The sequence below is a fragment of the Engystomops pustulosus genome, chromosome 10, assembly GCF_040894005.1.
Source record: "Engystomops pustulosus chromosome 10, aEngPut4.maternal, whole genome shotgun sequence".
NCBI lineage: Eukaryota > Metazoa > Chordata > Amphibia > Anura > Leptodactylidae > Engystomops > Engystomops pustulosus.
This window is the reverse complement of record NC_092420.1, coordinates 27,926,476-27,998,564: the sequence shown is the minus strand read 5'-3', so window position 1 is coordinate 27,998,564 and position 72,089 is coordinate 27,926,476. Positions and strand designations below refer to the sequence as shown.

General features: G+C 40.3%; 1 protein-coding gene across 1 annotated transcript; it reads right to left on the bottom strand.

The window, feature by feature from the left end:
* Positions 1 to 28,245: 28,245 nt before the first annotated feature.
* On the bottom strand, positions 28,246 to 69,120 carry PPARG (peroxisome proliferator activated receptor gamma). Its single transcript, XM_072127298.1, has 7 exons — positions 68,923 to 69,120; positions 46,505 to 46,754; positions 44,132 to 44,301; positions 41,689 to 41,827; positions 32,583 to 32,782; positions 30,550 to 31,000; positions 28,246 to 29,051 (listed from the first exon to the last, which is right to left on the bottom strand). Exons 2-7 carry the CDS (start codon positions 46,737 to 46,739, stop codon positions 28,804 to 28,806), a joined length of 1,443 nt encoding a protein of 480 aa, XP_071983399.1. The 5' UTR covers positions 46,740 to 46,754; positions 68,923 to 69,120; the 3' UTR covers positions 28,246 to 28,803.
* Between the last annotated feature and the right edge of the window lie 2,969 nt (positions 69,121 to 72,089).

Below are 72,089 nucleotides of genomic sequence, written 5' to 3'. Positions count from 1 at the left end.
AGAAGCTCAAGCTTCGATACCAGATAATATTCTCTTCGTCAAAACCTAACAAGTGAGTCTAGACTGGATAAGCCTATGTGATTAGGCAACGCTCGGTGTGAAATATACACTCTTTTCATAGGAATGGAAAATTAACTATTTGTTAACAGCCGAAGGATCAGAAGAAGTTTGACCTTCCTCCTGCTGAGCACGAAGCCGTCTCTTGTCTCGTGGTAATGTCCTGTTCCATGTAAATAATATGTGATTCATCTTTCTCTAAATTATCCATTACGGAAGACGAGAGGCTTCTCTTTTGAGGATAATCATCCGTTCTAAAAATAATATCTTTAGTAAAACATAATATTTTTCCATAATACATGTTCAGCTTAAGTTGTGTGAAACAGCAGAAAACTCTCTGATGGGGGATCATATGAATCCTGTAATAATTCCCTGTAGCTGTAAATTAGCTCCGTTTGTTTTACAAGAGAATAATGGGAAACCGGAATAATAGGGTAGCGTTCTGCTGGTGATTTTCCTATAGAGGAGACTTATCCGGGATGTCTCTGTTAATCCTATAGACTTTTGGCAATAGTGAAAATGGTAGCTTTCCCTGATTTACCACTTAGGCTCCCTATGTATTAGGGTCGTGGCAGCTGGCACGTGTCCAAGCCGGATCGCAATAGATAGGGCAGGTCCTATTCCTGTCCAGATTTCCAGCACGGTCACACAGATCCCTATGGTGAGAGGAGGAGTGAGGAGTACTCACCCCTCCCCTCTCCATCTGGTGTGCAGCTTACGGCTACTGTCTGTGTGAATGGAGCCCTAGTCAGGAATCTCATTCACATATTTTTCATGTTTTAGGTGGGAAGGCTACTTCTTCTACCCAACTTTCAGACTCTTTGGGCAGGTGATTTCTCAAATGTATCTGAGAGTAAAACTGTTCTACGTGCTCATGCCAACCAATCAGATGTCAGCTTTTATTTTGCTATGGGAAAATTAAAACTAAACAGTTTTGCTCTTAAATGCGTCAGATAATTCTCCCCCATCTCTTAACATGGTGTTTACAATGGTTCAATCTGTAATCTTGAGGCACCATAGCAAAACTTGGAATGGAGCCCCAACCACAACATGCCACTTTCATGTTTCAAATTACATTATACTCTGGCTTTGACTTATTAGAATTTGCCACAAGATGTCTTCGGTTTCTTAAGCACATCTCCCCACTGCACCCCTAAAAATACCAAAGTTACCTGCATTGTAGAGTACCTGTGATGTCAATCTGTAACCTTGAGGCACCATAGCAAAACTTGGAATGAGGACCCCAACCACAACATGCCACTCACATTTTAAATGACATTATACTCTGGCTGTGACTTATCAGAATTTGCTACTAGATGTCTTCGGTTTCTTAAGCACATCTCCCCACTGCACCCCTAAAAATACCACAATTACTTGCATTGTAGTGCACCTGTAACGTCATTAAGGAGTGATGATCCTAACTGAATGGCAGGTGGAGCTTAATGCCACCGGAGGATTTGCTGATGGGTTTTAAACAGACAATACCCGCAATCGGTACCTGCACTGATCGCAGGTCTTACTGGCGGGAGGGGGAGCCCAAGTGCCAAACCCGGACCCCAACTCCCGGGGTTCAATCCTACTTATCCCTATCACTATTTTCTGGAGAAATACTCATATTTCCTAAAAACATTTTCTAGAACACATTTGAACTCATACCTCTAAAACATCTGTAAACCTTTAAGGAAGCCTCTGTTGCTTAAACTGAATTACAGTACATTAAGCAAGATTTGGGCACTCCGGTTAATAAGATATGTCTCCTATATTGCTAATATTAACATGTCTAGCCAAAGAACAATGTTTCCAAACTCTGACAGTGTTCATATAAATCTAAATAATATTGGCCATAGAATTTGGGGTCTGAAGAGCTGAATTTATATAGAGTATTACTCCTGGTGATATACTTACTTTGTAGATACCTATTTCACTTTCCAAAACATCTGAGTTTTATTGCTCCAACTTGTGCTGCAACGTTTGTGAGTGCATTGAGCACAATGGGGAGGGATGAGTTGCTTCCAAATTGGAGAGCAGGCAAGGACAGATATCTATCAATACTCACTTTTTACGTATCTTTGGTTTTCTTGATTGATGGCACAACTCAATTCTCAAAATTCTGGTTCACCGCAAGTACTTATTTGAGCCTGCTTAAATGGGTTATCCTGTTATATAAAAAATATATATGGTTGGATGGGCAATAAAAACAAGAAATCTCTTATATTTACCTACCAATTCCCATTCAACTGCAGCACAGCAGGTCGCTGATAGGTCTCCATTTGTATACAAAATTTGGCAGTGCCGCCCTAACAGACTTGTGCCAACAACAGCAGGAACGTGTTGCAGTGGCCGGGACAGCACTGCCCCCCTTTTGTGTACAAGCAGAGACTCTGAAGTGATGAGCAGTGACCTGGGTGAACAGGAGCACTGGAGGAGGTGAGTATAAATTTTATAGCCCCCTCCAGACATACAGAAATGTTTACAATTTTAAACAAAATGTTTAAAATGTTGCAAATTCTATATAAGTAATTTTATAGTTTGGATAGTGGGACATGGGGATTCCTAACATGTTTTTGAATTTGTGGGTTTATATAAAAGTATGTGTTCTAGGGAAAGGGAGGAGATCTGCATTTTTTATTTTTTATATATTTTTTCAAGCTAAAAAGCCTACGTTTCTTTACTCTTTTTTAAAGCACCCTAGGGGGTCTGATCACACATGAAATTTACTATTATACTACTTTATAGCAGTATACAGTATTATACAGTACACTACTTTATTATTAGAGTCTGCTTCTGGCAGGCTGACATAGCACATGCCAAATTACGTCCATAAGAGTCGATCATGATAGGGCAGTGATTGCGAACGTTTTAGAGATCGAGTGCCCAAAATGAGACCCAGAACGCACTAGCTTTTCGCAAAGTGCCAACACGGCAATTTAGGCAGTAACAAACGTTTTGCTACCAGGATCTTTGAGCTCCAATCCAACCCTGTCCACACCTTATCACTATTCGGACAGGACCAAGCAGCACAGGATGGGTCACTTTAAAATAGCACTACTATTGGACTGCCTGAGACTGCAGGAAGGTGCCATGTCTGGCAAACTCTATGCCTGGGAGACAGCCTGTGTGCCCATAGAGAGGTCTCACTGATTGGTGGGGTTCTGATTACTGGAAGAAATGGGGTTATATTCCCTAGTCTTGAAAGGGTTGCCCAGAGGCAGCAAGGTATCTCCTCTACACAGGACAGGGGATAACTTGCCAATTGTGGATTACGAGGCCAGGGATTTAGTTGAACCCCCCATTGTGCCTCATATGAATGGAATGGCAGGTCAGACATGCACTTTGCCTCTCCATTCACTGTCTATGGAACTGATGGAGATAACTGAGTACAGCAAGGTGCAGGTGCTTTATTTAGGGTGCAACAGACCCCCCTTCTTGTGAAATGTCGGAATCCTTACTGATCACTTGATTTTTCACTTGAATGGCTTAGCAACCCCTATAATGGAGCTGGGATATACCTGATAGTCCCATATAGATTGAATGCAGCACTAGGTATGAGCATGGTTTGTCAAACAATTACCTATATAATTGCTTCCAGGACAGAGAGAGCTTTTATAGAATGTATTATTAAATAGTTATTACTGAAAATAGATATTACACATTTCTACAAAATTTAGATAATAAGACATTCAATGACCAAATATGCCAACTTGCAATATTTTGGCTTGTTACGTAACATCCCCCACTGTGTACATTACCCCTCACTGTCTCCCATTATCTTCCAGACAGAATGGAGGACAATGTGACCCTTTCCAGTTGTTTCACAATGAATGGTGAGATGGCGACAGCACCAGGACATGAAGAAATCCATTTTTATTTATGAGCTGCATTTATCACAATGACGGCTTCTTTCCTCATCAAGGACAGGAGGAGATTCTGGAATCAGAACAGGGGAACATCTCCACAGAGCAGAGTCTGCATCAATTCTATTTAAAAAGCACATTCTACGAAGCTTGGAAACGTCTCATTCCAAACCTGGCAGGACGGAGGCGGCTGAGATTTCACACTAACAAATTAAGGATATTATGCTGACACCACAGATTGATTTAATCACAACTGCAACAAATAGGACAAGATCCAGTTGTAGGCTGCCAGCTCTTCCCCAAAGTGAGAACCAATAGTCTGGTCTCTTTCACTTCCCTCCCACGTCTCTGGGGGTTATGTAGTTATTGGGTCTTGTTGGGCAACACTAGAGAGAGAGCAATGAGTGATAGCGCGCTCCACTAGCCAAGAACCCAATGATAACACAACTATATATCTTCACCATATGGAGGGCTTAGTGCGGAATATCATGGTTATAGCTCTATGGATTGTATTACTATGTCGATTAGAGCTGAAGTTACTAAAGCTATTGTATTTAGGTTTACTACTAATCCCTCAGTGATCCTTCAAGTGGATATTTTTGTGGATTGGCCTCTACCTGCATAAACCCTTGTGCCTAGTACACAGCCCAGTTCCACTCAAATGTCTTAAAGGAAACCTGCCATCAGGAGCCCTTTTTCTAGTCCCCCCATGTCCCCATAGAGAATATTGTGCACACTGCTAAAGTGTTTTTTATAATAATAATTATTTATTAATATAGCGCCTACAGATTCATCAGCGCTGCACAGAGCTTGCCAAATCGGTCCCTGTCCCCATGTGGTTCACAATCTAATCAACCTGCCAGTATGTGGGAGGAAACCGGAGGACCCAGGGGAAATCCACGCAAACTCTTTGCAGATGTTGACCTGGATGGGACTTGAACCCAACTGGCTTTTTCCAATAAAAACTCCCCAAGAAATCAGTAAAACAAGCAGTGCCGTACCCGACAGAGGAGAGACCAATTCTACAGAAGTTGCTGTGAAGTCTCTAGTTATCTATACAGTTTGATCAAGATGTAAACTAAGAAGTTTTTGGTTCATTTTTGTAGATTTTGTTCAGAAAAATAGATTAATGTATAATCCTTGATTTGTTTTCTAACAATGGTGTATTTTTATAGTACTACACCCCCCCCCCCCAGGTAAAACATAATAATACGAACAGATGTGTCAATTCTTCAACTTGTGTAAGGATCCACCAAGAATAAAATCAGTTCCTGTACAAGATTTCCTGTATTCTCTTCCTGCAATGTAATAAATCTTATCTCCTGGAGTAATATTAGGCTCCGGATCTCATTGTAATGAGGCTGAACCTCCGTCCCTCGTCTTTTGGCTGAAGATGTTTTCCTCCAAAGTCTCAATGACTTGGAAATCCTGACAGTCAATGTTCCCTAAAGACAGAAATCCCCAGGGGTTAATTACTTCATGTTTTTCGGCTGAGGGACTATCCCTGCACTCACCATATTCCCGTAAATCTGTGAAAATAAAAACAGTGACAATGCCGTGATAGTACATCTTGTAAATAGGTTGTGGGTCAATGAAATAGATAGTAACCCTATAATTTGTGGATTTACAACAAGTTGTGACTTGCGTATCCTCTCACTGCCGATCCCTCTTTTGTTTATGAATTTCAGGTTTTTGATCCCCCTCCTTTAAAAATTCAACGTCTCTATTTTTCCATTTACAGAGATGTATGATGGCTTGTTTTCTGTGTAACAAATTTACTTCCTAGTATCAATATTTAATATTGCTAACAATGTACTTGGAAGCTGGAAAAAATTTCCAAATGTAGTGTAATTGATTAAAAAAAAACACATTTGCGCTATTTTCTTGTATTTTCTGTTTTATGGCTTTAAGTGTGACACCTCTCCTTTGTTCTACAACCGCAAAAATACCACATTAATATGGGTTTTATTATGTTATAACACATTTATACCACATCAACATCAGCCCTCACAGGGAGTCATTTCCCACTGTACCTGGGGCTCTTATTGATGCTACAGCTACAGGGAAAACATGTTAGAGAAAAAACTGTGGAAATCTCCCTCAGGGGTCTTTTATGAACTCATGGGGGACATGTACAGTAAAAATACACACACAACAAAATTAAATACCGTATATACTCGAGTATAAGCCGACCCAAGTATAGGCCGAGGCCCCTAATTTTACCACAAAAACCTGGTAAAACCTTTATTTTTTTTTTACTCGAGTGTAAGCCGAGTTTGGGGTTTCAGCACATTTTTTTGTGCTGAAAAACTAGGCTTATACTCGAGTATATATGGTAAATATTTAGAAAAATACATTTACATTTCCCATTATGAAAAAGAAAATCCCTGGCTACACTACAAAAAACATCGCCATAGTTGCCCCTTTTCCCCGAGACTGTACATATTATATATTATAAAAATGACTGGAACAAACTATAGAATTAATTAATAATGTTCATTTTGAATTAATTTGAAAATAAAAAAATATATACTATAAATAACAAAAAAAAGCCTAAATTTTCCCACTTTTAACCCTAAATAGAACTAAAAATAAAAAAAAAATCTTTAAACTTTTATTATGTTTTCATTAGCTCTATGTGTCCCAATCTAATTGTCACAGAGACCAAAAGAATTCTGTCTGGGATTACAATGATAAAGTATACAATTCCGACTGACATACAAATTCAACTTAAGAACAAACCGACAGAACCTATCTTGTACGTAACCCGGGCACTGCCTGTACAAACAATGGAATTTTCTTTTTAATTTATTACTCTTTACTTTCTCTATTATTGTTATAAAATCTAAGATTTGTCACAAAACCCTGTGATCACTAGAACAAACATCTTTTAGGCTTCATATAATTTTTTAAAATTTGGTGCGACTCCCAGCAGTCGGGGATAATGACAACTTGTTCCAGAACAACAGATTTTAAGTTAACTTAGTTCCTTATCCCACACCACAGAAAGACATATTTATTAGTTGTACTTTTATTTCTTTTTATAAAGTTTTTATGTTTTTTTGTCATAACATTCTATGAACTACTCCATGATCTTGTAATATTATTTAGGTTTCTGTGTGCCCATATTGTGCAAGAATAATCCCCATGAAACTGCTTATTTAGTCTTCCAGCGATGAGCTACGTGATGCATTCACACTATGATAGGCAGCTCATACAGAAAACACTTTATAGGCATATGAGATTTTATTATCTATTTCATGTAGCCCCAACTACAATTCTAGTAAAATCGACAAGGCCTGTTAAAACTGCCTGAAAACACATAAAACTATAAAATGAAATAACTTGTGTAGAAACTGAAGATTCGCCTTCAATTTGGGTGGTGTGAACCCATACTGGTTTACTGGGGAAAATAACAAGCAGGTAAAATTATTATATGACATGCCACTGGCGGCACTGACCGCGAGGTGTATGTTTCTCCCTCTTTCATCATCTTATACAATGCGACTATTAAAGTCTTGTTAAGTAAAATGCCCGAGGACATTTTGTTCTGAGGCTGATATTTAGTAGCTATGCTTTGTGCACAATAGAGGAGGTTGACCCACCTCTTAAAGGGGTTGTCTGGGATTTTAAGAAGCTGTAAATGGCTTGTGGGGGCTATTAAAGCAATAAACATCTCATACTTACCTCCTCCTGTGCTCCCGTTCACCCACCATGCTACACGTCACTGCTGAGCCTCTGTTTGTTTATAGTGGCCGGCAGTGCTGTACCAACCACAGCCGTGTGCCTGCTGGAGCATTAACTTCAATTGGTAGCAGGCGTCCAGTTGTGGTCGGCAAAGCATTTCTGACCTTTATAAACAAACAGAGGTCTAACAGTGATGAACTGCGCCATTGTAAAAGAATTGAACAAGGCTTGTTCTAAAAGGTCACTGCACTACAGTATAATTAAATAAGACGCCACCTTGGCAAGAAGGCAGTTACTGAAATTTCATCCACCATCATCGACTGTGAGAGATATTATTGAAAAGTGGAAGTGTTTATTAACCACTGTACAGGGCATTGGTTCGGCCTCACCTGGAATATGCCATCCAGTTCTGGGCACCGGTCCATAAAAAGGAAGCCCTGGAGCTGGAGAGGGTACAACGAAGAGCCACCAAAATTATAAGGGGTATGGAGGGTCTTAGTTATGAGTAAGGATTACAACAACTTCATTTATTTAGTCTGGAAAAGAGGCGACTAAGATTGGACATGATTAATTTATATAAATATATGAATGGTCCATACAAAAATATGGTGAAAAGTTGTTCCAGGTTAAATCAAATCAAAAGACAAGGGGGCACTGTCTGTGTCTGGAGAAATTAAGGTTTCATAACCAGAGGTGACAGGGCTTTTTTACTATGAGACCTGTTAATCTGTGGAATAGCCTGCCTCAGGCGCTGGTCACAGTAGGAACAGCAGACAGCTTCAAGGAGGTCCTAGATGCCTTCTTACATCTAAATAACATTGATGGTTATGTTATATAGAATTGTTTCCCCTAAATCCCTACCTCATCCAATCTCTTTCTAGGTTGAACCTGATGGATGAGTGTCTTTTTTTAACCGTATAAACTATGTAACTATTTGACCACATCAACTCACTGGTCTCAAATTTTCAGATCACATAAAGTACAGACCAGTTACTGAGACACATAGTACTGAATAATTTCTATAATAGCAGCAGTGCTCCAAACGTTCTCTGCAGTTGCCATCGGGACAGAAACTTAAAGGGGTTATGCCGCAAAACAAATTACTCCAAAAAGCTCTCAAAGAAGTTAAAATATTTCAAAAATCTATATGTAATGGTAACCTGGAATTAAAAATACCTTTCTATGTGTTATTATGATGCTTGTTCAGCCTTTACTCTGCTCCACACAGAAGCAGATGTGGGAGGGGCCAGGCACATGCACAGCACTGACAGCTGCAGTTATTCCACAACTCATTGGCCTCACCTTTGTGAATCATGGCAGATGTGTATTGTAGTCGGACAATGCACTTTTGGGGATCTCCAGCTACTTGGTTGCACTAACCTTGCTCTACTTGTATAAATTTATTGTATCATTGAGTCAGAGATCTTTTTGATTTCATGTATTTCTCATACCATTTATTCTGAAGGTCCAGTATCATGTTTGATTATATTTGACACTTGGCAGGAGTAAGGGGTGTTTTCAGGTAAACTGTTTTGTACTTCTCTGTCCCTGAAATGAGGTGCATTAACAGGGTTTTTATCATTTTTATTAATAAACATTTGCATTTTCGTATGTTACTTTGGGGCAGTTAATTGCTTCTCTTGTGTATTTTGTAAGGAATTGTTATTACAGTTTGTATGCCTGCTTTTTGGCGCACAAGCTGTAATAAATGTGTCCTAATAAGATTGCTAGATAGAAGCTAGATTGGAAAGGTGATAGATAGATATGATATAGATAAATAGATAGAAAGACATATATGAGACAGATAGATGATATATAAATAGGTAGGAGATGGATAGATAGAAGATATATAGTAAATAGATGACAGATGATAGATAATAGGACTTAGATAGGACCTACTTTCCTGCTAGTCAGGGACAGGGGCCCCTTTGCAGGACAGCAGGGTAGCATGGAGGGACAGTGCATGGAGGAGAGTACAGGAGGAGGACTGCAGGAGAGCAGGGTAACATGGAGGGACAGTGCATGGAGGAGAGTACAGGAGGAGGACTGCAGGACAGCAGGGTAACATGGAGGGACAGTGAATGGAGGAGAGTACAGGAGGAGGACTGCAGGACAGCAGTGTAACATGGAGGGACAGTGAATGGAGGAGAGTACAGGAGGAGGACTGCAGGACAGCAGGGTAGCATGGAGGGACAGTGAATGGAGGAGAGTACAGGAGGAGGACTGCAGGACAGCAGTGTAACATGGAGGGACAGTGAATGGTGGAGAGTACAGGAGGAGGACTGGATCAGGAGAGCAGTGTAACATGGAGGGACAGTGCATGGAGGAGAGTACAGGAGGAGGACTGCATCAGGAGAGGTCAGAGTTCAGCCTGTTACTTGTGTTATCTCTGCAGCCTCCTGTGTGACCTGACTAATGGTGGAGGGAGGAGAGGGCTGCTACATTGTCATGATCCATGTTAGAAGGGCTCTGTCCTCTGTGTATCAGATACCCAGGTCTGGCTGCATTTACCTGGCATGTGATGCAGGAAGCCCTGGTGAAGCAGAGGTTTGAAATAAGCAGTGGAGATCACAGGCATCACTCGTATCACTAAACAGCTAAGCTCTCTGCCCCTCCTCCTCTCTCACCTCCTATTGGCTGGACTGTGTCAGCTGATCTCTCAGTGTGGAGAGGAGCTGTGAGCCTGAGGAGGAATATGCAGCAGCTGGCTGACTCAATGTGGGAGATTTATCACGAAGTTTCTGAGGTAAAACTGGTCTAGTTGCCCATGGAAACCAATCAGAGCTCAGCTTTATTTTTATAAACAGCTGTGGGCAAATGAAAGCTGAGCTCTGATTGGTTGCTATGGGCAACTAGAACAGTTCTGCTGTAAGAGACTTTGATAAATCTCCCCCAATGTGCGCAGACTCGGCCAGATCAGTTGTTGCTCGGGACGGCACAGCTACCAGCAGGGGGCGCCAGCAACCAGGACAAAAGGAGTTATCTCAGTAAGCCTGCAGATTTTGTAATAAGTGTAAATGGTGAAAGTACTTGTCACAATGCATTGGACCCAATTACAGCCATTTGCTATGGTGACACAACCCCTTTAAGAATTTGAATGGTCACACAAGGCCCTAACTTCAACCCAACTGAACACCTGGGAGATGGACTAAAAGGAATTTGTGCGCTTATCTAACATCAATGTTTTTCCTCTCAAATCCTCTTCTGGAAAAATGGACAAAAATTCTCCCAGACACTCACCAAAATCTTGAGAAAGCTTTCCCAGAAGAGTAGAAACTGCTTTAGCTACAAAAGATGACCAACTCCATAGTAACTCCAACACACTTTTCCATTTTTGAATTTTGTGTTTTTACATGTTACATAACAAATGCCACTTTTCTGCATCAAATATGTGCGTTTTTTATTTGCAGTGCATTTTTGATGCAGATTTACATGTGCTTATTATCTCTTTTTTCTCACTTGATCAGATTTAATTTCAAGCAAAAATCTGCCTTATGATGCAAATTTGATACAGATTTTCACTCTTTCATAGACTACAATGTAAAAAAAATAGCACATGCAAAAATCTGTGAGTACACACAAGAAAAGTTGCATTGAGCAACAGTTTCTGTGCAGGAATAAAACACATCAGTCCACATTTATTTAAAGGGGTTTTCCCACAGAGACTAGTTAGGCCCTATCCACTGGATAGGGCCTAACTTGCTGATCAGTGAGGGTCTCAGTGCTGAGACACCCGCAGATCGTGAAAACGACCGACCCCTCGTTGCTCCTCCAACTAATGAAGCAGAGGGTAGTGCATGACCATTCTGCGCCATTAATCTCAATGGAGCTGATGGAAAATGCCAAGCGCCGCGCTCACCATTCTCCGTCAGCTCCATAGAGATTAATGGAGCAGAACGGTCATGCGCAGCCTTCTGCTACATTTCTCTAATAGAGTGACACATGGTTGGTTGGACCCCTCGTTTTCGCCATCTGTAGGAGTCTCAGCACTGAGACCCCCACTGATCAGCAAGTTAGGCCCTATCCCGTGGATAGGGCCCAACTCGTCTCCGTGGGAAACCCCCTTTAAATAAATGTGGACCGATGTGTTTTATTCCTGCACAGAAACTGTTGCTCAATGCAGAAAAGTGTTTGCACTACTTTCGATAAATGTGGGTCATAATCTTCATTCCTTTTTTGCGAATCACATTCCCTTTAATGCAACTGTATTACACTGCAGATTTTCTGCAAAATCCATATGAAAAATCTGCAGGTAATCCACAATATTTGCAGATATCCTTAATATTCCATGTAGTGTTATGGGAAGCTGGAAATAAAATTCCAAATGAAGTGATATTGACAAAAAACACAGTTATGTAATTTTCTTGCAGGTTTTTGTTTTTTGTACTTTTGAGCGGTCCAATAGACACATTACTTTTATTGTTGCCTGTATGATAACAAATTTATATCGTTTTTGTTGTGTTTTACCACTTTAACTTTGTATTGTCATATTCTAACATCTATAATTGTTTTTATAATTCTGTGTATGGAGCTATGTAAGGTGTCATTTTTTTGACAATTTCATTGAAAGTTTTGGAAACTTTATGAACCTATCAACAAATTCTCAGTGACAAAATAGCAAAAACATTCAGATCCAGACATTTGGACTTTTTTCCCTCCATTGGCATCTCATTTAATTATAATTCAAATGAACAATTATGATATCCTATGTCCTTCTGATAACCTAACAGTAGGGCAAAATAAAATAAGTAAAATAATATAAAACAGTATAAAATTCAAATAAAGGCAAAAAAAACCTCTGCCAACACTAATTTTGCCATAAGTGTCCCATTTTCCTGAGAGTAGACTTGTGATATTTTAAAATGACCATCATATAATAAATAACCCATATGCAACATAAGTTTAGTGTTAATTTACAAATGTAAAAATGTAATACTTGAAACTGAAAAAAATGAAGTTTACTTAAAAAGAAACATAAAATGGAAATCAAATCCCTATTGAAATGTAAAATGCTCAATAGCCCAATGTGTCATCAAACATTTAATAATATTTTTAGTAGCTCACCCAAATTAAAAATTTGCAGATAGCTCCCTTCTATATGTTGTAGTGGTCACAGAAGGTTAGTGAAGATTACTTGAATGGTACTTGAAGGACGTCTACCATCAGATATATATGGATGATAGACTTCTATATCATACCTATTCACTAATTAGTCTTTATTCTTCTTTATTCAAATGTTTTTTTTTTTAAATCTTGGAACATGGCCATGTTCATAAAAAAGTATTTTCTAAAATATAGAAAAGCGCTGGAGGCCCCTTGGCTTACGTGAACTAAGCACCTCCTGGCTCCGATCCTGTTAATTTATTCATGCCCCCATTATTGTAAGTAGAGTCAACCGGTGGTCTGAAAATCTCCTGGATACTTTCCTTGCATGCAGCCGGCTTTGGTGACTCAGTGACTCATTTTACCCCTAAAGACTCCCATTCAGGACCCCCATTGCTGAGGATGTAACTCAACCCAACCACTACATTTAACAGACGTGAGTGGACAATGGGTCTGTGGACCTCATCTGCACTTGATACATGGAAATTTCTTACGTTTAAGTTTTTTATCTTAAAAATATGAGTAAGAACAAGTTCTTTAGTTGGCACTGGAGGAATATACTCTGCAACCAATTGTACAGTACCAATGTAAAGATGTCAAAAACTAGCAGCTCAGCCATTTCAGTCATTTCATAATTTGCTGAGCCTTACAATAATAGAGAGGTCATACCTCAGAGGACTCGCTTGTTCCAGACAGTTTGGGCCATTGTTCTATCATAAACTTGTAATAATAGCCCTGCGAGACTTATTACAAAACAATCATTTATTACTATTTCTATATTCTCCGGGGGTCTCATGCTCGTGTTGACATATTGCGTTGTAGTTGAATTGAGAAGATAAGGCTGCCTTTCATTAACAGAGCAAAAGATGCTGGAACACTTATCCAGGCTCAGTATTGAGAAAGCTCTTGAGGCTAAGAACCAGCACGTTCCGGCTCCGTGATTGTGTTTCTACAGTATTGCTAAAGGTTAGACTGACCATTCAGGCTTTTGGACAGTTTAGAAAGAAGGTAAACAGAGCCATCACCCAAAATGATTGAAGGAACTTTCAGGGACCAAAGTTGTCCAGCTGATAGTTATCTCACTTGATTTTTCTATAGCACATGGTTGGCTCGATAAAATAGTGGATATGTCTTGAACGGGGAGAAGAGAAAAAGCCTCTGGCATCAACTTATCTACCAGAGAACAAAGGGATCACTCAGTTGGATTCCCTATCGCTCCCACAATCACCCATCAAAGTCATGTCAGGAGGTCCCATACCCATAAAAATCACTTTGTTTGGCCAAAATACCCTATTCCCACAGAGGCAGGTTTTGTTGTTGTTTTTTAATTCAAAACAGCCCAATTTTTTTTTTTTAACGACACAATTTATTGTACCATATAATGTGAAAATAAAAAAAATAAAAAATATATATATATATATATATATATATATATATACTGTATGATTTGTGATTAAATAAAAAATATTAGATTTTTAAAATTTTGTTTCCTTCATTGAGCAAAAACTTAGCGAATTAGGGAATTAGTTAAATTATGGATGTACCGTTTAAAAGAAATACTTCTTTTTATTTATTACATTGTATCACTATTTTAACCCCTTAAGGACGCAGCCATTTTATAGCTTAAGGCTCAGCCCCATTTCTTGGATTCTGACTTGCGTCGCTTTATATGGTTATACATTTTGAACACTGTTGCTTATCAAAGTGATTATGTGATTGTTTTTTCCTCACATGTTGTACTTCATTTTAGTGGTAAATTGTGGCTGATAAGTTTTGCGTTTATTTACAGAAAAAAGAAAAAATTATGATTTTTTTTTTTAAATTTGCCATTTTCAAAATCCAAAATCATTGCATTTTCAGGCAGATAGATTTACCACCTAAATAAATTGCTGAATAACATTGCCCATGTGTCTACTTTACATTTTCATCATTTTTTAAATGTCTGGATAATTTATTTTGATGTCACACGGCTTACAAATCGAATATCGATTTTCTGTATTTTTAGATTTGACTATTTTGCGGATAAATACCGTTTTGAATGAAATTTTACATATTTAACATCAAAACCCCCTTATATAACCAACCCATTTTCAAATCTGCACCCCTCCAACTATCAGAAAAAGCTTTTAGGAAGATTGTTAACCCCTTGAGATCTTCATAGTAATTACATCAAAATGGAGGTGAAATTTAGAATGGTCAAATTTTGTCGGTTATACGTTCATTTAGCCCTAAAATTTACACATTTCCAAAAGATAAAAAGAGAAAACTCATCTTACAATTTGTTATGCAATTTCTCCCGAGTACAGAGACCCCCCACATGTGGCTGTTACTTGTTTTATGGGCGCACAGCGAGGCGCAGAAGGGAAATGGAACCTTTTGCAGGTTATAAAATTTTAGCTTTTTTGTTATTGGGGCCATGTGATGGCATTTTTTTTCGCAGGATGAGATGCTTTTTCCAGTGTTACCATTTTGGGGTTGGTATCACCTATTGTTGAAAAGTTAGGAACTTTTTTTGAGGGCAGGAGTAGAAAATCATCAATTCTGTACTGGATTTTTTACTTTTTGTTTTTGGTGTTCACCGTATAGCCAAATAATCTTGTTACCTTTATTCTATGGGTCGATACGTTTACGGGGATACCAGACATGAATATTTTTTCTTACGTTTTACTAAATTTGCCAAATAAAATGTGGGGAAAGATCCCCACATTGTCGTCTTCAAAGTGGCATAACATTTTTACTTTTTTGGCTATGGAGCTGGTTGATGGCTTGTTTTTTACGGGGCATGTTGTACTTTGCAACAGTCTCATTCTGGAGTGCATATGTTTTTTTGATCACTTTTTATTGCATTGTTTGTGGGATTCAATAGGTAAAAATCATAATTTTTGGCAGTTTTTTTAAAGTTTTTTTTACGGCGTTCATTGTGCGGGTTCAATAATGATTTACTTTTACTCTACGGGTTGAAACAGACGCGGTGATACTATATATATGTGAGGTTTGTGTTCTGATTTAGACTTTTTTTTCATTTTATGTCTCTTTATATGTTATGAGGCTGATTGGCATTTGTATTGATTTATTGCTTTATTTTTTATTGAATAAGATTTTTTTTTTACTTTTTTACTGTTTCCACCATGGGACATGAACAAGCAATCATCTGATTGCTTGTTCAAGATAATACTCTGCAATACTGATTTATTGCAGGATATTAACTGATTTATTGCAGGGTATTAGCAGTGTCAGCCTATGCACTGTGCTTTTAAGATGACGTCATGGACGAAAACTTTCATGCACTGCCGGCAGGCAGCTCTGGGGTACTGATCGGAGAAAGACCCCCTCCCCCAGCATCCCCCGTTTTATCTGTGTGCTATCCGTTAATTCAACCGGTAGCACACAGACAAATGCATTTCTACGGGCTCACACACCCCTGTGTAGGAGCTGACTGCCCTAGTTAGGGACTCAGAAGATTGTGTTCAGCAACCAACCCTCTCCCCCCTCCGGTAACACTCGTACTGGTACCAATTGTGGGTGTTAGTTCTTTAAATGCCACTTACACTAGGGTCAAAGCTCCACAATGATGTCTCTGGAGTGATGATTGTCTGGAATATCCTGGCAGAGTGTGTATATGCTGACATTTAAAGATATTGAAAGGGTAACAATTGCGATCATTGCCAGCAACAATCGGGGGTGACCGTTCCGGTTCGGTACTTGGACCTGAACCTGAACCTGGACTGCAAGTTCAACCTGAACTGAGACACAAGAAAAAGGTTGCCTTTTAGAATTTTTTCGTCTTGGTTCTTTGTATTTCGTTGTCCGTATGCATTAACCATTTTTGTATGTTGCTTTTACTTTTTTTTTTTTTTTAATAAAATGTAGTCAGTTTTTGTACTTACCTTGAGTGCTGGGCAAACCACTATTTTTTGTTTTGGATGTCCATTCCTGGTTGTTAGACCGATGTCACTATAGTCCGTCTGTCCGCCTGCCACTTGGAAGACATGTATGTGGTAAGCCGTAACTCATCTTTTTCCATTTCTGATATTACCTATTCCTGCTGTGTCTGCGGATTGGGCATAAGCGTGTGAGTGAACCTTGCGCACCGATGACACACGGGCCACAAACAACAGACTGTGGATCCGGCATTTGTGGCCAGCGAAAACCACACGTTCATGTACAGGTAGGCTAATAGGTTTCAGCAAGGCAAGCTATAGTTTTTCTTTCCATTTTTTAGTACAAACTTATTTTATGCTATTTTATTAAACATCATTTAAGAGAATAAGTGACCATAACAAAAAATATTACTGCCCATTTTCTGGCGTAGTGATACGTTGTGTTATTATTATTTTTTTTTTACCTTTAATCTTGCTATACTTTTTAAAAATATGTATACAACTTTTTGTGTTCTGTATTGTTCTTGTGTGTGCTGTCACCAGCGTCCTGTAATATCTTCTGGTTGGGTGGAATAGAAGCTTTAATTACAAAGACCCGTGGAAGGGGTTTTATGACAAAAACTAGATGTACAAAGCCACAAGGAGGCAGTATAATAAAGAAGGTGGCGTTACATGTCACGTATGTCATATCAAGATTCTTCCCATTTTACTGTTACCTTGTTTATGGTTTTATAATGTCATAGCGTTGTATAGTCTCAATGAATTACTCAACAAAGCTATTAAACTTTTTTGATATGCAGAATCTGTCCCCTGTATGATGCCTAATGAGCAATAGACTGAAATTTTACAAAGCTGTTGTTTATTATTGGAGCATAATTCACATTCTGTGTGAGAATCACGGTAAGTTTGTGGCAGGAATCATAATAAAGTCTTATTCGCAGTTATTCTCTTCAAATTTATAATAAAGATGAATATTGTTGTGATCCTGCCATCACTCTTGTTATGATGTCAGCTGCCTGCTGAGTGGAGTGATGGCAAACCTTTTAGACGCTGAGTGCCCAAACTACAACCAAAACCCACGTATTTTTTTGCAAAGTGCCGATATGACAATTTAAGCAATAACTTATTACTCCCTGCTCTGTCACATGTAAATTGTATAGGCACCTGAGGACAGCAATACGGTAGAAAGAAGGAGAAGAAGTTTGGATTATCATTGTAGCTTGCTTCTAGGGTTCTGAGCTGCCTGGGACTGCAAGAGGCCTTGCGTACTGTCTGGCGAACTATGCGCTGGTGTGATGGCGCACGTGCCCATAAAAAGGGTTCTGAGTGCCACCTCTGGCACCCGTGCCAAAAGTTAGCCACCACTGTTCTAGTGTGTGCACCGCTATCAGGGGCTGCAGGCTATAAAAGGTGCAGTGGCTGCAGGCTATATATTGGGGGCAGGGGCTGCCAGCTATTTACTGGTGGGCAGTGGCTGCAAGCTATATACTGGGGTTGGGCACTGCAGGCTATATACTGGGGTCCGGGGCTTCAGACTATATACTGAGGCAGGGGCTGCAGGCTATTTACTGGGGGGTAGGGCCTGCAGGCTATATACTAGGGGGCAGGGGCTGCAGGCTATATACTGGGGTCAGAGGCTGCAGGCTATATACTGGGGTCTGGAGCTGCTTGACATATACTGGGGCAAAGGGCTGGCTATATTCTGGGGACATGAGCTGGATGTGTATATACTGCGGACAAGGGGCTTTTGGCTATATACCAGGGGCATAAGCTGGCAGGCTATATACTGGGGGAAAGGGCGCTGGCTATATTGACTGGAGGCTGTGACCAATGTATTTCCCACCCTAGGCTTATACTTGTGTCAATAGGTTATCCCAGTTTTTTTTGTGTTAAAATTAGGTACCTCGGCTTATACTTGGGTTGGCTTATACTCAAGTACCGTATATACTTGAGTATAAGCCGACCCGAGTATAAACCGAGACCCCTAATTTTACTACCAAAAACTTGGAAAACCCATTGACTCGAGTAGTATAGAGCTAGCAAGCCCCCATGTAGCATACAGCCAGCCAGCCCCCATGTAGTATACAGCCATCCCCCTGTAGTATACAGCCAGCCCCATGTAGTATACAGCCAGCCCCCATGTAGTATACAGCCAGCCCCCATGTAGTATACAGCCAGCTCCATGTAGTATACAGCCAGCTCCATGTAGTATACAGCGAGTCCCCATGTAGTATACAGCCAGCCCCCATGCAGTATACAGCCAGCCCCCATGTAGTATACAGCCAGCCCCCTGCCCAGCGCATAAAAAATAAAAAACGTAATACTCGCCCCCGATCCTCGGCACGGCTCCCGATCCCCGACGACGGCTCCCGGCGGCTTCTGTCTTCTTTCTTTTCTAGCCAGCAGAGACGCGTCCATGCGACCTGCCGGCAGGGGCACACTATGATGCGGCAGTGTCGCTGCTGATGACGTCATCAGCATGCGCCCGCCGGCAGATCGCATGGACCCGACTCTGCCGTCTAGAGAAGAGGAGCCGCTGGGAACCGCATCGGGAGCTGCGCCAAGGATCCGGACACAGGAGGGTGAGTATTACGTTTTTTATTTTTTCATTGACTCATGTATAAGCCGAGTTTCGGTTTTTCAGCACATTTTTGTGCTGAAAAACTCGGCTTATACACGAATATATACGGTATATACAGCCACTGGGGTGTGGAGCCTGTGCAGGCTGTGGGAGCAAAGGCTACTCCACTCCCCAGTAGCCTCTTCTGATAATTAGCATATTAGTTAGATGAAGTATAGCTTAGTTTAGAAAGTATTTTAAGCTTAGTTGGATATAGGTTAGGGTTAATCTTCAAATCCCCTGCACGCATTCAGCTCGAGAGAATTCCAATACTAGCTGCCCCTAGGGGCGCCATGCAGTATATGGCATATACATCAATAGAATTTGAATATTAATAATTATGGAAGTTCTCTGTAGTCAGAATGTAATCATAGTTCTGTGAAGGAAAGTGGAAGTTTTGGAACCTGTCATCACATTCCTATAGAGCTCTATTCACTGACTGAACCCCTTCTTTTAGCTAAAAATTGTTTTGCTTACATCCACAGAAATCACCTTTTGTCTTTTATTACCTGGCATCTTAGGTGGGGGGGGGGGGGTGTCCAGCTCGTCCGGCCACTCCCATCTAATCCTCCCCATGCCTTATACCTCCTTACTGGTCACAGTTCATGTCATGTGACCAGATTGACAACATCTCAGGTCCTTTAGACTCTTAATAATAGCAAACTGTACCCCATGCATGTATCTGACCACATGAAGTCACAGCTGCCTCCATGGACTTCTACTTCTCTCCATCTTCCATGGATGCTGCTGTGATTTCATGTAATCACATACATGGTGTACAGTTTGCTATTCTTGGAAGGCTGAAGGACCTGCGATGATGTCACTGGTTACATGTTATGAATGTAACGCAAGGCACCGTGTAAGTAGATTGACACAATATTTCCCATCTGTACATAGAGCTTTATATGTCTGTAGTTGAATATTAGCAGACGGTCCCTAAGTACAAGGAGGCGGGGCAGGGATATGTAGAGACACAGAGCTGTCAGAATAATGGGGAGTAGTTTACTTGGATCTCTGACTCTTCTCTCTCAGGCTGCCAGAGATGAGTCAGAATAGCTAATTTGCATATCAGAAAAATGGCTGCAATTATGGTACAGAGCCCCACTGGCAGCTAATTTTAGGTGATATAGGGAGTACGTGTAACCCTTCAACAGGCATTATTAGCCAGGGTGGGCAAAATCTGGTAACCGGGCCTCTTCATACTCATAGGCTTACTCATGGGCTTACTCATAGGCTTGTCTTCATGAAGAACCTCAACCCAAAAGTATTCATTGTCATTCTATTCTCATTCCAGGACTCCCATTTAAGGGATCCTACCTAATTTGGTGTTTTAAAAAACAGGTCTGCGGCAGTTGCATAATGAGGTTCTACAGAAACTAGATACATAACTGCTTAGCCCTAATGTAAAATCTCTACCATCCCGTTTAAGGGATCCTACCTAATTTAGTGTTTTAAAAAACATAACCTCATTATGCAACTGCCGCAGACCTGTTTTTTAAAACACCACATTAGGTAGGATCTCTTAAATGGGAGTCCTGGAATGTAAAATCTCTACCATCCCCCCAAACCGTAACATGAATGATAGATTTGTGTTACCTAAATCTAAAAACTTTGTAAGGTTCTACGTACTAGGGTCTGGAGCTGGCAGAGCTGATTTGGCAGCAGTTGTCATTAAATGGAAAAGAGAAGAGATTTATCAAAGAGTAGTTATTAGCAAGAAGGACGTAATTGGCATTAGGACAGAAAAAAAGAGGGTCTACCCCAAAAATCAACAAAACATAAATTAAGAATGAATGATGCCATATTAACAAGGTCCTTTTACCCAGTAGGATAGTGGAAACTATTAACTAGCATCTATAAACACTAGTTGTATTGTGTACTAGTGTGGTTTGCGTATGCATAGAAAGATAGGACTTCTAGAATTATCAGAAGACGCTATAGGAGAAGGACAGTGGGGGGAATTTATCATATGTTGGCGTCAAGTGCACCAACCTATGAAGAAATCCTTGCCAGTCCAGATACATCAGGAGGCTCCGTCTGATGTATTCGGCAGCCAGCAGCCCCATTACCTACGCCGGTTCAGGCCTGAACAGATGCAGGTTATAGCAAGTGCCCGTACTGCCGCCAGGAACGCCTTCTTCACACCCACTAGGGGTAAGTAATCAAAGTTCTCTACACTTAGAGGAGCGACAGTTCTACCATCGCCATAGATTGTCATGGCTGATAATTTGAACATGTTCAAGAGGAGCCTGGATTACTTTCTGGATAGGAATAATATAACATTTCATGGGAATAAAACTTTTTGTTAGTAGTTTCTGTTGATCCAGGGAGTTATTCTGACCTCCATATTAGGGGTCGTAAAGAAATTTTTCTCTGCTTTGGGCCATTTGTCATCAGCCTTGCAGGGTTTTTGCCTTCTTCTGGATCATGTGAAGTATAGGTTCGACTTGATGGACTGATGTTTTTTTCTAACTTTTTTTTGCTATGATACTATAATATAGATCTAGTCATGCTGCTGGGAGCTACCCATTATAGGACATCTGATGGTAGATTCCCTTTAATAAATTCTAGCTAGTTGGGAAAAAAAACTAAAATCATCCCTGAGGTATATGCTCATAATACATCTTGATTTCACATAAACTCTAAAAGGTCTACTATAGAGGTACATCAGGCCTTAGTATTCCTCCATATAATTCACATGAGGGTTGCGTTTTGTCAGATTCTGTGGAAATTAAAAAAATAAATAATTGTGCTCCTTCCACTCACTCTCCCAGCAATGAATTGCTCACAATGAGTGCAGTCTTTGGTCTAGTGTCAACCACTGCACCTCTACCTACCTTCAGGTGGCCCATTGACCACTAGCATCACAAGGATGGCATGGTTGAGATGCAGACCAATTTTAAATGATAGCCCAAAAAATCTTGTTCAATAATCATATGGATGGTGGGAATTAAAATGTAAGTAGAGGTGGACAGAATGGAGCTATCTGCCAGACATTTGCAGTCCATGGGGACTTGTGATACAGACCCCCTCCAAAGTCCCTTGCCTTCTGCGGTGGCAGAAAATTCCCACACACACAGGAATGACATAGATCTTTTCAGTGGTTCACCACTGCCCTGTGCCTCTTGCCAAGTTCAACAATGTAATTTCAAAAATATGTCTCTCCTAGATTAATTCCATTCATTTTTACGAGTACACTGGCCGAATTCTCCTCATGTACCCAGTGTATTTATGTTTCGTTTCAGTTCACGACAACCTTCCCCATTGTGAAACTCCCAGTGGAGTTTTGGTTTGTAAAGAAGAATGATCCAGAATATTTCTCTGTTCCCCTAAATTATAAAGCAAACACTGAAATAAGGGGCATTTTGTGGTTTGCCCCTGGTCAGCTTAAAAAATAGCAAACAAGTCAAATAAGGTACAGTAGCAATGTATCATGCAAAGTAGGACATCGTTTTAAAGGGGGTTTCTATAGCCTCATTGGATTGGACAATTGGATTTTAAAAATGTTGGGTTGTCATAAGAACCAGGATTATCAATAAAGCTTCATTACAGACACCGGTGATAACTGTTATAGCTAATCATTGTAGTTTAGGGCTAAAGTACAGTAAATTACCAAAATCCAGAGGGCCGTTTGTAACTAGGAGTCGTCTGTAAGTCGGGTGTTCTTAAGTAGGGGACCACCTGTACATTCTATGTGCTGTGTATTAAAGACATCATATTAGCTCTTATCTAGTCTCCACCTGTCTGTATTAATTACAATTGCTTGGAGCCCAAGGAATCAGCTGTGCATGGGGGGGCGGGGATGCTCCTAACTGTGACCGTGCATAATTGAAGTCATTTGCATTAGGCCAAAGAATGCCGATGTGTTGCTATTGGGTAAAGCACTGACAATGCGCTTCACCTGATCTCTGAGAGAGCAGGGCCTCAGCAATGCTCTCTCGCTTTCCTATCCTAACATGAGTATTATTGCAGGACCTAGAGTGATGTCAGAAGCACGTGACTGATCTCATGCTTCCTGCATCACTGCAAAGTACTTAAAGGACATCTACTACCAGGATCATAGATTGTAAACCAAGCACACTAACATACTGGTGTGCTCCCCCTCTCGCAGGTTCCAGTCTCCTTTAAAGGGGTTTGCCCATGAAGTTCTCAAATTCTAACCCCCTAGTGATGTTTTTCCAATAAAGATCATATTTAGCTGACAATGTGATTAGCTTATCAGGCTACAGGTTTATCTACACTTTCATTTAGCTTCTGAACATTCTACTAATATCTGATATATAGAAAAAGCAAGATGAGAGATGATGGATCCATGAAAAATAATATATATATATATATATATATATATATATATATATATATGTATATATATATATATATATATATATATATATATATTTACACGCTGCCAACTCATCTCTAACACACACAGTCAGCTTTGCTACATGTGTGAGCTTGTCTTTTAATGGAGGGGCAGAGATCACACTGCAGTGTGCAGACAGCAAAAGCTATTTGTAAAAAGAATGTGTCCTGCCCGACCAAAAAAATCTGAAGATTTACTGTCGGATCCCAGGGCAACCAAAATTGTATAGACCAGGGCTGATAGAGACAGGTTGGAATTATATCTGTGAAACGCTGTATTTTTGTTAATAACAGTGAATTAGAGAATGTGTTATTTTGTTATCCTGAGTATATTTAAGAATCTTGTCTTCGTGGGAATACCCCTTTACGCATCCTATACCCTTGGTTTTAAGAAAACTGGCAAAAATTATGCTAATGAACCTGAGGGGCTACAGGATCCATAGGTGGTAATGGAGCCTGGAGCCCCTCAAACTCATTTGCATAAATTTAAAAGCCTTTTTTGTAAAAACCCAGGGCATAAGAAGATAAAAAAGAGCAGATCATGTCAAGGGAGGCACACACCAGTATGTCAGTGGCCTTAGCTTACAATACTTGATCCAGGTCTTTAAACCCTTCCATGCTGCCAGGGGATGGGGCTAGAAACACTGGGACTGGGTATGAAGAAGAGCTGTTTGTAATTGTGGGTCAGTAAGTGAACGTATGTAGGAGACTTGGGTGCGAGTGAATTTAGCAAGAGATGTGTGCGAGTGAATGATTAATTTTTACTTCCACAAACACACATGTCTTCTACAACCAAACTTATGTAAGGTGCAAAGTGAGTGTGTGATGCACCAGTTTATAATTCGCAGTAGTAAATAGTGGAGACCCTTTAAAGGGGTTCTCCAGTCACATACAAGTTAGCCCATATACTAGCTACTCTCTTCATCTTATGATCGGGTACATCGGACCCCGTTCTCGTGATCCATGGGGATTCCCATCACCGAGACAACCACGGATAAGCAAATTATCCCCTATCCTGTCGATAGGGACGAACTTGTTTGTCAATGGAGAACCCTTTTAAAGCCCAAATGATACATCTACTGTATACATTTTATACAAGTGTATATTACAAATGCATCTCAATGTGAGAAAGCATGGCATGATCCGGACTTTGGAATGGTCATCAATCTACTGCTGTGTACATTTCCAAAACTTATAAAACCTTCTTACGGATCCAGGGACTTTTTGTTCAGTTCATTTCCAAGGGATTTTTTTTTTTTGCTAAGTCAATTGTTGAAATCAAGGGCGAGAATGAAGTGAGATGATATTTTAGTGGTTTGCTATGCACACATACAGTAGTAAAGTCAGGAGCTGTTGTAACCACAATATGTAGTTAGTATTTCATGACTCTGCACCACAATTATTCTGCTGTAAAACAGTCTTCTCATAAAAATGTTGATACTCAAAACCTTTTATATGTGAAATGACTCAGGTGGGTAAATAGAATTACTTATCACAGGTAAATTTACTACAGGACGCCACTGTGCCCGATACATGAGAAATATGATAATAAAATTGCTCATGAAATGTCAGGAAATCAGTCTTCAGAAAATATGCGGTGCACGATATTTACAGCCTGCACAAATAACGTAAAGGCAACTAGTCGCCATGAAAATCCAGCCTGATCTTCAGGTTAAATGTAACTAGTCTGATCTTCAGGGGCCTAACTAGGAGAGGCAGGATTCTGAAGCGCCCCCCTTCCCACTCCAAAAAATATACATATTTGTACACTCACACATTTAGACACTTATGCGCACACATATAGAGCATATACACACACATAAGGTAATAGTTCTCCATATGGAGAGGTTGCCAATTAAGGCTTCCTTATAGGCGTGTGGAGACTTAAAGCCATAGATGCTCCACTAGGGAATTCTGGGAAGTATGCAAATATTTTATGCAAATACATGCATTTAACACCTTGGAAAATGTATTTCCATACAGTATATATGGAAACCATATACATATACAGCATATATACATCAAATAGATGTTTTATACATATTATGCATATTATATACAGATGACGGGGCCACCTGTCACTGCAGGCCCCATAGCAGCTGCTATGGCTGCTACTGCTGTAGTTATGCTCCCAATGCTGATGATGTTTACATCAGATCTTAGGAAGAAATTTAGTAGAAACTGTATAACATTCATATGTAAAGCACAGGCTGATGAGTCTCGTGGGCGGTATAATACAGTGATTGACAGAGCTCGGCAGAGCGCCTCTGGCTCATTCATATATTTTTAAAAAGTTTATTTCTCTGAAACGGTGACCGGCTTAGACATACTTATAGAAGATTACTGCACCTCTGCACAGGATGGGGAGATGAGTATAAGCATCTACCATCTATTCTGATCATAATGTCCTTTAAGTCCAGTGGCTTTCAATCAAGGACAAAGAAGGACTGACCTAATAAACAGGCTATAACTGGCAAGACATTGGTTAATTTATCAAAAGGCCAGTTTCATTTTCATTAAAACCTTACTAATTGTCTAAATACATCCAAAATTCTGTGCTGACTAATTTCTTCATACATCTGCAACACCCCTGCCAATGTGTAGGCAAGGGAGTGCTTGTGAATAAGGCCCCCTATCTGTAGGATCTCTCTAGAGGAGTCTGATCAACTCACTTTTAGGGTAATACAGTCCTAGTAAGGCCATTAGTGGTAGATTCTGCCTGTACAGCAAGGGTTAACAGGGTATGTGTTTTGATTTACTGTCATCCAATTGCAGTCCAATCTGTAAACTGGAGTGTGATTGGAGAGTGACCCACCACATAACCAAGGTTTTACAAAACCCCTGGACAGGAAGGGGCAAGGCCTTTTGGAACCCAGCTCTCCCATAGAGCACACACTTCTCAGAGCACAGGCTCTTGCCACAGGCCTCTTAGGCCTCAGCTCTCATTAAAGAGCACAGACTGTCAGTGACCAGAGACCCAGGATAAAGCTGCAGCTTCCAGTACTGGACACAGCTACCTCCCAGCCTGCACCTACTACCAGGTTGATGAATCTACTCCTGAGGATCACTCTCCATGACCACTCCAGTAATCCGGACTTCTCCAACAATCCGGCATCTGTAACCAGATTGTTTGGCTCGTTGCCTGCGGTTGTTCGAATAAAGAACTGTGAGTTGTTTTGCACAACGTTGCCTCCATCTGTTTCCTGGATACAGCTGTATCACCACCACGGGCTTCCCATCCATTACCCAGGGACATATACTACAGACATTGAAGGGGTTGCCCTCAGGGAGATTCCAATACATCAGTCTCTCCCTCTAGATTTTCTTGCACACACCACCTGCTGTAGACCTGTCAGTCTGTAGGACAGCCCTCCGGTCCCCATAGCAAGCACCGTGACATCAGCGCGCCCCTAGGCCGCAACCGCCAGCCACTCCGGTATTCTGGGTCCCGACTGCCTCCAGGTCCCAAGAAAAGTCTAGACCCTGGTGGGGGATGTTGAACATCTATTCAGCAGTCAGAGCTGCTGAGTTTTCATGATTAATGAAACAGAAATTGATTTTATCAACATGGGGACTGAAAAAGAACTGGACCACACATCACTCAATGATCTACTTCCACTAGGCTACATTATATAACGAACTCAATTCGAATTCTGCAGTGATAATGGTGAAAAGGTGTCATTTTCAACTTTGGGCGATATTTTCCGTTATGGGGTTAAACGCAGTGAAAAAACGGTAATATATTTTGAAACATCTGACATTTTGGGATGTGTAAATACCTAACATGTTTATGATTTTTACTGTTTATTTATATTTATATGATAGATGACGTCAGGAGTAGCGGTGATCTAATCCAAGATGGCGGAGCCCATGCACAAGGATTTAAATGCCTCCGGTAGCTTTGCCGGGGGCCTTTTAAGGGTTAACACCTGCAATCGGTGCCAGCACCAACCGTGGGTGTTACCAGTTGGTGTTTGCTCCAATATGCATCAAACGCCCATCTTGTATGAAGAGGGCTCAGCCTGTGAGCCCTCGTCATACCCCCGCAGCCGGCATGTGACGTAGTACTATGTCACATGTTTGTAAGGGGTTAAAAAGATTTCCTAGAACTGCATCTTAATAGTTACTCTTTGGTACTCAACCTAGGTTATAGGCTGATCTACTTGACATGTAAGATTAAGATTAGTATAATTTTGTTTGCAGAAATAAATATGTGCTCAACGTTGTGCTCAACTTTCCAATAAATGGATAAAATCTACAATGTTTGTCATGTCTTAGTTCAATGCGGGTCAATGCGTTTTGAACTACACCCATATCGCATGGACATGTAATATTAGATACAAGACTCATAACCAAAAATGATTTACAGGATCTGCAAACAAATATGTCGCTTTTATTTAGTCAATTGTTGGGTTCCTTGACTGAATAACCATTATCATGGACATACGGTGCATGAATGAAAACTGTTGGTCAACCCTATAACTTCAGCAGGACTGGATGTAAAAAGCTCCAGGAAGATGGATTCCAACATGTCTGATCATTGAGTTGGCCAGAAATGATTATTGATCAACCAGACATTGATAGCCCATTGGAAGGATAGACCATCAATGGATATCCATGTTATAAAACAGATAAAGGTCTAAATTATGACACTAGTTGTCAGAAAAAACCAAGATCCACATTTTCATAAAATATTTTAATATTAAAAGTAATTGTACATGTGCTTTACAAACCAGTTGCATAAAATAGACCAGTTATATGAAAGCTTTGCGTCTTTTAAGGCTTCATCACAGTAATGTATCTGCTTTTACTGTTTCCCTCATAAAAATAGTGCAAATTGTAAAAATACATAATTAGAAAAGGTTAGTTCAGTCCAGGTCCCTGTAGATCTCTTGCAGGAGTGGTGGAGGTTCAGTACAGGTCGTTAGGAGTCTATTGCAGATGCCAAGGTTCACAAAATACTTGGACGAATTCTTGTAGATCACTGGCAAGTGTGACCGGACATTCAGAAGAAGTCCATGTAGATCTTTCTGAGATGTGTGAGGATTCCACAAACATCTTTTTAGTTGTGGGTGAATATATAGTGATAATGTAGGTAGCCTGTTGGGTATGCATCATTATCAACCCCTTGCAGTCTTGTGTGGAGACTTAGTACAAGTCCTTGAAAATCTCTTGCAGATGTATTTCGAAGATGGACAATTCCTTGTACTGTACATGTATTGTATATGTGATTAAAATTTCAGTATAGGTCCTTATAGATCTCTTGCAGGAGTGGATGGAGGCTCATTTCTGCCTCCGTTTTCCTTATAACTTGCAATAGCTGGACATGTTCTGTCACAACTTGTCTAAGGTCCGTCATCTTTTGGAGAAGTTTGGCAAAAAGCTGCGAAGAGTCTGGGTGGTTCATCTTGAGTTGCAGTTCAAGGGCTTGTAGCATAGTGTCCTGAATATCTTCTATTGGCTTCACATTCACTAACCCTGGCCGATCTAAAGAATGAGATGGACAGCGGTTAATATTGATATTCTTGGCCATAAAAAGTAATTATACCAGAATGTAAGAGCAATAAAAACTAATTGAAGATATACCGTATATACTCGAGTATAAGCCGAGGGTGGGAAATGCATTGGTCACAGACCCAGCCAAGTATATAGCCAGCCAGCCCCCTATAATATACAGCTTGCCCCCAGTAGTATACAGCCTGCCCCCAGTAGTATACAGCCACCCCAGCCTGCCCCCAGTAGTATACAGCCAGCCCTGACTGCCCCCAGTAGTATACAGCCACCCCAGCCTGCCCCCAGTAGTATACAGCCACCCCAGCCTGCCCCCAGTAGTATACAGCCACCCCAGCCTGCCCCCAGTAGTATACAGCCACCCCAGCCTGTCCCCCAGTAGTATACAGCCTGCCCCCCAGTAGTATACAGCCTGCCCCCCAGTAGTATACAGCATGCCCCCAGTAGTATACAGCACTGCCCCTAGTAATATACAGCGTGCCCCCAGTAGTATACAGTCAGCCCAGAATTTAAAAATAAACGTATTTCCGCACCGTCTTCTTTAACATCGTGTTGGGCGCCGCCATTGTTCTCTCCTGTGCGGCGCCTAGTATGACGCGCCGCTGCTAACATCATACTAGGCGCCGCACGGAAGAAGAACAGCCTGCCCCCCAGTAGTATACGCCCAACACAATGTTAAAGAAGACAGAAGACGGCGCGGAAGCAAGAAGAGGAGCCGGGAAGCCAGAAGAGGAGCCGCGATGACATCGGGGGAGCAGCGCTGCACATCGGGGCCACTGGAGGGTGAGTACATAAGTTTATTTTTTTTTTAGTCCATTTTTAATTATTTTTTACAAGTATTGACTCGCGTATAAGCCGAGGGGACGTTTTTCAGCACAGAAAAACTCGGCTTATACACAAGTATATACGGTAGGTATTCTCAGAAGATTGGGTGAACAGTTTTTACATGGCCTGATTAAAGCTTGTTCATACAAATTTCCAGTTCCTACTAGTTAGCCAAGTCAGTAGAATCTTCTTTACGCACCCTAAATCTGGATGTAGCGCCCAGCTGCAGGACAGGGTGTAGGGGACCCTCTTCTGGAGATAGGTACATGTCCTAGAGGTCACACCCACATCTTTCTGACACTGAAGGCATATCCTGTGATATCCCACAAGATGAGGATTTTTTATAGACTTTAATTTGAAAAAATCCAACATTTCCTGAACCATCTACCTCTACATGAATGGGTTTGGTTTGAACTTGCTGCGATTATACTTTCTATGCCTGTACTAAAGTACACCCAATAAACTTATCCTGAAATGACTTTGCTTTCACCTGACATTTGTGGGATGGTTACACTTTAACAAATTGTCCTTCTGTGCCCAGCACCCAAGTAATATCTCATAAAATCTCCCTATTACCAAGTAGAGCTGGGAATGATGCCATGCTATAATTACCAGCACACAACACCCACTGGCACAGGACATATCTTACCTCCGCTAAGTATGATGACGGCTACAAAGATGGCAAGATCACTGTCATCCAGTTCTAGTGCATTAAATCGTACAGCAAATTCAAACTTCGGCTCCATGAATTCACCAAATGGTTTCCTCAAGCTCTTGAGAAACTCTCGGGTCATGAATCCTTGTCCATCAGCAATGAGAACGCCATCTTTATTCATGAGGGAGGCCAGCATTGTAAATATGATTTCATGGACCCCATACTTCAAGAGAGTTACTTGGTCGTTTAGGTCAAGATTGACAAATCCTGGAATGTTTTTGGCAAATTCTGTGATCTCCCGTACAGCTTCCACCGATCGAGACTGACACCTTTGGAAAATCCGAATCGCAACTTCCTTATTTTGCTCAAAACAGGGATTCAAGTTATGGCACTTGATTTGATCCTCTCCCATCATCAATGAGTTCATGTCATAGATTACCACAGGCTGGAAGAAAAAGACAATGTCTACATTATTCCATATGTCTACATGCTGCTGTCTGTCTTATACAAATACTCTACATTGTCTAATTTGATATTGAATATGAATATCTATAAAATGGCACTATAGAATTATTACATAACCTCCTAACCGGTGGTTAAGTGTGCCAAAATTGTAGAGGGCTCAGTAAAGACAGGATAACAGGGATTTAGAACCCATGTGCTGGACCTGAGGTGCATGTGCAATGAGGTATATTTCTCTGCCTGCAGTGAATGCTATAGTATGCAACAAGAAGCCTGCTACAGCTTTTACTCAGAGCAGTGGTGTAACTAAAGGCAGAGAGCAAAAAAAAACAGTGTGAGGGAAAAGTTACAATCATTGGATAGAAATATATTGGTCTATCGATATCATGCAGATATATGGGATTGATTTAAAGGAACTATACCACAGGAAATCTACTTTTGGAAAGATTCCCCATGGTTGATTCCCTGTCTCTGCAGCAGCTGCATCCTGTTTTTAGCTCCTTTTTTTTAAGTAGCTCCTGTTCTGCTACCAGCAACGCACCTGGTGCTGGGGAGTCCTGTGCTTGTGCAGTATTTCCCATTCATCAGTAGGTGACGCGCCAGCACCAGGGAAGCTCTGCGCATGCGCAATAGTTCCCCAGTGGCAGGTACATCACTGGTAACGGAACAGGAGCTCTCTTGCGCAGTGCTCCATTGCTGCTGTAGGTAAGTATAAGTGGTTGTTGTTTTTTACATTGTCTTGGGCAGCAGCCATATAGGGTATGTATTGACAACAGTCTGTAAGGACCTGTGGGTAGTTTAATGGTCCAAACCCTTTTTAAAACTTTAAAACTTTTAAATAAGGATAATCCTGCCTGCATGCAACGTCTACAGTTCCCTGGGCCACAAGTTGTTGCAGCTCAAGCAGTCGGCTCATCCTCATGGCTGTGAAAACAACGGACATGAAGATAATGCCATACAATATAATTTGGCTACCACACGGCCAAAATAAAGGTTGTTTGCAAGAGCCCTAAAATATATTATTGTATTTCAACATAATATAGTAAGTCATCAAAAAAAGTAATAATCTATGTTTTTCTAATTACAGTCAAGTGTTCCAAGATGGCAGCTTTCCCACTTGGGGTGGGTCCTTACACTGCAGTACTCTAAGCTCTCTGCATTGAACTGCTCCATGGCCCCTCCCCTCTGAGTGATTGCTGTAGTATGCAACCAGAATCCTGCTGCAGCTTTTACACAGAGCATGAGGAGGGGACATGGAGCAGCATAATGCAGAGAAAATGTTGTTACACTGTATTAACTGGTTTAATAAAAAATCGAAGGCTGTGGCAAAATTTTAGTTAATCTTTTTGAGATATCTAAATCAAGGCCAAAATAAAGGCAAAGATAACACATGACCTTGTCTTAAAAATGTGTCCTATATTTTTCATGTAAAATCAGAATTTCTCAAGCTTTGTGTCAAAGTTACAAAAGAGAAAAACAAGCTTCCAGAAATGATTCCGGCCCAGGCTTACACCAGTAGAGAATACAATCATAGTAAATCATTTACACTCATAACTCCCACTCACCGATTTGTCTGTTGTCCTTCCTGTCAATATCGCTCTGGCCTTAGCTTTTGTTAAAGGGAAGGACTTGAGATATGAGTCATACAAGTGCTTGGCCAGGACTCGCTGATCAGCGCACTCTGGATTCAGCTGGTCGATATCACTGGAAATCTCTGCCAAAAGCTTCTCCTTCTCAGCCTGAGGCATCCGTCCAAACCTGATAGCTGGAAACAGATTTTTTGTGTTACTGGGACTGAGAATATTAACATTATGAAAAGTCACCTTATTGTAGTCGAACAAGAATTTGCTGCCATAAACATGCAATAAACGCAGCCCAACATGTTCCGAGGTGTGTGGTTTTACACAAACTCGTGCAAAACCCGTTTAATTAATGCCTCAAATACATTATACAGTGAATGTGTTGACTTAAATTGGACCTACTGGTATGTGTGGAGCCAAAGCAACTTCTACCAGGTGTCAGACCCCTGCAGATCTGAATTGGAATACCCATTTAAGATTAAAGCAACCCCCTTGAAGTCAATAAATACATTATAAATAGTTCAAATATCTGATATCCTCTTTAATTGTTCTAGTGCAGTCCCTCTGATTCCAGATTATCTCTATAAAGTGGCCACCTGTTTCTCAGGCTGCTTTATGAACATTGGGGGACATTTACATAAAGTGTCGGTGTCTGCATTGGCTTTGTTACCGACCTGCTCTCGGAAAGAAGATATACATGTAATATTGTGGAGCTGTGCAGATAGATTTCTGGCGCTGAGACCATTTTCTGTCCCTGGGACCAAAATCTGTCCCGAGCACCAGAAATGCGTCCAACAGTCGGAGAACAGGCAACAGTGCAATAGCATTGTTTTGTGTCCCTGCTAGACCAAATTTCTTTTGGTCTACTTTCGGCCAGTTTACAGCGCCCAAAAATGGCTGCGACACATATTATTTGTTTCTGAGTTTCCACTCCGCCAAAGCCACGCCCCTTTTCGGAGAAGAGCCGGAGCAGGCAGAAAAAGCAATTTTTTCTGGCAGCTAATAAATAGGTCGGAGAGCAGAACATGCGGTGAGAGTGCCACAAAATTAGCGGAAATAGCATAGTAAATGTCCCCCATTGTGCTTTAGTAGTCTGAGACAAAAACTGGGGAAAACTATTGACTCGAGTATAAGCCGCGGGTGGGAAATGCATTGGTCACAGTCCCCCGAGTATATAGCCAGCAAGCCCCCAGTAGTATATAGTCAGCCAGCCCCCAGTAGTATACAGCCAGCCAGCCCCCAGTAGTATACAGCCAGCCAGCCCCCAGTAGTATACAGCCAGCCAGCCCCCAGTAGTATACAGCCAGCCAGGCCCCAGTAGTATACAGCCAGCCAGCCCCTAGTAGTATACAGCCAGCCAGCCCCTAGTAGTATACAGCCAGCCAGCCTCTAGTAGTATACAGCCAGCCCCCAGTAGTATAGCCTGCCAGCCCCCAGTAGTATACAGCCAGCCAGGCCCCAGTAGTATACAGCCAGCCAGCCCCTAGTAGTATACAGCCAGCCAGCCCCTAGTAGTATACAGCCAGCCAGCCTCTAGTAGTATACAGCCAGCCCCTAGTAGTATACAACCTGTCCCCCCTCCCCCAGTGCTTTAAAAAAAAAAAACCTCATATACTCACCCTCCGATGTTGGCGCGGCTCCCCGATGTCCCCGTTGTCAGCGCGTCCCGTCTTCTTTCTTCTCTGTGGCTCTTCTTCTTTCTTCTGTCATGGACGCGGCCATGTTTTCTTCTAGCAGGCGCATACTATGATGCGGCTGCTGACGTCATAGTATGCGCCTGCTGGAAGAAAACATGGCCGCGTCCATGACAGAAGAAAGAAGAAGAGCCGTGAGGAAGAAAGAAGACGGGACACGCCGACATCAGGGACATCGGGGAGCCGCCGAAGGGTGAGTATATGTTTTTTTTTTAAGTGCTCGTAATAGACTCGTGTATAAGCCGAGGCGACGTTTTTCACACATTTTTTGTGCTGAAAAACTCGGATTATACACTAGTATATACGGTAAAAAGTTCAAAAACAGAACTTGCCTGTGGTTTATTATAAAAATGCAGCATTTCTTCGGCACAACAAAAAATAAAAACTGCTCTTCCAAGCTCTACCATATTTTTCAAATTATAAGACAAAACTTTTTCTTGCTAAAAAGTGCCTGTATCTTAAAGTCCAAAGGACAGGAGGATCCAGTAGGACCTGATTCCTGACTGCTGTCCTTGAGATCCGGTGAAGTGCTGACAAAGCACTTCATCTGACCTCTGAGAGAGCAGCTTATGCACAGTGCAGGACCTATAGCTGATCATATGCTCCCTGCATCACTGCAAGGTCCTTAATCCCTGGAGCCAGAGAAGAAGAAGTTGCTGCCGATATGAAAAATAGCTGTGTGTGTAGCAGTGCAGAGTGTGAATGGATATAGCAGTGTTGAGTCTGTTCTTGTGAGTGAATGTATGTAGCAGACCTGCGTGAGTGAATGGTTGGTGCAGAGCTGTCGGGCCGGCACTTGAGCGCTTCCACCAAACAGTGATAGAACATTGTCGCTCAGCCATTGACTGGATGAAACACTCATGTGCCAACCAAAGGTAACCGACACCCGGGACCCACTGCTGGAATCTGGGTCACAGGGAGAGGTGAGTGTGTTATTTTAGTCATACAGGGTAGGAGAATTTAAGTCTATTCCATGAATGGGACTTTAATATAAGATCAGTGGGGATCCAGGTATTGGTGGCCGAGTTACGAGGTGTTGGTGGATCATTGCTTCTTCTCAGAAATGCGTAAGTATCTAATGGTGGTGGGACAAAACAGAACCATTGCAACAATTAGCTGTTTGGAGCAACTGCAACGTCCAAGCCGATTATGGGCTGTGGAAAATACACAACGGTGACCATTTGTCACATCCATTTTGCATCTGTTTTTCATCTGTCTGTCCATTTGTTTATGTGTGGTCATGAGGCCATTATAAAAGGGTAAAAATTTCTCTTTCATTAGTTGTTTTATTGGAAGTCTAAGAAATGACGGAGGTGATTTATCAAGTTCACATTGGAATAGTGATGGCGCAAATAGCAACCAATCAGATTACAGTTTATTAGCCAAACAACAAATTAACAATAACCTTATTGGATAATTCCAGTCTGTATATAAGTTGCCATGAACCACTATGTTTGTGAGCGCCGCTGCTCTATATGATACAGCATCATCCTATTCTTCTAGTAAAATCACATTTCTTAACCTGAAATGATACGGATGACCTCTGCCGGACGAGTTGAACAAACAGGAAATGTTTCCCTTAAAGACAATATGAGCTGCCAACCCGAAAAATGTGATCTCCACAAGTATCTTATGATTTATGGGTCATTTGACAAGGTTGTTGCAATACCCACAGTGGAAAACAAGATTATTTTCTTGCATTTCAGGATTCCTGCCAGAGAAGGCTCTTGTATGGCTGCTGCTATGATCTGGGGCATGTAGTAAACAAGATGCCACACTAACACCGCCACACAGAAACTCCAAAAACATCTCATATATGTTTGTCAATACATTCAAAGATATATGTAAAATATCCTTCTAATCTGCCAAATAGAACATCTTGAGGTGTAATTTTCAGACCTTAACCAATCACAAAGGCATTTAAAATTAAGCTACAATAACCATTTATATCAATCTGTGGATCAAAATTAGAAGGAAATAAGTGGTATATGCCATATTTTTTTCTAAATGTGTGATATATGTCCAGATCTACAAGATTCTTATGGAAAGCTTTGTTAGAGTTTACAGTACATGGAACTAAAGCTAAGAAATAGTTTGATCAGCCCCCTAGTGGTGAAATAGAAATCTTTTTCCAATAAGATAAAATTTATGAAGTCTTCAGAAGTATCTATCCTCAATCTATGAAAATATAACAATGCAAATATCCTACCAAGGCTGGAACCTGAAACTGTATATCAAAGATTGCATACTGAAAGATCGCACATAGAATAAATCTTTAACTATCTATTTAACTATATCTATCTATTTCAACGTCTATCTATCCTTATCAATTAAAATATCTATCATTTCCCTATTTCTACCTATGTACCTTAATCTATCTTTTCTTGCTATCTATTTTTATATATTTAAATATCTACTTACATCTATCCATCTATCTATTTACATGTTACTACCTATCTACTCATATCTATCTATCTATCTATCTATCTATCTATCTATCTATCTATCTAATCTATCCATCTATCCATCCTTATTTATCTAAATATCTATTTCCATTGATCCATCTATTTCTCTATTCCTAACTATCTAATCTCCTCCTTTTACTCTAGCTTCCTATTCTTATACAATATTTTATCTATTATATCTATCTATCCAATTATCTATTTACTGCATATATTTCCCTGTTCCTATCTATTTACCATGGATCTATCTATCTATCTATCTATCTATCTATCTATCTATCTATCTATCTGTCTGTCTATCTAAATACAGTATCTATTTCCTTTGATATTTATCCATCCACTCTTATCTATAAATCTATATATCCCTCACAGATGTTATAGGATAATTAAACTGCATTATGATGTATATGTAAATAAGGACGGACTGTACTAAAGTAGTTTACACTCGTAGTAAATATCTTTGCAATAGTGTATACAACATATACACAGAACGCAAATGTCAAATGCAACTATGTGAACAACCTCAATCCCTAAGGCGGCTTTCACACGGCCGTTGGGGGACGTATAAACTGCTGACATATATACGTTGCATATACGTCCCCTAAAGGCCCGCAATGGGCGTACAGTGCCATAAGGAGCGGTACTGTGCCGGACATGTGTGGCACCATACCGTTCTGTACAAGGGGAAAAGATAGGACATGTTCTATCTTTCCCCGTAATACAGCCCCATGCGCCATGTTTCTCTATGGAGAGGGGCGGATGTGAGCAGCTCCTCCTCTCCTGGGCGCCGACCTGTTCCCGCTGTATCGTAGCTTGTGTGAATAAAGCCTAAATCTGCTCTTAATCTCTGCCTTCAGAGAGATTACAGTGTTAAGCTTTCAGTTCCATGTATTGTACCTGGGTCCATATTGTATTTCGAAAATCCGACGAGAGTGTGGCTGCGGACCCTTAGTAAATAAGCCCCAGTGACTGTCCTAACAAAAAAAAATCATTAATCTTTCTATGGAGTCTTCTGGAATTTTAGCTGATACAAAGGACGATTTAACCTGCACATTTAATCTCAGGCCGTTTGTGTTCCTGGCATGATGCTAATGTGGAATGAATTTTGAACAAACCTATTAACACTGAATTACAGGTTAATTTATCAGCACATTCTTTCTAGACTGGTCACACTGATTAGCGAGACGACGATTTCACCACGGCTAAATTCATACGAAAGGCAAATAGAGAATATTAATAACGGAAAAATGATTAAGATCAAGAGTCCACACCTTTTTTTGTTTGCTAGAGAAATAGAGCAATCAGCATTTCCTGGTTGGGTGACCATTAATGTGACCTTACATCGGGTGTAGTACTAAGGGTCCCAATAGTAAGATGGACACAAACTTGCAGGGGTGTAACTACAAAGGTAGAAGCCATAGCAGCTGCTATAGGGTCTGCAGTGTCAGGGGCCCCATCATCCAACCTGACACACAGAATGGGGCAAGTTTACTAAGAAAAGGGCAAACTGCAGTATGTAGTAGTGTGCAGAGCGCGCCAGATTTAGGATTTCTGCCGCCCGTTCTTCATGAATCTGGCACCCTCTGCACTGCTCTATTAGAATGAAACAGTTTTTTTTTGGTGCACCTTTAACATAGGGCGCGCAACACATTTCTGTCTGACTTTGCATGTTGAATATGGTTCACGATTAAGCACCAGAAAGCCTCCTTATGTGCATAAATTTGTGTATGTGCATGATGCCTAGTGCAGGCGCACCAAAAAAAGGGTCATGTGCAACACAAATGTGGCTCGGACACTTCTTAAATACCTGTGGAAGCAGTTTTCACTGAAATTAATGTGCAAAGTCCGACAGAAAACGGGCGCACGGCCCTTAGTAAATGTGCCCCAATAGGTATATAACATGTAAAACATATGTGATGCATATATGCTGTATGTGTATACAGTGTATGGTGTCTGTATATACTGTTTCTGTGTAAATATGCTGTATGCATTGTGTATATGCTCTATATGTGAGTATATAAATTTATGATTGTAACTTGCTTGTGAGAGTATACAAATATGTATATATATTTTAATGTGGGAAGGGGGGCCCATTTAGAAGCCTGCTATGGTACCCTGCCTCTCCTTGTTATGCCCCGCGTAGGATATATACAATATTATAATAGGTTTTTTAAAAATTATGGTTATATTTTATGGAAGTCTACCACCTTCCCAAGCATTATAATTTGTTAGCATCATGTTGCAGAGAAAAAGATTGTGATTTCCAATATACCAATCATTAGGCCATTTGACATATTCCCTGTTTAATCCATATGCTAATAAAATGGAGAGACAAAATGTAGATGCCCCCATTTTGACATAAGCAGTGCATTGATACTTAGCAACTGTAATGTAACATTTGGGGGGTCTCAAAGGTGTCCGGAAGGTTTGCCGGAATGCGTCCATACCTACTAAACACAATATACACAATGGGGCACATTTACTTACCAGGTACTGTCGCGATCCCTGAGGAGCGTTATCCGACGAGGATGAAGTCCGGCGCGATTCACCAAGATTGTGCGCCCGATATCCTGCATGTGTTGCTTCCCCGCTCAGGTCCGCCAGAGTTCACCTTCTTCTTCCCGGTGCATGTAAGTGCGCGTCTTGCAACACAATTTGACATGTTAAATCCTGCGCGTTGTCTGAATCCGCCGGATCGTCTGACCGTCGGGCCCCCAATTTGTGTCGCGTGAAAGCCGGTGCCCATGCGCCAAAATCCAATCGCATGCGACGCACAATGGAAATCGTTAGATATTACGACAATAGTGCGGTCCACAGACCCTTAGTAAATGAGCCCCAATATGTGATTTTGGCACTTTATGCCAGTCTTATCTTTAAATGGTAACAAAACAGGGTTGTATCACAACCCCAAAAGTGTGACATCCAAATTTTCCAGCAATCTGCACCTTTCGAACTTGCACTTCCTTGTCCACAAAAGTCGACAAGTAAATCCCCTAATATAATAGTTGAGGTGGTTATAAATGAATAGAAGGAGCGGATATACAACTCCACAATTTACATAAGGTTCGCCTTTTCACTCCGTCGTAGTATTGACTAAGTGTGAACGATTATTTTCTATCCAAACAACTAGATATAAACTACCACGATTCACTGGTTTTCTGTTGTGAAAGGACAATGCGATTTCTCTCATGAAAACATCATTTATTTTCTAACTTCAAAGCTTTTCACTGTGACAAAAGTGAGAAGAGATCTGCGACCAAGACATGAATGAAAATAGTTGTGGACTGAGGTTTCTGAAACCAAACACGTGCATAGAGAGCCGTATTCACACTAGTGTTTACATAAGAAAAGGAACCTTAGATGGGTCGCATTCATTTCTGTGAGCTGCAGTGTCAAATATGAAACAATTTTCACAGTTTTCCTTTCATAGTTTTTCATATTTGCGAGTATTTTACCTACAGCATTTTATGAGAGTAAATCCAGTTTCATTAAAACTGATCTGCCATGGAGAGAAACAAAATGGACGCTATGTTCTAAAAAGCTTCTAAAATTAACATTCTTGGAAATCTCTAGTAAAGCACAAGATTGCCCGACATTGATTTAATTGACTCTTTCTGAGGCCTAATTTATTAAAATTGTCTAAAACAGAAACAGGCCTTGGTGGCCATAGCAACCAATCACAGCTTATCTTTTATATTCCAAATGCAGTTTAAGAAATAAAAGAGAACTTGTGATTGGTTGCTATAGACAACAAAGCCGTTATAGGATATTTTTAACCAATGTGGGTCGATATCTTGAGAAATAGCTGATATTTTTTTCGTGAGATTATGAATTTGCTTGCTTTAGTGCTCTTGCTGTAGGCCTGAGGGGATATATTGACATCATAAGATCTCGTAGGGCCTGCGACATGTTTGCATTACTTATCAAATGATGTTTTAAAAGCATTGTCCACCTAACCGGCCTGACCGGTTTCCCTTCTTGTCACAAAGATGAGATTTGATGAAGGAATGAGGTAATTCCTGCCAGTCTCCTCCTTTTAAGCAGGCCATTCTGGTATGGGCTCTCTCATAAATGGCTCTGTTTTTTACGCCTTAGCAATCATTGTCACGGACACATACTAATCTGAGCACGTCCTCTGCGCTTGAGGAGGAACCCGTCCCTTTAAAAATAGTTGAACCAATAAGGGAGAAAATTCTCAGGGTGACAGATGCCAAAGTTCAATGAGAACATTTGAGGGAAAAATATGTTAAAAATTGTGACCAAAAATGTTAACTGGTGGGACTGGATACAGTTGTACAACAAAACCTCTAACAGATGACCGTATTTATCATACATCATATATTGCTAAATACATAACTACTTAAAATATGTCAATTTACAACGGTTGTCCACGGTTTTGTTTTTGAGTCTGCAATTGGCCCCGCACAACATAGCGCAGGGACTAGGAAGCATTTGGCTCCACGAACTGTGTTATGGCTGAGCACCATTACTCAGAGGGTCACCAACTATAATATGTTCATCAGTTGGGGACCCAATGTTAGACCCCCCACGGATATCAAGAGATGGAGTATGTTGTACCCCAAATGAACAGAGCAGCTGGTTGCACATACATATATCTTTGTGACGCTTATAGAGATAGCCAAGCGCGTTACTCGGAAATATCCGACAGTGCCGTAGACAGTGAATGGAGTGCCACCTCACATACTAGACCTGCTGGTACGAAGCACCCATTGGTCCTGACAATTGGTGGACCCCTACAACTAGGACTGGTCAGCGAGTTGTCCCCTATCCTTAGAATATGGGATAACTTGTGACCAAAGTGACTCTTTTAAAACTCCATATTGCAGTGAATTGTTTCTGAACATACATTTGCATTATTTGCACCTTTGATGTCAGTACAAAAAGTATTAAGCTAAAAACCAAAAAAAACCTTACCATTATGAGACATCCCTACAGACAGACACTTCTGGAATCTGCAGTACTGGCATTTGTTTCGACTCTTCTTGTGAATACGGCAGTTCAGCTCACATCGTTCATAAATTAACTTCAGTCTTATTGTTCTTCTAAAAAATCCCTAAAGTAACAAGATTGAGAAGTGTTACTCCAATATCAGTTCTGTGTGTCTTGAAATATTAACATTCATATTCACTCCAGAAAAAGAATTTTTTTTGTCCCTGTGACTATTGGTTTTTCAAAAATTTTTGCTAATGAACAAGGATTATTAATAAAGCTTTATTACAGACACCTTACAGCTAAACATTGCAGCTTGGGACTGAAGAAAAGCATCCAGAGAGGTGACAGTGGGCAGGGAGGTGCGTCCATAAGTTGGGGTCATCTGTAAGTTGGGAACTGCCTGTACAGTGATGCATTAATTAGAAAATCTAGAAAACAGTCCATCATAATGCCTTCATACTAGGGACACATATAAGAAATAACTGATGTGTCAAGAGCAACTTGTTGATAGTTTCCATGTAGTGACTGGAATTTTAGGCATTTTGCCCAGACCAAAACAAACAGAAATACAAGAAAAAACAGCTGCACACGTAATAGTGACATATAATAAAGCTGTTATATCTAAGTTTGCCCGTATATGTCGTTATTACTGTTAGAAATTACCATTTTACAGAATTTTTTTTAAACACAAAAGTTTTAATATGAAACTGGGGACATTACCCTGCATTTTTTGTTATGCATGGGGATGATGTGTTTAATATACCCAATCTTCCTAGGCAAAGCTTTCTATCACTACTGGACCCAAATCCTTGTTTGGTGATACAGAAATTTCACTGGTCAGAATATTATTTTAACTACAACATGGTGGCCGAGTGGGTAGCACTTCTGCCTTGCAGCGCTGGGGTCCTGGGTTCGAATCCTACCCAGGACAACATCTGCAAAAATTTTGAATGTTCTCTCCGTGTTTGCGTGGGTTTCCTCCAGGTACTCTGGTTTCCTCCCACACTCCAAAAACATACTGTTAGGTTGTTTAGATTGTGAGCCCCATGGGGACAGGGACCAATTTGTCATGCTTTGTGCAGCGCTGCGTAATCTGTGTGCGCTATATAAATAAAGTATTATTATTAAAACCATTAAAGGAAACCTCCCATGAGGATACTACTATCAGAAGGAGATCTGATTGTAGATTTCTCCCGTCTGCCTGGACCCTAATCTGTAATTTAATAATCCTGGAACCTATCTTGTTAAAAAACTTTATTTTAGTAGTATGTAAATTAACTGCAGAGGCTACTTGGGCGTGTCCTAGCCTGGCCGGGCACTGGGATCTAAGGCGAGTACATGCCCAGTAGCCTCTGCAGTTATTTTACATATTACTAAAATAAAGTTTTTTTTACAAATTCAGTTAGGTTCCAGGATTATTAAATTACAGATTAGGGCATAGGAAGTCATAAGGAATCTACTTTCATATCTACTTCTGATAGTAAATGCCTCATGGGAGGTTTCCTTTAATGGTTTTCTGTTTTAGTTAAAGTAACATTCTGACCAGTGAAATTTCTTTTAAGAAAATTAAGAATTTTTTTTTGCTTTCTGCACTCTACATATTCAATTAACTTGTATGTTGGTCATTTAATCCTATAGGTTGCACTTGATGGACCAGCGACTTTTTCCAACCTTATCTACCATGATACTATGATACTGGAATATTAGATGTGCACTTCCTTCCCAGCACTGTTTGCGTTTTTTTATATGCTGCCTGCAGCCAAGACATTGTCTAGTGCAGTCAGCAGTGTAAGGAAGCTGTATCTAATTTTCCTACTGTTTACACTAGAAGGCTAAGTGTATTCCAGGAGGTCATTGGGCTCGGACCACACAAGATTTAGCTTTGTTATTGGAAGAAGATGCAATTAGTAGACTACAGTAATAACACGGCACAGAACATTAATAAGTTACCACATGACAACATTAGTTCCGTCGTAGCATTTACTGTCACCTTCTCCTTAGGCATCAAAACTTTGAGGGTTTCCTATAGTTACCAGGCTCAGCTTTAGGATGAATTCACCATTTAAAGGAAACCTACCACTGCTTGCATGATGAAATCATGATGCTATTTAATCCTGATCCCGGCAAATACTTTGGTTAGGCACAGCAATCTTTCATTTAGCTAAAAAACGATTTACTCATATATGCAAATTAGCCCTCCGGTGCTACCCCTACGTCATCAGACCTCTGTCGATGCCTTACGAGTGTTAGAGAGTTTGTGTTTGCACGAGAGTTAGTGTCTGCGCATGCGCAATAAGAAAATGTTGCCTCCCTAATCAGTTTTTCCAAAAAATGACAAATTAATGGCACCTAAGATGTCACACATTATGATATTATCAATATGGTCCATCAATAATGACTCAAAAACATAACATAAATATGTTACCTTACAGCCTTCGCATGCATGGACCCCATAGTGGAATCCGGAGGCTTTGTCACCACACACACGACACTCAATGGCAATGAAGGAGTTGGAGGCCTCATCCTGAGATTTGGAAAATGACTGTGACTTGTCTGAGTAATACGGTGGTGAAGGAGGCTCTAATTTTATAGTGTCTGAGGTAGAAAAAAAAAATGTATGTATAAAAATTTTGCAATGGAAGAAGTTTCTTATTCTTCTATAATATATATCCATTTACATCAAGCATAAAAACACTTACTCATAGATCCAGGCACCATGACTCTGGTAATCTTCTTATATGTATTATCCATCCTTCTTTCTAATATCAACTTTTAAAATTATGCTAAAGAGCCAGAAGTGCTATGGGGGGCATTACCAGGGCCACTCCAAGCGCAGGAGCACATTTCAGCCTCCAACCAGCTCCCTTTGCACTTTCCCCCTTCCCCTGACTCCTGTAATCTGACACAGAGTGAGGGGGAAGTGCTCTTCCACAGTGTAACTGCCTGTGAAGCTATAACACGGAGGGACTCTGATAATGCCCCCCAGAGCCCTTCTGGTTCATTAGCATAATTCTATAAGTTGATTTTAGAAGGAAGGAGGCCATGAATAATAACTATAAGAAGATTACCACAGTCACTCTGCCTGGATCTATGAGTAAGTGTCCCTGGTTTATCATGCTGGTATGTTTCCGTCCCTTTGCTTTGGGAAGATAGGACACTGAAGCTCATACACATCACTGTGGTTTTTCAAAGATCCGTGTGGAGGCTGTGGAAAACCCAGAGCAAGTCCTATTCCTTCAGCTTTGAGCCTTCCCATAAAAGTCTACGGGAAAATTTTCAGATCACTTGTAACATAATCATGTGACTCTTCAAGAGGTTGTGGGAAAGTTTGTGATATCATTTGGTGGATTCACTGTAATGGATGACGCATGGACCATTTTGTGGACATATGGCTCAGCAACAGATTACTAACTGATGACATGTAAAAATGAACCATGGATCCATTACTTGCCCGTCCAGAACCTTTAACCACCTCTTAGCATATTTCAATATGTCCTGCAACTATTTATAATGTTGAATAGGTGCTACAAAATTTTTTTTTTCAGGCCCCCTCTCTTTTTACCAATTAGAATCACTATTGTAAGGTGGGCAGTCCCTGGCTGTCTAGGACTATCCACTTAACAGTAGAGAGTTAAAATAGTATATTGGGGAAACACTTGGAATTGGTGGGGATTAAAGGAAATGTAATAACTTCTTTTATGGGGTGCAGTTTAGTGGAGGTGATAAAATGTCCTTTATGAGTAACAAAAAGCAAAATACAATATTCACTACATTTCTCAAAGTATCAGTTAGACTCCAGTTATCCAGCCTTTTGCCTTCAGTATAAGCATACAGTGGTATATATTCATGATTCTTTGCAGAACTACTTGAATTTGATTCACTATAACCAAAATGGCAGTAATTTAGGTAACAATGTTGAGTTACATATCGGCTGCTATGGGGCCCCCAGTGTCTAGGGGCCCGGCTATATCACCTGGCACACTAAAGATTGGAAGGGTTGCACTGTTATGCTGAATTTTGTACAGTATAATCTGTATAACATTCCACATCTTCCAGATTACACAGCTAAAATGGTATATCAGAAGATAAATTTTAGGGGTGGGGGACAGCAGGACTAGGGATCTCTCATCTCTTCTTCCTGGCATACACTTCACCCATGTGGTCTGTAGGTAAACTGGGCTGCATGAAACCATATCTGTGGCCTCTGACACCCCCTGGGATAAGAAGATTGGGTGACAGTGAGTACATGTATAAACGTGTGTGTATGTTCATTTATGGTGTCTATGTGTATGTCTGCTGGAAGTGTGTATACATGAATGTTTGTAAAAGTGTATAAATGTGTACGAGAGTAGAATTTTATGTGAGTGTGTACATAGGTATATAAATGTGTGTACAAATATGTACATATTTTTTAAGGGGTAGAGGGACCCCATGCAGAAGTCTGCTATGGGGCCCAGCTTCTCCTTGCTAGGTCCCTGTTCAGTTGAATACTGATTATCCAGTAATTTTCATATCAGAAGTCAGGGAGTTACACTGGTCATTGAAATTAGGCAAAATCTCGTTGGTTGGTGTTAAGAACTCAGTCTAGACATTTGCCCATTTGAACTATCAAACCCTACAAATTTCGACATTCATATGCGTTAACTATGTTACTGATGTATTTTTCAGGCCTGCAGGACACATAGGCTGCCTCTATGTAGACGATCCTCTATATAATTGAGCAATTACATTGTATCACATGAAGGTAATTATACAAGACTCCAGAGAACAATGATGAACATGGAATGAGTCAGCATACTTTGGCAGTCTTGTAGTTTCAGATCATACTTATATTCAGCGTCCATTTGGTCATTTCGGCATAGGTAGCCCTTATCTTCTAAAATGTCATCGTAATGGCCAGAAGAAATACTTGTAAAGTCCACCGTTGCAAATGGCTTAATGTCAAAGTCGTGGGGATGATTGTCGAGGCCAGACAAGTCCACTGAGTTCATGCCAAAATTCATCCCCCAAAACGGCATCTCTGTGTCTACCATGGTTGCTGCTGTTTCCTGTACGAGAGTAAAAAGAAATTTATGAAGAGGCTGGAAAAATAGCAGTAGATAAAATACTGTATTATCCATTGACTAATGGAGATTAAGAGTCAAGTGAGTGGTCTTAAAGCCTTCCGAATGTACATATACTGTAGACAAAATTGCCAATTACTGAGTAGGACCACCTACTTGATTATTACACCCGGAAAAAGCAGCATATATATACCATAGATATATAACAAGTATTACTGGATCTTATCTAAGGAAACAACATATCAGTCAGCTCAGCTTTCCCTGCTCTATACCACAATGCCCTATAGGACATGTTCCCTTTAAGTGCCGATCCTGAATTCTTTATCGGCTTTCCAACAATTGTATTATTTCTTATTGCACAATAAGGACATGATGTAATGGCATCAGTGTAACTCTGTAAATATCAAACTAATTGTTTGTTGAGGAAGGGAACACAATGATAATAGAGTCAATAGCTTTTTCAATACCCACTACATGTATATCCACTTCCTTACTATTGAAATGCTTACTTAAGTTTACATGGCACTCGCAAATTCTATAAATGTATGCCATAATAAAACTTTGGTGTATTTCAGCTTTGATCAGTAATGCCATTTATATGGTGTGGACTCAGGTATATATATATATATATATATTGTACATAGTAGAAAAAAACAACAGGGTCTTGATCTCAGTAACAGCAATGAAATAGGTCAAAGACTAGAACAGAATTGACATGACTCAGAAAACTGTGAAAACACAAAAACAAAGAATTTTGCTAGACATGTAGAGAAAAATAACACAATTCATGGAATTTATGATTCTTAATTTATGATCCTCTGTGACTTCCAAGGGTAGCATATTGGCACAATTATTTTCTATCTCCACCCAACCTATGGTCATGGATCTTGTAGTTTTGCCAGCAGATCTCGCCAATTTCGTTTTATTGCCCATCAGAACAGAGATATTTTGCCTCTGACCTACAGATGTCTGCAATGATCCACTAAGAGTAACAAATCACTTCTTATATTTAGGGCAACCTGCGTCCATGATATACCACCTGAAGTGATCTAAAACTTATACATAAAACCAGGTCCTGAATCTTGCATTACAGATGCTAATGTTCTTCTGACCAAGTGTGACCTTCTAGAGGACAGGTGTCAAACACAGGGACCACTGTTTCTGCCCGTGGCCTTGTGTTATCCCTGCCCCTATGCTGTGGTAGTGGCAAGGTAGTCTGATACTCACCTTCCCTTGACCTCAGTGGTAAACTTTCCAAGATTTTTTTACAATCAATCTCAGTTCAAGGCTAAATTCACACACCCTTCCGCGCGGAGGAGAGGAGGAGGGGGTGAGCGCTGTCCCCCATACGGCCGTGTGAATGGAGCCTAAAACTGATTTTCTGGATGTAGTCACCACATTGGGCCATGTAAGAAACATGATCTGGAAGGTGTTGGGATTCTTGATAACATACTGGTAGTGGTATAATAGGTCAATTTCCATTGACATGTTCCCTTTAAGAAGCCTTATGACATGAATTGGGGCTGAGCCAAACATTTCAAACAATATATGCCACTGCTACTTGGGTAGGATACCGATTTTGCAGTTTATGGTGGTGGAAACACTGTCTATACCACAGAGTAGTACCAACAAATAGGGTTGCTTAGAGTACCATCAAACATGATATGTTATAATTCACTAAAATTGGCACTGGCAATTTTAGACATCTGCACAAAGTTTTGCCATGAAGTTCTTCTGGGAATCCTCAAGTATAATTCAGAAGCTGCTCCCAAATTTTTTTCAGAAACAACCAACTTGTTCTTCAATTTAGTGACTCACCCAAACTGGCATGTAATTTTCTATTTTTTGTTTCAGGGCTAAAGCTACATAAGATGAATATTTCAACATCTAATCTTGAATGTCTACTGGACAACTCCACAATAAACTGATAAGCAGCTGTTATTAGGTCCTCGTCTCAACCTCTGTCCTCACTGGAAAGCTGACAAATCTTATTTTAGACCCTCAAATCAGTCATCATCAGAAGCAGTGTGACTGGTACTTGAATAAATTCGGATGAGTAATTAAGCTGCCTGAGTGGTGGCCAGTCTAATGACAATATCTATATATCTATCAGCCAGCTGACTTTTATCCCAATAAGAAGATAATACCACGAGTTCCCATCTACTTCGGACATTGGCGTAAAGAAGCACAATCATTTTTGTACACAACTGAGGCCATTTTCAGATTTGATTTAGGAGCAGCAGAATAAAAACATGGGAAGAATTGCATCCACTGTCTACTTATGGTCTTCTAGATGGTCTCTGTTGTCTGCTAATTCTGCCTGGCTCTGCATTACTGCCCGCATCCTCGCTCTGCATTACTGCCTGCATCCTCCCCACCCCAGCCAAGGAGCCAGTAACATCATAATTAGCAGACGACAAAGCCAGAAGGGGTTTTTGTGATATTGACAGGGGTACCTTGCATAATGGTAAAAGATGATTTTCAAAATGAGCCCGATAGAAGATAAAGGAAGAACAGATCCTATTTCAGAGAACACATACCAGCATGTAAATGTGCTTGGTATACAATACTGCATCTGTGTGATAGATTTCCTTTAAGAAAAACACTATAATATTACTGTCCCAACAGGCACCGATGGTACCATCTGTAGCTGCCCATGTGATGCTGTGCTGAAGCATCATGGGATTTATCGCACAGAACAGATCCTGTTTCAGAGGACACATACCGGCATGTAACTGAGCTTGGTGTACAATTCTGCATCCATGTGGTAGATTTCCTTTAAGAAAAGGACAATCATATAACTGTCCCAACAGGCACAGATGGTACTATTTCTAGCCGCCCATGTGATACTGTGCTGAGGGATCATGGGATTAATAGAACACTCCTGCAGACAGGAGGTTACCTAGCATGGCAATTAATAGCTATTCTACTATTGTAGATGAGTGGTGCAGGACTGGAAACTTTTTTTTTTGCTAAAGTGCTTATTAAATTAGAAAGTGTGCCTTGTAAGCTGACTATAAGCGCCTTATTATAATCTTTTCTGTTTATATTTTAACCTATAACAGTGGAATCAAAATCCCCTCTACGGGGGAATGGACATATAACCCGGTACATTCCCAAGGATTGTCATTACACTACGAAAGGTATCTCCAAATCCAAACAACCACAGGGCCTGGTATGTACAATTATAATCTCTCATACTGATGCTATTTCTCATTCTTTTCTCTTTGTGGTTAACACCACATAATGCTCGGTAGAGTCGAGAGCAGGCACCGGTTTTAGAAAGTTCTGTCTGACAGGATGTGCGGCTCCTGACTACCTGCAGCAAACTTTTGACCTCGAAGCTGTAATGTCAACTGTGAAGTTTATAGACCATAATTATACAATGGAGAGAAAGTGTTTTGCAGATCTGTAAAAATATTCTGATATATTTTATTTTTATAAATTTTTTTTATGGAAAAGATATTATACTACATGACTTAGATTTACCCATGTCATTGCATTCACTTCTATTTGAGGCGATCCTCCAGTTATGATGCATGACCACTACATAGAGCATGGAGTTATCTGTGTACTGTGTCGTGTCAGACATGAACAACCCATGGGTATGGGGACTGGTTGTCATACGAACCTAAAATAGTAGATGAATCCTCTAAGCAGTGTATGTGCAAAGCAACAGGTAAAGTGTCAACTAGGCGACTACACTTGTTGCTACAAGCGACACATAAATTAAATAACAGCACGCAATGTCAATCAGCTGCCTCTAAAGCCAACAAGATCTTGTCATGTATCAAAAGTGCTCTGGACTCTCGTGATAGGGATGTAATATTACCACTGTACAAGGCGCTGGTTTGGCCTCACCTGGAATATGCCGTCCAGTTCTGGGCACCGGTCCATAAAAAGGATGCCCTGGAGCTGGAGAGGGTACAACGAAGAGCCACCAAAATGATAAGGGGTATGGAGGGTCTCAGTTATGAGGAAAGATTAAAACAACTAGATTTATTTAGTCTGGAAAAGAGACGACTACGAGGGGACATGATTAATTTATATAAATATATGAACGGTCCATACAAAAAATATGGTGGAAAGTTAAAAAATAAATCAAATCAAAAGACGAGGGGGCACTGTCTCCGTCTGGAAAAAACAAGGTTTAATCACAAAATGCGACAGGGATTTTTTACTATGAGAACTGTCAATCGGTGGAATAACCTGCCTCAGGCGCTGGTCACAGTAGGGACGGCAGAGAGCTTCAAGTAGGGTCTAGATGCCTTTTTACACCTAAATAACATTGATGGTTATGTTACATAGAATTGTTTCCCCTAAATCCCTTCCTCATCCAATCCCTTTCCTTCCTTGGTTGAACTTGATGGACAAGTGTCTTTTTTCAACTATAAACTATAACATTATGATACATCTAGGGCTTGGTGGCATCAGAATTATTACCTTGTGCCAGGCATAAATAGGCATTCCCTGACTTAAGGACACCCGACTTAAAGACCCCCTAGTTACAAACGGACCTCTCTGCCCACTACAAAAGCTCTCTAGATGCTGATAATTTACTGTGCATCACAATAAACTGTAATGTGTCTGCAATTAATCTTTATTTTTAATCCTTTGTCAAGCCAATATATTTAGAAACCAATTGTCACAGGGACCAAAAAATAATTTGTCTGGAGTTACAATTACTAAATACATTAGTTCTGACTTACATACGAATTCAACTTAAGAACAAACCCACAGAACCTATCTGGTAGGTAACCCAGCACTGCCTGTTCTAAGAATTACTGATGTTTATTTTCACTTTCTTCAGCTAATATATAACTTATTTTCCTTGCACTCTATTAATTTGGCTCATTGCCTAGAAATGCAAAGCTAGACAGTAAATGAACATTTACCTGGCTGGTTTCCCAGAGTTAAATATATGTTCATTCACTAGTAAGTTTGCAAATACACTAAAGTATCCCTGATTATAATATACAGTATATCCATTACTACAGCAGTGGCTGCTAATTGCTTTCTATTCTACAGTTTACATATACAGGCAGTTCCCGGGTTACGTACAAGATAGGGTCCGGAGGTTTGTTCTTAAGTTGAATTTGTATGTAAGTCGAAACTGTATATTTTATAATTGTATATAATAAATACCAAGAAAAGATAACCCAATACCTAATATCCAACTCCTACTACTAATCAAACGCATAGAATACCAATAGAAGTAAATAGGATACCCAAATGAATATATAAATTTGCAATAAAATAAATGCTCAGTTTGCAATAAACAATATATATCTTTATTTAATCGGTCACCACAAAAACACGGTTAAAAAATGTTTTTGCCCCAGTGACAATTGGAGTTTAAACATTTTTTGCTGTAATGGGACCAAGGATTATCAATAAAGCTTCATAACAGACACCTTACAGCTGATTATTGCAGTCTGAGACTATAGTAACATTCAGAGAGCTTCACCAGAGGTCAGAGGGGTCTGTCTGTTACTATGGATTGTCTGTAAGTCGGGTGTCCTTAAGTTGGGGACCGCCTGTACAACTAATCAACATAAACCGCTAGGTAAACTTTATTGTAAAACCATAATATAGATCAGTGATGGCAAACCTTTTAGAGGCCGAGTGCCCAAACTACAACAAAGACCCGCTTATTTATCGCAAAGTGCCAACACAGAAATTTAATTTGTGATTTATACTCCCTTCTCTATCACAGTTTTCATTGCTACCGGCACCCTGAGGACACCAATAAAGCAGAAAATAGTCCCAGGTACAGCTGTCACTTTAAAATAGCTCTGTGCACAGCAAGTCCTGGGCTGTCTGGGCCTGCAGGAAGATACCTGGAGTCATCTCTGGTGATGGCCTGAGTGCCCACAGCAAGGACTCTGAGTGCCACCTCTGGCACCAGTGCCATAGGTTAGCCATCACTGGTATAGATTATAACCCGGAGCTGTATTCATAATTCTGCTACTGGAAAGTCTAAACGTCTCCATTGTGACATGCCAAACACCTTATACAAGTTTCTGTCATACAATGAGTTACTTTTTACTATATCCAGTTACTATATATGATTATTCTGTGCTGCTGAATTGTGGGAGATTTCAGCTCTGAAGCTGGACTAATTGTGATCTCAATATATGCAGTCACTCTGAACTCAGGATCAATATGATTACCCATTTGTATGGAATATGTACATACATTATACACATATACACATGCTAGTAGTTTAGCCGATTTTGTGCACCAAAGTAGTATTTCTTTACTGAATATGTGTTCAGCCCGCGCTCATTTATTGGTTTATTGATTCCCATCCAAAGTTCACAGAAAAGAGTGCAATATCTTGTGATAACAAGTCAACTTTGTAGTTCTGTCTGGTTTGTGCAATAGGAATAAGCAATGGAGGTGTCCTAACAGTATGTAATTCCTAGTATATTACGAGCTAGTAAACGGCAAGTTTTGGGGTTTCACATTTTGAAAAACCAACTAAACAGATATTCAATGCAAAGTGCTAAGAGCACAGCAGTGTGAGGAGGTACCCTTAAAGCACTTAGATTATTACATGTTAGCAAACCTGGGTTCTCAAACATTTTGGGTTTTCACATTTTGAAATGTGATTAACAAACAAAATTGGATTTCAATTGCTAAGTGCACAGGAGTGCAAGGAGATGCCCCCAGTGCACGTAGAAAATCCGAAATCCAGGGATATAAGTTCATTTATCACATAGGACATTACAAAAAGGGACTGAAGAACGCACTCCAAGCACTAGAGAGGGAGGGAGATTTCAGGGGTAATAATGGTTACATTATATGTTTCATATCATTGTCTGATCTCGGGTGATTCTATTTAAGGGGTTATCCGACAGCATAAAAAAACCTACTGGTAGCCGGGAGGGGGCTGGTTAAAAGAAATGAACATTTACTTACCTCTGCGGTCCCACGCTGCCATGTCTACAGGCCGTGCCCCATGTAAACAAACAGTGGGACAGAAGGGACCCCAGCCACCAATAGGGTGTCTAAGTTTAATGTCTAAGAGAACCACTTTAGAGTCCTGGTCCCTCTATCTTCTACATTTAGACTCCTCTGCCACATCAGATAAGGGAAACCTACCACATATTTTGCATTTGGGTGCAGGAGATTAAAGTTACACCTCCGAAAATGATAATTGATGATCAGAAGTTTCCAAATACCAAAGAAATGAGAGCTGAGCCTGAGAACCTGTTAGTCATTCCCCAGAAGCCGCTACACGTGTATATAGACAATAAGACGTCCATGACCGGAGTCCCCCGCTGTTACTCCTACTCTATAACATGTACAGGGATTATTTCAAGCTCCATGAGAAGCTCGATGTGTACAGTTTATTAGGATATAACCTTTCCCTCACTTTTCTTATTTTAGTATCCAGCTTACACGTAATTGTCCCTAAGGGAGATGGTGAACTTCCTCTATGTGAAGGAATATGGTAACGGATCATTGAGATGACGCTAAAACATGACCTCAAAACAAATGATCAGATAATGTGTGAACCTTCAGAAAATAAAGAGTAGGGATAGACAGATATATAGTTGACAGAGAATAGATATTAGTAGATATTCTATAGGTAGATGTATATCACTATTGTTTTTAATTTTATTAAGATGATAGATAGAGATAGATAGATAGATAGATATGAGATAGATAGATATGAGATAGATAGATATGAGATAGATAGATAGAGATGAGATAGATAGATAGAAGATATATAGATAGATAGATAGATAGATAGATAGATAGATGCTGGATAGATAGATAGATAGATAGATAGATGCTGGATAGATAGATAGATAGATAGATAGATGCTGGATAGATAGATAGATAGATAGATAGATAGATAGATAGATAGATAGATGCTGTATAGATAGATAGATAGCAGTGTTTAAAGTGGTCTCTTAAAATCTTCATCACAAGCATCGCAAAAGAGAGAAAGCCGATAGATAGACAAAGATAAATAGATAAAAAAGAGGGATGGATAGGCAAAATAATGAATAGAAGGTAGGGAATCAGATAAATAGGTAGCTAGAACAATAAATAGTTAATAGAGGATAGATAGATAGATAGATAGATAGATATGGATAGATAGATAGATAGATATGGATAGATAGATAGATAGATAGGAGATAGATAGATAGATAGGAGATAGATAGATAGGTAGATAGATAGATAGGAGATAGATAGAATGACAAATAAATGATAGAACAATAGATGCATATGAGATAGTATGATGAATAGATAATAAAGAAATAGATACTGTGTAGATGGATAGGTAGGATGATGAATAGATTATAAACATTGCTAGACAAATAGAATTATGAATAGTGGAATAAATAAATGGATAATCAAAAGATACTGTTTTCGAAAGATAGATCAACAGATAGATTTATGAATGATAGAGGAAATATAGATACTTATGTAGTCTTATAGAAATAAATAGATACTATATATGGATAGACAAGCAGAATGATGAATAGAGTAACAAATAGATAGATGGAATAATAAATTGATTATAAATAAATAGATACTGTAGATGAATAGACAGACGGAATCCTAAATAGATCATATAAAAATATATAGATAGACTTATCAATAGAAGATAGATAAAAAGATAGAATAATCAATAGATGATAAATTAATAGATGGATAGACAGGCAGAATGATGAATTTAGCAAAATTAACTAAATAGATTGAAAGAATTATGAATAGAAGATAGAGAAAAAGATAGAATACCGTATTTTCCGGACTATAAGGCGCACTTAAAAGCATTGGATTTCCGTGGAAATCCAAAGTGCGCCTTATAGTCCGGTGCGCCCTATGTATGGCGCTGGGCACAGGGCAGCGGACCATACTTACATAGGTCCCCGCTACCGGAGACCGGAGACAGCAGATCTCCAGCGGGAACTGCAGACCACGCGGCACGAACAACTTCTGCCGCGTGGTCTGCAGTTCCCGCTGGAGATCTGCTGTCTCCGGTAGCGGGGACCTATGTAAGTATGGTCCGCTGCCCTCCTCCACCTCCCCCTCACCTTCCCCGCGTTCCCCGTCGCGTCTCGGCGTCGCGTCGCCGCGTCCCGTCGGGTCTCCGCCACGCCCCCGGACCTCCGCCACGCCCCCGGACCCCGCGCCTTATAGTCCGATGCGCCTTATATATGTAATTATTACATATATAAGGCGCATCGGACTAATGCGCCTTATAGTCCGGTGCGCCCTATAGGGCAAAAAATACGGTAATCAATAGAGGCTAGATCAGTGGTGGCGAACCTATGGCACTGGTGCCAGAGGCGGCACTCCGAGCCCTCTCTGTGGGCACCCAGGTCATCACCCCAGCATGAACTTCACCAGACAGGAATCAAAGAATCTTCCTACAGAATGTTCCTACAATGATAGGGGAATCTGGCCTCCTCCTTTCAACTGTGTTGGTGTCCTTAGGAGGCTGAACGATTAAAAATTGTCAAAGAACAAGGAGAAATAAATTACTGCTTAAATTGGTGTGCTGGCACTTTGCAATAAATAAGTGGCTTTTGGTTGAAATTTGGGCACTAAGGCTCTAAAAGGTTCGCCATCACTGGGCTAGATGATAGATAGATACTATAGATGGGTGGATGATTAGACAGGCAGAATGATGAATTTAGCAAAATTAGCTAAACAGATTGAAAGAATTATGAATAGTAGAGAAAAAGATAGAATAATAGAAGTGCTGAAATCTGCTTGTTTTTCCTATTTTTAGATAGAATCATAAATGATGATGAATAGACAGACAGAATCCCAGATCTATTATAGAAAATCAATAGATTCAAAACAATTAACAAACTAAAATGTAAATTTTCATGACTGCCTACATCATGTTCTACCATTCGCACAGAAATGGATAGATTTTCTTACTTGCTATTTTCACCCAAGTTAGTCTTGTGTCCTTGAACTACAACATAAACGAACTTCTAACAGGAAGCTTAAAATGGAAGTTATTGGGCAAGGAGCGACATTAGACAAAGTGGTTATTTTATTTTTTGTGCATGAGAAAGTCACAGGACCTGTGAGCATCTTGGGGGCCCAGAGGATCCGGAAGGAAAATCAGAAACAATGTGAAAAAATTAGCCCCAGTCAAGTTAACAAAACTAATCACATTAAAGATACATACAATGATATATCTTGTTACAAGCCAATTATATAATTGTTTCTTATAGCAGCCTCTATCCATTGTGCCTTATACACTGCTCTGCATCCAAATCTATAACACATTGGGGCTTATTTACTAAGGTTCTGCGGCCGCACTTTCGTCAGTTATTCCAACGTTTTCGGGATTTGCGACAAGTATTCAACTGGAGATTGTGTCATTTGCGATGGGATTGTGGCACAGCTGCTCTGGCTTTCATGCGACAGAAATGGGGGGGGGGGGGAGCGGACAATCCGACTGAATCGGACTGAGCGCAGGATTTAACTTTCAAATTGTGTCGCAAGACCAATCACTTACTTGCACCGGGAAGAAGAAGGTGAACTCCGTCTGACACATGCAGGATATCGGGCGCACGATCTTAGTGAATCGCGGCACAATGCATGATCGTCGGACAATGCACTTTCGTGAAATCTTTCGGACGGGTAAGTAAATGTGCACCATGGAGTTCATTAAGGAGTTGCTGTATATGCCTGTTACTCATACTTGCCTACTTTTGCGAAGACCTGTGTAGAAGATTGATGCTTCTAGATGTGCCCTCGCTGCTTTGGTTTAAACCACACCTTTTGGCACATGGTTACCCAACTTTCCGGTCAGGCCCCTTTTTTTTGGAACTTATTTTTGAACATATGAATTACAAATGTCATCTAGTGATAAGCAAACCATCTGAACACTGCAGTTGGCTATTATGACATCAGATTCACATGGTGCATTCTTACTGTGTGATTTTTATCCAAAAATAAGGACATTGGGGGTATTTATCAGGGCTTCTGCCCCGGGTATAGAAGCCCTGAAATAATTGCAAATGCTAACTTATTGCGAGGACTTGCAATTATTTTGCCCTTTCTGTATGAAGTGTGGGGGGGAGGGGTATGGGCAGCCAAGGCTGGGCATGGCTGTCGGAGAGTGGATCGGCGCGGGGCTTTACTCTTCCTGTGCATTCGTTTATTTCTACTTTGCGTCTGGGCAGCCGTGGGGCTATCATGCGCATACTCACAAGTGTCGGCGTATGATAAATAACATCTTTACTATTTATGTACATATTTCCAATTATGGGTCTAGAAGGAATGATGCAAGACTTTATTTTACCTGAATGTGCCAGTTGTCCTAAGATCTGACATAGGAATAGTAAATTTATTGCAGAGCTAAAGGAAAGCCATCAACTTCCTTTGGGCCACCAAGTACTTTTGGACTGGTGGTTTCGTGTTTCCTATATAAAGTTGTCTGTGTAGAGCTATCTACCTAGAGATGAGGGTTTCGGAGCGAAGCTGGGAAAATGCATATTTCTTCATTGCATATGCAACTGATGTCTGGAGCATGTGCACCATGTACCAAGGTGGTAAGGACAGGGAGAAGACTCACAGGCTGTTCTGAATAGACACTGAGCTGTCAATCAAAAAAAGGATGTACCATCAGCCTGGAGAAAGCGTGAGTCTTCTATTCAGAATTTGACTCTTCTTTTCTTATTAAGGTACAGTGCCTCAGTGGCAGATCATTTTAGGTCATATGCGGAGGATACCACTACAAGCCTTAATAACTCCCCCCCCCCCATTTGTCCAAAAATTATAATAGATTTGTTGCACTACTATGTTCTATATGGACTGTATAGTCGAATGTTTTATTTCTAGGATTTTCTACCAGTGTTTGTAAAATACATTTATCTTCTCTGCGTTGCAGGCTTTGTTCTGGGTTTCCTGGAGAGGTGTGAAGCTGGAAACCTCGGCTAGGATTATACAAGTGCTGTTTGCACAGGGCAGGACTCCTTCTTGCGTGTGAACTTGTATTGGTCTTGATAATGATCTGTATGGCCCATTACAATTTCACTAGCTTGTGATTTGCTGCCCCGGACACTCCCATTATCCAGTTCCTCAACCATAAAATCTGCGGCACTAACCAGTTAGATATCTTTATCAAGGCTTTTTTTTCCTTGTCAGGAGTTAATATGCCTTGTATTTATGTCCTCTTTTTATAGAATCATTTCTTCGAGTTATACATTAACTTCACAGTGGGAAGGATTTTCATGGCTTCCTGTGTTTGGCGTAGAGTCTGGAATTCTTTGTCACAAGAATTTGCAGGTGAAGAGATTTTAAGAAAAGGAAATAATTATTAACTTTCAAATAAGATTTTATAGAAAGAATGCAAGAAGAAGCAATAGAGAAACCCAAAATGTGATGGGGTGCCCTAATTTCAACTGTTTCCGCTGAAAATAACAATAGCTGTGTCTCCGCTATGGTCTGAATTACAGAAAAAGCTTGACATGGCTGGTCTATGCTGTTTCTGTAACTCCAATTCACCTCTATGGGAGGCAGCTTATAGCAAGTACGTCCGCCTGTCCTCCTCAGTGTAGTAGAGACAGGTTTCTTTTCATTTGCGACCAATTATCCCATATTGGGAATAACCCTTTATTTTTCTAAGAGTTTGTTACTGAACTCTTAATGAATATCTGATCATCAGCTGATTGGCACAGCTCTGGCAAATACACAGTGTACACAGCCTGGAGCTGACAGCGCCATACACTAGTCAAGTGGCCAAGATAGGTCACTGCAGCTTAAAACCTAGTTGACACTTTAAGCTGAAGATGATGTGGACTTTCGCTAAGGCTTCTTTCCTTAAAGGGGTTACATTTGGGCATTTAAAATGCATATTTAATGCCAAACCTAAGTAGATTTAAATCTTACTAAACAGTCCATAAATATTTCAGATTGCATACCATACAAATAACAAAGCATTTGGCCCCTTAAAAAGGGGTTTTAAAAATAGGTTTTTATTTGACATCAGTGGAGGAGCAACACCAATTACCACCCCCCAACCTGACTACACCGACTACAGTGTGTGCAGCACAGTGGATGAATCTGGTTGCAGATAGCTCCCTCCATGCAAAGATATGGATGACCTAACGTATCAAAAAGACATCAATATTGTGTAGCTTGGAAAACCTATTTAAAGAAACTAAAACTGAATTGTAGGATCATAGTTCACTTTGGAAAGGTCATATCATCAAACTTTTTAGAACTTATGCTATTATTAACTTGCACCATCTTTTCTTCATCTCGTAGTCATAGTCACTCATGTAATACATCCCTAATATTGCTTTTTAATTGACCCTTCCCCTACATTAATTATTTTTATACTCATTGTGAAACAAGCATCACATACACAATCAGATAATGTAATGAACGTAGGACTTATAATGACAGAATAGGATGTGATCTGGTTTATGTAACTTCCTAAAGTTTTGTAGAAAAGGATTCAAGACCGTATTAAACAGAAGTGTCAGACCTGCCGCTTTCACAATCCACGTATGACGTGCGAGACATTAAAAACGTGGGCAGAAGCTGATGACTGACTTTGTGGTTTGTTCACACATAAAAGTCACCAGGTTCTTTGTTAAATTTTATCGCTTGTGAGCTTCATTATGGGTAAATGTTTAATTAAACATTACATTACAATCCTACTATACTAGTACAAGTCATGTACTACAAGTATTAAAGGGACAATACACCTAAAACGTATAAAAGAAACTGTTATAAAATAGTTTGCACCTATGAACCTGTATACGCTGTAAGATCATTGGTTGGAGAAATGTTTTTTATGGACTTTCACTCAAAAACCCAGTTTGCATACTGTCCAAAAACAGTAAGTAACAAAGAACTATAGATCATATTTGACTCCTTGGGGGGGGATTTATTTGGGCTTGTATACTGGATGTGGAGAGGCGTGAAGGGCGGCATGGCCAGCGGTAGAGAGGACCACCGTGGCCCTGCCCCGCACCTGCAAACTTTCTATAGCCTGGGAACATTGAAGCTGAACGTTGACTGGTAATAGCGTTATTGTATGTCAGCGCAGCCTCACGCCGGGTACATGAAACAGCGGCATATGATGAATCTTCCCCCTTCAATCTGTATTTTGTATTCGAACCAACCATAGAGAACCTCAGGGACAACAGAAAGAAAAGGTGGAGAGGGAGATAACCAGGATAAAGGGGCATGAAAAGTGGGGCCAACATGGACATCCATAGTAAAATTGAGATTAGAGATGAGTGTCAATTCGTAGATTTGATACAAGCCTGGCGATTTTCAGTCACCAAATGAAATCGGAATATTTTCTGATTGACTTCAGATGAATCTTACATCTACTATAATAATTGACGTCTAAGTAAACTAAGTATTTTCAAACAACTTTTGATGGCTTCTGCGTTTGTTTGTTTGTTTGTTTTAGTGAAAAAAACAAAATGGCTGCATTTTTTAAGAAAACAAATCTGTGTTGCAGAGAAGTGGGTTACATACCAATTTCCAGGACAAGTAAAGCAACATTGGTTTAGACCCGAATAGATTCAGGAAAAAAATCAAATCTTAAGAAAAAACGAAGGCAGAGATGAAAATGAGCTCAGGTGGAAATCGGATGGGAATCGGATGGGATGGAATTAAATATGATGCATGACAGGTAATAGGAGAGGAACACGGACGTGGAGACATTGCTGCTGCTTTTAGTAAGTGTTCACTTTTACTTGCTGTATCTCAATAATGCTGATAAATGTGGGATACATAATTATAATGAATACTGTTATTTGTCACATACGGTAACTCAGGCTACATTCACACGTCGGGGCCCAGGAGAGGACGAGGGGGTGAGTACTGCTCACCCCCGCCCCTCTCCATAGCGATGTATGGTGCATGGCGCCATATTCTTATGTCCTATCTTTCTCCTGGCTACGGAACGGTACGGTGCCGCATGTGTGCGCCACTGTACCGCTCCCGTTCGTCGCTGTGTGCCCATTGCCATCTATGGGGAACGTATATACGCCATATATACGTCCCCCATACAGCCATGTGAATGTAGCCTTAGGATAGAAAGTCACCTGAAACAACTTTCATTTAGGAATTCATAAAGTACTGGCCCTGCTTGAGCACAATATTACCAGAGACCATTGCAAGCCTGTCCAGTAGTATCTGCAGTAAATAAACCTGTACAAGCCTGTATTATTCTGACTATGGCAGCGGATCAGAAACTCACCACAAAAATGATTTTTCTTGATAAGAAGTCCATAGTTTCCATCTTTCAAACACTATCATACATATGCAACAGGGAACGCTGCAATCTGCTTGGCTTGGCATAGTTTTTTTGGTTTTTTTAACAATTCGCAAAAAAAATTATGGGCAGCCATAGGAATCACTTTTCTGGAAACCATGAAATAGATAAAAAGAAATATTCATTTTTCAAAAATAAGTCACTTCAGTCAATTCAGCAAGATTTTGCGGCCAGCCAGACATTGCTGGAATATAATATTACATGGCGGACATTGAAATGCCAAGGAAACTTTGGAACCGTACTCCGTTGTCAAGATTGAGTAATGTCTGATACCAATGTGGAGTCTGTGTGGCTAATAAGACAAAGATGGCAGGAGCTGGGCAGAGGCAGAGAATTGGGGCTGAGGATGGAGATAGGGGAACGTCTCTAGAAGTTGCGTAAAACTTTTCCTACTTAAGAACTGCAATTATTATCACTCATGCGACCAGTCATACATGTAGTAAGCATATTAATCTCCGTGATGCAACTGGCCCTCGCTAAATGTCACATGCATCTAGTTATACAGACCACATGCAACCTTTACTAACTATCAGCTGTGACCTTTTCACAAAAAAAAAACTTAAACTTTATCCCGAAACCAATGTAAAGTTACAATTGTTGATATAGAATACAACATACTTGCATGGCAGAGAATATAGGAGAGATGGAAAAAGTCTACTTGCTACAGTCCATAACGTTATAATAGGCAGATAATTTGACACGTATAATAAACAAATAAAATCCAAATGATAGAAGGATCCGAAAAATTATGGAAAATTAATAATTTTCTTGATAAAAGACCAATGAAGCACATCATGGGTACTATAGAATGGAACTTATATCCCCAAAAGTTTTTGTTAAAGATGAGGCGTGTTATACCCCATTGACCTTTAGACAATTAGCCCCATATATTGTTCCTGCAGTGTTCACCATAATTTCCTATACCTCACACATACAGAGTGGATGTACATCTGGGGGAGATTTATCAGAAGTGTTGGAGAGCAGAATTGTTCTAGTTATCTACTGCAACCAATCAGAGCTCAGCTTTCAGTTTCCCACACCTGTTTATAATATTAAAGCTGAACTTTGATTGGTTTGATTGCTAACAAGAACAGTTTTACCTCAGACACTTCTGATAAATCTCCCCCAATGTGTGAATATAGAGTCGGACTCAAGTCAAAACCCAGGGATATTCTTCCCAATGTACTACAAAACTTCTGAGAAGTCGTAACCTTGACCCTAGACAAAATTTTTGCGTGGCTGCTTCTTATATTAAATGACTTGCAAGTAAAAATAACAATATCCATCAGGACTCTTTACATTTTTCTACAAGACCAACATATGTATTTGTTTGAGAATAAAAACAACAAGGGAAGTCCATATAAAATCTTTTTATATATAACTACAACATGCCACATGCTGCTGGACCATACCATATCCATGGACGCTAAGAGCTGTCAAGAATAAGAAGAGTGCATAAAAAAATTCCAAATAACATGCATATAACAGAACTAAAAACTGACATAAAAGCCAATATTATAAAAAAAAAGGCAACATGGAGAGTGGCCTTCAGAACAGTTTCAATTATTGGGTCAGTCTAAGGCCACTTTTATAATCCAGCCATTCCCCTATTTTGCCCCATGGACATGCATGCTAGGTTTAACTGAGCAAAAAAATAAGTACATGGTGATGGTATAGAGTAATATCTGTAAATGTCTTGAACACACTTGTCTGAATTTGTAGAAGTGGACTGTATCAGTATGGTAGAACAAATGTCAACAACCATGTACAGATTCTATGCTTTCAACTTGAAGATTATCAGCAGCATTGTGGCCCAGATGGGTTCTTTCCCATAGTGAGGAGTTAGACCCACAAACCTACAAATGTTAACATGAGACTCTTAGAGATCTATTAAACTATTGTACTCAGCCCATAGTCCATAAAGAGAATTAATTTCTATATTTATAGAATGATTATAAAGGTTTGGTGACCTCAGTTGAGGCCTGAGTGAGCAGGACAACTTTCCATATGGTAAAAAGCAATAATTCAAGCACTGGAAGTGCCTGTAAAAAGTATACGCTTTAAATCACCAGGTTAAGACCATACATAAGAGAACATCAATTTTATTGCATGTCAAACCCATCAGAATATATCCTTAGGGTGAAGAACATACAGGAGGAGCGGGATCCCTTGCCATTTGCATTATGATATGTGTCTGTTCTTCTGACCTTTTTATGGTCTTTCCTTAATGTGTCTGCAGTATTATTTGATTCATTTATATGGATTATCTATTTATACATATAACAGACCTATAAACCCCAGTTATATGGTGGGATTCCGTTCAATGTATCTGCTTGGAGCTTTCCTGCTGCTGATGAGTATACACCATAGTTGCAGTAGGGACCTTGAATAGGGGGAACCATGTTTTTTCTTCATCACAACTACCGAAATACATCCTCTCTTTGCATCTGGCCACCACTGCAAGAGTAACTCCTAATGAGTTAAGCTTTAAGATTCCCAACATAAATCAATCTCTGAAAAATGGGAATCTATATCCACTAAGACTGCAGTGAGAGAGTCCATAAGGGTTACTATTTCCCTACAATTTAAGAAATGTTATACAAGTCTGTGTTCAGCTTACATAATCACTTTACAATTAATGTTGGTTGTTGGTGAAACAAGGTTGTCTATGATGTTTGGGACATGAGGGTGCTGCGATGGGTTGTACACTCGGTTTTGGGTCTGGGGGGTTTGGCGGGACAGGGATTCCGGGGATGGGTTGCTAAGCCAAGCTTTGATATGTTTGTTTGTTTGGTTGTCCTCCCTTTATTCCCTCTATACTCCCCATACCCTGTGCCCTTGTTGCCCCTGTACTACCCACCTCACAATGATTGGATAGGACAGGAGTTTGGGTCTTCTTGATGACCAGTCACGTTCATGTTGATATAGGTTCTGATGCTCGATACCCACCATGATACATAGCCTGCTTCCTGAACTGGATGCCTAAATGTGGACATTCAGCATATGTCCTAGGCTGCATATTTTATTCCCCCCCCCCCCTTTATTTTCTTTCCCTATAGTTTTTAGGATTGTTAAAATTTTGGGCAATAAAAACATAGAAAAGAGAAACACAATGCTAAACACCAACCTGAAAATTCCTGAATAATGAGAATATTTACTTGTCTGCACAACAGCATATAGGCTTGCTGCTGGAAAATTCTTCCTATGATGGCATGTCGTGGAGTTAAGTTTAGCTATTAGCTAACGTCCACCTGTTTGCTTATTCTGTACATCTAGAACAAACAGAAACCTGACTGTCAAGGAAAAAACCTGCCCAACATCATAATCATTCATAGACAGCAGGAATGTGACAACATAAGCGGTCAACAAGGTGTAAGACATCAGTACGACATGGCATCTTCACTGCATAGAGTACATCGAGGAGATATATCTACTCACGATATAATGTAACCTCACCGGCTGATAATCATTATGACCTATTGTAACTCATGGGGCAGAACATGCACTCGGATGACCTGAACTGCTGAGGGTTCAAAGGAGTTGCAAGGGCTCATATAACATAGGACATATAGTACTCACACATGCTGATATACCTCCTACTGACTGTCCCTGGGCACTGATAAAAGGGAACACGGTATATATATATATATATATATATATATATATATATATATATATATATATTATATATATATATAGCTTCTTCATCTATACTGTATGGCCAGAATATGTTCATATCCTCCTATAGTATAGTTCATATTAGTATATAATTTTAGAACCTAGACCCACATCTATAGAACATACAGCTATAGCTATAAAATAATACTCAGCCAGGTTAGGAAAGAAGCTACTGCAGGAAATATAATGTAATACTGTACACCGAATAAATCATCATTATCCAGAAAAATATTACAAAATACCTCTTTCCTTGATATGCAAAATCTGCTTTTGCAACATTTCCTTGATAGGACATGTCAGCACCGGTTCTGATTGTGAATCATTTAGACTGACACGTGGGTTCCCCAAAATTCACTTCCTAAATCTCTTTATATCATGTGACCCAGCAAGTGAAAACTCTGCAAACTATTCTTGCTGATTCATGCAAAGAATGTGATTTGTGACGTCTGGTGCTAAAAACTCATTTGACTTCAGCTTCTGTGTTTGGTTGCAGGTTTGTCTTAAAATGACCCAGCTATTGCCTCCCAATGATATATGTGGACCCCAGATCTGGTTGTCTAACAATTTTTTGACCAATATATTGCAAAAATGATATTAATATTAGCAAGGTAATATATGTGGTTAAAGGAGAGAACTTTAATCCTTGCTCACTTTCGATAATCTGTCTGATTTATGATTACAAATACGGCGCCCGGAGCAGACATTACGACACTACGAATTAGGGAAACCGATACATAAAGAAAGGGTCTGTCGCAATAGGTCTGTAACCTGGACTCACCACGTACTATATAAGACCTAATATATCCGTACAAGATGGTTCTTGTCCCTCCATTTTTACAGGTTCAATTACCAGTGTATATACCCTGATCACTACTCAGCGATGACTGTAACCAATCTCCATCCCTCTATACATCATATACTGATCACACTGAGACATTACTAGTGATCGCTCTCCTTTGGTCAGTGCTTTTCAGGGCAGGTGAGACATTACCACTGACCACTGTCCTGCCTTCAATTCATCACTACCGACCACACTAAGATGAGAAACTACTACACTCCTGTCCCCAGTGAATCCTGACCATAGTGATTACTCTTCTTTCCTCAGTACATCACTACTGACCATTGTCAGACTGGGGTGAGTTGGACCCACCAGTACAATTTGTTTTTGGGGCCCACTAGTGTACAGCTTCATGGAAATGTTACCTGACATCTATTGAATTCCTTACCATTGCGCTGGACTTCCGGGGTGCCTATCAGTAACTTGCTGACTGGTTCCTGCCTCAAACATATTGTATGAATACATGGAATGGCTTAGATAATTATTGCTGAATGTCTATCTAAAATACACTGAGGTGACTCTGTCACAAACTACATATCAGGGCCTGGGGCCCACCAGGAGGATTGAACTGTTCATCTGTTGGCCGGTCCGAGCCTGCTTACTGACCACACTCTACGATAGACAAAACATTACTACTGACCACTCTCCTGTCCTCATTACATGCTATAGTAGCCACACTAGAGAATAGGGGAGATATTAATACTGCAAATTGTCCTGTTCTCAATAAATCATTACTCACCCCACTTCAGGATAGAGGAGACATCACTGCTCTCCTATTCTCCTATGCATTACATACTGACCACATGTGAGGACAGGTGAGACATTACTACTGACCACTCTCCTGCCAGCAATACATGACATACCTACCACACTGTAGACATTACTAGTGACCACTCTCAATACATGACATACTGACCACGCTGTAGACATTACTAGTGACCACTCTCAATGCATAACATACCTACCATGCTGTAGACATTACTAGTGACCACTCTCAATACATCACTACTGACCACACTGTAGGATAGATGAGACATTACTACTCTCCTGTCCTTAGTCCATTACATACTGACCACACTGACAGGTGAGACATTATTACTGACCACGCTCCTGTCCTCAGTACATCACATTTTGACCATAATTTATTGCATGCTGACCTACATCAGAACAGGTGGGACATTACTACTATCCATTCTCCACTCTCCTATCCTCAGTACACCATGACTGATCCCACTTCAGAACAGGCGAGACATTACTACTATCCACTTCTGTCCACACTTCAGGACCGGTGAGACATTGCTACTATCCATTCTCCACTTTCCTATCCTCAGTAGATCAGGATTGATCCCACTTCAGCACAGACAAGACATTACTACTATCCATTCTCCACTCTCCTATCCTCAGTACATCATGACTGATCCTACTTAAGGACAGGTGAGACATTACTACTATCCATTCTCCACTCTCCTATCCTCAGTACATCATGACTGATCCTACTTAAGGACAGGTGAGACATTACTACTATCCATTCTCCACTTTCCTATCCTCAGTAGATCAGGATTGATCCCACTTCAGGACAGACAAGACATTACTACTATCCATTCTCCACTCTCCTATCCTCAGTACATCATTACTGATCCTACTTCAGGACAGGTGAGACATTACTACTATCCACTCTCCACTCTCCTATCCTCAGTAGATCAGGATTGATCCCACTTCAGAACAGGTGAGACATTACTACCAACCACTCTGTTGTCCCCAGTACATTATAACTGATCCTACTTCAGGACAGGTGAGATATTACTAGTGTCCATACACATCACCTAGTGACCATTCTTCATTATATGTGAGATACTGTAAGGGATATCACATATTGATTAATGTGTAGTCCCGAACAATTGATATATTTGTAACATAAACTGTTCTTTTTAATAGTGTTTAACCCACAACATAAAACATTTGCCCCCTATATCCCTCAGTACAGTAGACCCCACAAAATTTCTTGCTAGTTACACAAGTCAATCGGACACGGCAATAAAATTCATAAAACCTTAAAATACTATAATGGCAACACAGGAAAAATTGTAAATGTTTACATGCAAAATAGCTTTGGATGTGTAGGTAGATCATAAAGATTTACAGAGAATTACTGAAAGTGTAAGTCTATATGGAAATTCAGGATCCTGGATTTGGGAGTCCTGGGACCCCTGTAATATGCAGAATGAACATGTCCTGGCACTGGTGCAGGGATCTTAGTGAAATTATTAGGATCATAGGGTCCAATAGACATGTTCAGTATATAAAGTGCATATCCATAGATATAAATCAGTAAAGTGAAGATCACTGACCTGCAATGGTGATCAGTCAGGAGGACACTGAGCTCTGCTGGGCCACTTGTTATCTTGCTGCTCAGGAGCAGTCAGCCATAAGCTGGGAGAAGAGTCCAGGCTGGAAGGGATAGTGTCCACTGAAAGCCTCAGCTGTCACATGAAGTCCCTCCACTATTCTGTGTCTTCCCTCTCATCAGTGCCTGTGCTCTCTGGTGTCAGCCACTCCCCTTTCCTCTATGAGGTCCTCCCTCTCTCTCCTCCCTAAACTTTCATAGAGTATGGAGAGAACATTATTACTGTCCTATCTCTGCTCCACTGACCATCAGCTTGGGGTTGTACAATCCCTCTGCTTGCTATAAGATTTTAACATTTTCTAAATAATATTTCTAATAAAAACTGATTAAGGTTTTGCTGCCACCTACTGGCCTAAAAGTTTCTCTCAGTCATCAAAATTGTGTGTTTGCATGTTTTGTCCTTTACAGATGCTGTATAAAGCCTAAATTGCCAGGACAGCAAACTCAGCTCTGCTACATCAGCCAGGCTCATCCCTAATAGCATATACACTGTGCATAAAAGAGGGAACTCCTGCTTTATACACATATTATTCCATCGCACGGAAAGGAGTTTTTCCCAAAAAAATAATACATATATTCATGTACAGGCAGTTCCAGGGTTACTTACAAGATAGGTTCCATGGGTTTGTTCTTAAGTTGAATTTGTATATTTTAAGTTGAAGTCAGAACTGTATATTTTACAATTGTAGCTCCAGACAAAATTCTTTTTTTGTCCCAGTGACAATTGGATTTTCAAAATTTTTGCTGTAATGGGACCAAGGATTATCAATAAAGCTTCATTACAGACACCTTACAGCTGATCATTGCAGTCTGGTACTATAGTAAAGCATCCAGAGAGCTTCATCAGTGGTCACAGTCGGCCCAGGGGTCTGTCTTTAACTAGGGTTTGTCTGTAAGTCGGGTGCCCTTAAGTAGGGGACCACCTGTACAGAAAAATCAAATCAATCACTATTATCCCAAAGGATCTCTGTGCATTTTACAGATGCAAACATTTTTTCTTACTTCTTGTCTTAAAGCCATGATTTTTAATTTTTTTTTACATTTCACTACAATGTGCTAAGAAACTAGAAAAAAAAATCAGGATGGTTTGAAAATTGAGAAGCAAAACTATTTTAAATTTTATATTTAGGGAAAATATTAAGAATAAATATTTCTTTCTATAATACTGTGATATTCTGTGGCGTTTTACAGATCATGCGGGAAATATACAAACAAAAAAAGACATAACAAAGCAATAACATAGTCATGTGAAACAATAGGAGTGAGGGCCCTGTGCGCAAGAGCTTACAGTCTATGAGGAGAAAGGGGGGCGCAGGAGGTGATCGTGCTTGTACGATGGTCCAGCCAGGGGGTAAGGATGAGGGATCGGGATAAATAAGGGATAAATAAATAAAATAACCACATAGATATATAACGCTGCTGCATGAACCGGTCATCAGCCACATCTTACTGTGTATACGGAGGTGCATAGGACTGCAGAGAAGCCTGGAAATCCAATGCTTGCAGGATAACATAAGCAGGAGGAGTGTACTGTATGGGGTTGGGTAGTGAAAAGAGAGCAGAAGTGACTTGCAATGAGGTATTGAAAATCATTAAATCATTAAAATCAAGCAAGATAAACCATAGGAACTTACTCATAGACCCAGGCACCTGGATTGTGATAATCTTCTTTTATTTGTTATCCGTGGCCTCCTTCCTTTTACAATCAACGTTCTAAACTATGCTAAAACTAGAGCCTCTCCATGATGTAGCTTCACAGGCTATTACACTGTTTCCCCTCCCCCTGCTTCCTCGGCACTTCCTCTTCCCTTTGCCTGTAATCATACACAGTGGAAGGGGAAAGCGTTCATGAGCAGTTTAAGCACTGCGGGCACATATCGGCGCCAGGGAGAGGAGGAGGGGGTGAGCTCTGCTGCCGTACACTGGCCATTGCCGTCTATGGGGGAAGTATATATGGCATATATACGTCGGCCGTATAAACATCCCCCATATGGCTGTGTGAACGTAGCCTAACTTGTGAAGCTGTAACAGTGGACATGGACAGGTTATGTTATGACACGAAATGTGTCAGCTCACTCACTGTAAACGGGCTCATTGCATTTAATCGCCGGTGGTGCAAGCACGCCACCATATTGGTAGGAATCAATGCTCCCCTTCTGACTGAAGTCTGAGTTTGTGTTCTGCGGACCTGAACCTGCCATATTCGGCGCAAACAGACCATTGCAGTTCGGGTCCGCTAATTACTCAATTGTATATAGTTGATTTTAGAAGGAAGGAGGCCAGGGATAACACATGCAGATTACTTCTTTTTAACACCCTTGCCCCAGACCCCTAGAAAACCCCTTTACCCCTTCCCAGAGTGCACCACACTATTACGCCGCAGTGCCAGGACGGATAGGCACGGATAGGTTGCTAATAGCAAAGCGGCTTCCCGATCAGACTCCCTAGGGTGAAACTACCCTAAAGGGGGGGCTTAAAAATAGTGCAAAGAAAAAGTAAAAAAAATAATAACAAAAACCCTTTCCCGACAAGTGATATGAAAATAAATAAAATAATAAACATGTTAAGTTTCGCCGCATTCCAAAAGTCCCAATATATCAAAATATAGAAACGGTTCTGGTGGTGAACTCCATAACAGAACATAGTGCCTAAATGTCCGAAATCTTCAAAATAGTAGCCCCTCAAAAAATGGCGAAACACACCAAAGCATGAAAAAGCTATCTGCATCAGAAATGCATGCATGCGAAATGAAGATTTTTTTTGTGCACAAAGTTTTAATTTCCTAAAACCTATTAGAACCTAATAAAATACAGGCAGTACAAGATAGGGGCCGGAGGTTTGTTCTTAAGTTGAATTTGTATGTAAGTCGAAACTGTATATTTTATAATTGTAGATCCAGACAAAAAAAATTTTGGCCCCAGTGACAATTGGAGTTAAAACATTTTTTTGCTGTAATGGGACCAAGGATCATCAATAAAGCTTCATTACAGACACCTTACAGCTGATTATTGCAGTCTGGGACTATAGTAAAGCTGAATGCTTTACTAGAGGTCAGAGGGGTCTGTCTGTAACTATGGGTTGTCTGTAAGTCGGGTGTCCTTAAGTAGGGGA

Coding starts and splice junctions, on each gene's coding strand:
- PPARG (XM_072127298.1), bottom strand. CDS start 46,739: ATGGTAGACACAGAGATGCCGTTTTGGGGGATGAATTTTGGCATGAAC. Junction 32,783..41,688: donor TGTAGGGATGTCTCATAATG/GTAAGGTTTTTT, acceptor ATCTGTTTCCAG/CTATCAGGTTTGGACGGATG. Junction 29,052..30,549: donor CGTCATCATACTTAGCGGAG/GTAAGATATGTC, acceptor CTCATTCTTTAG/ATCGGCCAGGGTTAGTGAAT.